The sequence below is a fragment of the Vanacampus margaritifer genome, chromosome 15 (genome assembly GCF_051991255.1).
Source record: "Vanacampus margaritifer isolate UIUO_Vmar chromosome 15, RoL_Vmar_1.0, whole genome shotgun sequence".
Taxonomy (NCBI): domain Eukaryota; kingdom Metazoa; phylum Chordata; class Actinopteri; order Syngnathiformes; family Syngnathidae; genus Vanacampus; species Vanacampus margaritifer.
In genome coordinates, this window is record NC_135446.1 from 13,169,587 (window position 1) to 13,230,534 (window position 60,948).

General features: G+C 40.1%; 2 protein-coding genes across 2 annotated transcripts; both read left to right on the forward strand.

Annotated features, from left to right (window-relative positions):
- The first annotated feature begins 45,777 nt into the window (after positions 1-45,777).
- On the forward strand, positions 45,778-51,521 carry LOC144035632 (5,6-dihydroxyindole-2-carboxylic acid oxidase-like). Its single transcript, XM_077545476.1, has 7 exons — positions 45,778-46,645; positions 47,715-48,037; positions 48,423-48,627; positions 48,696-48,863; positions 49,832-50,011; positions 50,075-50,221; positions 50,294-51,521. Exons 1-7 carry the CDS (start codon positions 46,288-46,290, stop codon positions 50,479-50,481), a joined length of 1,569 nt encoding a protein of 522 aa, XP_077401602.1. The 5' UTR covers positions 45,778-46,287; the 3' UTR covers positions 50,482-51,521.
- A 921-nt stretch (positions 51,522-52,442) lies between these two features.
- Positions 52,443-55,879, forward strand: lurap1l (leucine rich adaptor protein 1 like). The gene is made up of 2 exons (XM_077545486.1): positions 52,443-52,866; positions 53,828-55,879. The coding sequence occupies exons 1-2, from the start codon at positions 52,669-52,671 to the stop codon at positions 54,206-54,208; spliced, it is 579 nt and encodes a 192-aa protein (XP_077401612.1). The 5' UTR covers positions 52,443-52,668; the 3' UTR covers positions 54,209-55,879.
- The last annotated feature ends 5,069 nt before the right edge of the window (positions 55,880-60,948 follow it).

Genomic DNA, 60,948 nt, shown 5'->3' on the forward strand with positions numbered 1-60,948 from the left:
GATTGGTAGGTTGGTAACCCGGTGGGTAGTAGGTGATGTCTGGTCGGTGCTGGATTTCACTTTTCTTTCTTTCCTTTGATCCTTCCTCGGGTCTCCTGACAACCTCACTAGTCTAGCTGGATTCTGAAGTATTCGGTCTAGGTGAACGGTATGGGATTTTTAATAGGTTTTAAGTGAATTAATGAGTACACACTCACACGAACGCACATATGCACTCACACATCCGCACATGCACATACTCACGCACAAAAAGAAAAAGAGAAAAAAAAAAGAGAGAGAGAGCAATGATGATGACATGTGGATCGGTAAGATTACCGAATGAACACTGAGCTCTCTCTCAGAAAAAAAAAAGATAAAGCCAAGAGATCCTGAAGCCACACCCCTTTTTAAAAAGGTTCTTAAGGAAAATGTAAGTATTGTATTTGTAAAGGGTTGCTAAGGAAGCTTAAAAATAGCATTAAAAAGTTTTTATTCTATACCCATTTTAAGGGGCTGTTAAGGGAAACCTAATCACCATTTAAAAAAAAAATAATCTGAAATGAGGATCCTTAAGGGACAGCCCACGGATCGAGCCAGAAACTCCTGAAACCACACCCCATTTATAGTTTCTTCAAATAAATCTTACGGTGTCAAAAATGTCAGATATGCACAATTTTTAAACCATTGTGTAGGGAAATCTGAGCACAATGTCGAAAAAAATACAGATTTATGAGAATTTTTAAAGCTACATACCTTTTTAAGTTGTTCTTAAGAAAATGCAAAAGTAGCTTTAAAAAAAAGTCAGCTCTGCACTATTTTTGATAGCTTGTTGGGAAAAATCAAGCCATAACTTCAAGAACTCAAGGACAACTGTAAGGAATTCTTTAAAAAATATCTAATGATATTGTAAAAAAAAATAAAAAAAATACATTACATTTTTGTTTGTGTTTGAAAGTTTGTAATGATTTTTGTGTCTGCGTTTCCGATTGATCTAGCCTAACAACAACAAGGCCTTTTCTGTCGACAGTATGGATTCCCTGGAGGAGAGCACAGACACTCGGCTAATTTACAGTGTCGATAACGGCTATGTTGTCCTTTAGCATCAACGTCAACACATTGCTTAGTGTTGTTTGGAAACCTTGACCCTGATATTGACACACAAGTGGTGGAACTGTTCCCGGGAATGTAAAAGCACACAGTATTTCCATTTTGGTTATCCCACATTGAAATAAAGATTGAAAACCAGCACTGTCGTTGTTGCATAATGCCCACGCTAATAGTGAACAAAAATGTCCTTGGCATGCGAGCCAGTTTCATTTGATTTCTTTTCCTGTCAACAAGAGTCTTTCTGTTTTCGTTACTTCACCGTGTTGGTCCGAGCAATAACTCCCGCACGCCCGCGACCCTCTTCCAAAATTCAATAACATCCCACTCTGTCGGAACTGTCGGGTTTCACTACGCACTGAAGCCGACCTGAGGGGGGAAATATGAACAATTTCCTCTATTAGTGATCGTATTATTTCCTCTTTTTTTCCCTTTACACCAAATGTGTGTGTGCGTGTGTGTGTGTGTGTGTGTGTGTGTGTTACTAAACATATACTCCACAGGGCACACTTCCTCTAGTGTGAACTAAATTATAAATGTCTAATATCATCTCCAACTCCAGGCTAGTAGGCCTTCCAGTGACTAGCAAGGATATTTTATCCCAAAAGACAAAATAAATAAAAAAAACAGTAGCCTAGGGTTCTGACGAGGGAATCGTTCGGGTCCAAATGAGGTGATTCTGACAAGAAAGTATGCTTTACATTTTTTCCAGACAATATTAGAATTTTTTATTTTTTTATTTTTTTATTTTTTTTGCTGATAAGGAAACGTGAAAAATGACCTTAAAAAATCCACATAAGTGAACAATTTTAATGGTTCTACAGGAAATCTTTAAATAAATAAATAATTTTAAAAAAATTGGATCTGCACCAATGTGTAGGGTGATTGTGAGAAGAAAACCTTTCATTCAAGCAGCAGATGAACACTGGCATTAGCATACAAATATTTGTCATCAACGTGGTTCAGCATTATGATTCCAGTGAGAGGAAAAAAAAGCATCTTGACAGATGGGGGATTTCAAAGCACTGTTGGTTTTATTTGAGAGTTCTTAGTATCCACTTTTCTTTTATCGTACTACATCTTTCTTCTCATATCTTTTTATTGAATCTCCTGAAAGGTGGAGAGTCCAAAATAGCCTGGACACAAAGAACAAACAACCACGGAGGCCACTACAGAAATTGTGTTCTCTTTGCTCTTAGAGATTTATAGTTGTGTCCATTCTTATACAGGACTTTGGTTTATCTGAAATAAAGTCACTGGCATGCTGCTTCTTTTTGTAGCAAAAAAATCAGGTCATTTTAGCCCTTTTTTTTCCCAGGTAGTCCCAATTGAGGAAATCCCTTGAGGCCTTTTGCTGAGTCGGACGTCAAGTTGAGTGCGTGCTGCACAGAGTGCCGCTGTCCCACAAAAGTAGAGAACGACTTCTGGGGTGCAGTAATGCTGCAAATGTGCAAAAAATAATGAGCTCAGGTACGGTACTTTTTTTTTTGCTCCCTCACGACCTAAAGAAAAGGATCATTTGCATGAGGACAAAAAGACTTATTGGTCATTGCGCCCTTTAACGACCATTGAGTTACTACTGCAAATATAATGGCGGCAAAAAAATGTTAAATCATCAACCTATTTAAACGTTTTTTGAGGAAACTTAAAAAATAAAAATAAAATCCTGTATCTGCATCTAGTTGTATTGTGTTCTTCAAAAAAATCTATAGCTAGTGTAAAAAAAAGAAAAAGAAAAAGGTTAACGTCCAAAAATGACCTGTCCACAACTATTTTGATTGGCTTCTTAAGAAAACTGGCATTCCAAAAAGAACTATTGGATTTATGTCGAATTTTATTGGGTTGGAAAAGCAAATCTAAAGATACTGTCAAACAATAGGAGAATCTAAGGATAATGTCCAAAACATCTTCATAAGCATTCATTTTTAAAAGCGTCATCAGGAAAATTTAACAAGAACATAAAAAATGGAAAAATGACTCCACCCACTATTGATGATGAATCAAACCTTCGGGATGTTGTGAATAGAAATGTATAAATGCATTCCTCTCCATCTTATTGACAAACTTATTCATTTAGAAGCATACGCTCTCTTCTCCCTGGACCGCCAACCACCGCGACTTAATAGATCCCTTCGGGAATGGCGCGCACTGAACTATGAGACAAAATGGTAGGCTGCCATTGGCCTCGTGAAGACCTACGGAAGCGAGACAGTGTGTGTGTGTGTGTGTTTAGGGAAGGAAAAGAAAGTTTAGAGGAAAAATGTAGAAGTTGATATAGGTCGTAAAAGCAGAAGACCACGCTGCAATACATTGTTTGTAATGAATAATGAAGGGAATTGTTGCCATGGCAACGCCGGATTGCCCAATTTAGTCTACTACAAAGCATACTAGTAAAAAGAATGAACTTTTTTCTTTATTTTTTAACATTCCAAATATAACAGAATTTTACTTTTTATTTTACATTTTTTTCCTTGTATTTTAAAAATATCATTTGATTTACAAAAATAAACTCAGATTTTACATGTCAAATATAAAATAACATGAAATCAATCAAAACAATATTTCTGATCATTTACAAAAAAAAAAACACCATTAAAAATGCATATATCGATTGTTAAAATACGCTCACAAATGTATTGTAATTTTACAAATATTTGTCTGTTATTTAATGGAATAAAAGGTAAAATTCAACTTTCACCCCCCCCCCCCTAAAAAAAAAGGCAAAAAATTATATTTACTGAGAAATTAATCTTCTTTAATTTTACCATAATTTCTTTGTGAATAGACAATTTTTTTAAGTGAAAATAACTACAATTTTTGTAATGTCCTTTTGATGGTAGCATTCATTGTATTAACATTTATTTTGAAAGGACATGTACTGATATATACACTGTAAAAAATAAATAAATGAATAAAACAACTGTAATTTTCCGGCAGCTGGGGCGCCAGAAAAATACTGTGAAAGCTGCCAGAAAGTTTTTTTTTTTTTTTTTACGAGAAAGTAATTTTCTGTTATTTCACAGTATTTTTCTGCCGCCTCAGCTGCCGGAAAATTAGTTTTTGTTGTTGTTGTTTTTTAAATATGTTTTATTTAATATTTTTTTTTACAATGTAGTATTACTCAACAGGCTAGGCCATACACACTCAAAGTCACAGATACTACAGTGTAGTGTAGGTGAGAATGGACAAAAACAATATCTGCACTTCACATGCATATTTTGGATTGGGATTACTTATGCATACAATATAAACGCATATGACTAATCAAGTACAGTAAATATAATGTGTGGTCGCTACTTAGCAGATTTTGATTTATCGTGGTGGGTTCTGAAATGTAACATTCACGTTTAACGAGGTGCTGCTGTACTTGCTTTTCATTCGACTGAAAGGAAATGCTAACCTTCGGCCCCTTTAGTGCTCAAGTGAAGTTTTATTGTATTCTTTTCTGCTGTATGTGTCTTTTGCTGTATGTGCAATCCAAATGCAGTTCTTCAAGTAGGAGGATACTTGTGCGCTCAGCTTGTGTCTAATTTTAACAGCTCATTCCTAGATACGCTGCCTTTTTTTCCCCTTGTCTTTTAGCCTCTGCAGTTCAGAGGAAATCGTTGCATTTTAAATGCGTAATTTGAAGTTTATGTGGAGGTCTGTGAGCTCTTGTGCATGTGATAAATAGCACCGTCGCTCCCTGGGTCAGAATCCAAGCTGTCTCGGTGCGTTTAGCTGTGGAATTGGATTAAGTATATTGTGGCAATGCTGCCTCGTTTTGCTGGCTCCGTCTGACCTTAAGCTCCCGTGTCTTTATGTATGCACAACGGAGCCCCATTAAAAAAAAAAAACGTATGTGTTGCATTAGCGTTTTATCTGTCAGTGAGACATTATCATATGCGGGGGTGTTTTATGTATTATTTGCGTGGCATTCTTTAAGGGTGTTCTGTAGTTCATGAAACAGTTCACAAATCTGATGTGGCGCAATGGACTGCCACAGCATAGATGTCCTCTCTCTGCAATCAGAAGTACTGATCAACATTTACAACTTCAATTCTAATATTTGTTCCCTGACATTGTAATTATTTATCCCCAGTTGATTCTCTTCATTTCTTGGTAGTGTTTTAATTGGCTGTGATGCTTCCAGTACGCTTACTCTATGTGGATGTCGATTTTTTTTTAAATCCAGCCTCTGTCTGCTGAATGCTACATTAATAATGGGAATGTTTCTTTAACCCTCGTGTTGTCCTCGGGTCAAAATGACCCACCACTATGTTAAAAACACCCCCAAAAATATACACCCTGTGTCCTCCGGGTCAAAGTGACCCGTCTTCACTAAGCCCCCAATATAAGCAACTTAATAGAATCTTAACTCTTTCACTGCCATTGACGTTTATAGACGTCAAGTAAAAACCTACGGAGCACTGCCAATGACGTCTAAAGACGTCATCCAATTATTATATTTTTTTTTTTTTGAAACGGGTGCGGGCAAGGCTTCCGGAGCTGTGGTGAAAGTTTCCAGCCGGTCTGTTGCGCCTAATGACTATTTTTGGCCCCTAGAGGGCAGCGATGACTCTCTTTTGACAAGATCGGGTGGGCGTCAGTAGAGGCGGAGCTAGAGCGTCGAGCAGGAGATGAAAATGGAAGACAAAGGAAAAATGGCGGCCGGTCGCGAGGAGCTCACGCCCGAGCCGTTTTTTTCAAAGACCAAAAGCATCGCTGAAAGAGCACATTGTTGACGACGATGATCATCATCGATGATGAAGATGAGGGTGGTGACTCCGTGGTTGGGAAGCATTGACGCGGCAGTAGAAGACGTTAGATGGAGCTAGATGGAGGAGGGAACGGGCAATGGCGAGCGTTTGCAAGCAGCTCTACACTTACAAGACGAAAGGCATCGACCAACACTAAAATAGTACATTGATGACGACGATGATCATCATCGATGATGATGAAGGTGAATCCGAGCTTGACGGCGAAATTGGAACCGCTGACGCGGCGGCTATGACGGTGTCGTAACGCGGAACACAACCGAGCACGCACAGGCGAACGTTCGATCGGACGACGGAGAGTGCACCGAGTCCAATGCATATTCATCGGAGGAAGTGTGTACAGTCTGCTACTTGCTTTTTATTCCCCGGAAAAAAGGCCGTCAAGAAAGTGTAACGTTTGCACGCAAAACGGACCAATGCGAAAGTGAAAGTAAACTGTTGTGCGAGTCCTGGCGTCTCCTTGCACGCAGGAGAGCGTTACAAAAAGAAAAACTGTATTTGAAACATCCACATAATTGTAAGTAGTACCACAGTTGCACACAAATAGTTTGCGAAATTGTTTTGTCAAATTGTTACACTGTTGAATGGAAATAAACGTATTTTGCAATCAAAAAACACTTTTTCATTGTTGGTGAAAGCGTTTTACAGAAGTAAAGCACTATTTAGGTGTTTGTGGCATCATTCATGGACAAAAAGAAGTGTACAATTCACTAGAGTGCATGAAATAACATCGTTTCACAAAAAGCTCTTTTTCTCCATTTTTTGTTTCAAAACAGAGAATTTCGGTGAAAGTAACCATTTTCTATTGTTGATTACTGAAGAACGGAATAAGGTAGAAACAAACTTTTTTTTCTGATGAAAGCTGAAAGTCCAATCTTTCATTTGGTAGTATGTGTGCTTCCGTAGTCCAAACACAACATTTTCTGTGGACCTTGAAAGATCACTCAAAATGCTTAAATCGGCTGGCAGTGGGGACAACCTGTTTCTGAAAACGTCTGGCAGTGAAAGAGTTAAACACAAAATGTCATCTTGCTTGAAGAAACAGCTTGTCATTCACCACAAAATGAGTTTTGAATGAATTTTTATTCATCCCAATTATTCTTTTTTTCCTCCAGTGAACAAGGTACAATACAAAAATATGAAAAATGACATAACCCATTCAACTAATTAGCACATGTAGGGCAATATGCAAGTGCACAGCGTTTGCAGATATATTTCTTACATCTGCAGCACACAGTATGTGTTTTACAGTCCATCATCTCTTCCTTTTACTTGCCCCAGCTGGGGAAGTGGCTGTGGGAGCTGGACCATCAGGTTGATCAGGAGCTCCTGCGCTCTGAATAGCTTAAATAACTGCTGCTGAGGCTTCTGTAGCGGGGGACATGCTTCCTTCTTTCAACGAGCATTTAAAAAAAAAAAAAAAAAGTCTCTCTTTCAGCTTCAGGGTTTTCTTCTTCTTCTGAAGATCATTCGTTGCGCTCTGGGTTGTATTGCGCCCCATCTTCTTCTTCTGATACATCCTCCACTTCCTCTTCTGAATCAGAGTTGTCTTGCTGGACATCTGAAAAAATCTGCTTTAGATTCTCTTGAACGTTGTAACGCACAATCATGGCTTCAGCAGGGAGAGATTTCGGGGCCTGTCATCTTGCAGCACCTTTTACGCTCTCTGGAAATCAACAGAAAAAGAGCACAATAACGCCATCTGTCTTGTGTTGTTTTTGTCTGCTAATGCCTTGTTGTTTGATCAAAGGCGCAGTCCGCGAGAAGACCACCTCATTTATCTGCTCATTCACTGCCATTGACGGCTATAGACGTCAAACATTTATTTCAACTATTTCTATTAGTTTAACATTTTTTCTACTTTTGTTAACAAGAGTATGAAAACCTATATATTTTTTATTGTACATTTAGAACAGATATAAAATGTGTGATTAATTGTGAGTTAAGTAGTGAAGTCATGCGATTAATTACGATTAAAAAATTTAATCGCCTGACGCCCCGAAGTTTTCATAATTTTTAAGTCGCGTCAGGCGATTAAAAATTTTAATTAATCACACATTTTATATCTGTATTTCAAAAAAAAAAAAGTTCTAGGTTTTCATACTCTTGTTAACAAAAGTGGGAAAAAAATGTTAAACTAATGAATTTTTAACGTCTATAACGATATAATGAGTAAGTATAATGAGTTAATTGATCTGAGACACAACCAAAACATTGTAATATTCTGTGTTGTGAAAATAACTTTTTGGCCTTGATTTCAACTCTTTTTGCCTCACTGGTTATTTTGACCCGAAGACCGCCTTTGTAACGTTTTTTTTTTTGTACAGCTTACATGGAAATGTGAATAAAAGCAAAGTTTCACTTTTTTCTACTGTTGGTGCCCATCTAGGAAAAATCATAACATTTCAAGTTCAAATTCACTTCCCACAGTTACATTCACATTTTTCAGTCGTCTGAATGGTTGGTCAGAGAAAAGCAGGTCTACAGCAATCTGCATGAGTAGATACATCTAATTATCACCATCTGTGCTGAGTATGATGTCTTTTTAGAGCCAGAACAGCCAGCATAAAATCAATATTATAGATATTTCAATAAATGATTCACTAAGCAATCCCTATGAATTTTTAACCAGATTTTCGTACGTTTCACCTAGATCTGTCAAAATACGGAGGCATGTGGAACAGCCCAAGACCTACTAAAATTTTTTTACTTTACAGGAAGTCCCTTATTTTGATTTACTTTGGAATTCGTCACAATTTTGGCGGGGCTTTAATAGAGGTCATATTTTAATAAACTTCTCTTACTGAATTTATCCGGCCATCTTCAAACTTCATCTAGAGATCTTTTAGATGAAAAAGTTATTGAAAGCTTTTTATTTCATTGCTCACTGTTGCCGTGGCCAAGCACTGCAGAAAAAAAAAGGTGCTATTTTCGAACCTCAGCGAAAACTTATGAAACCTTGCAAAACATTTATATTTAAGAGGGTTTTTGTCCCATCTGCCAGTACCCCCAACATCATTTTATCACAAACATTGTAGCTGGATGGGCTGGGATTCTCGAGAACTGATATAACGGTTGCTGCTTTGAAACATTTGGGAAAAACAGTTTGGCTCAGGAAGGTGTTGAAGGTATCGGTGCGAACGTCTTTGAGCTCCTCAGTACACTCCTTCAGACCTCTACCGGGATTGTAGTCCTGCCCTCCATGTGGTAATGTTGTGTCGTGATGTCATGTAATAATGTAGGACAAAGGCTATTTGCATGCTAGCTTGCTAAGTTTCAAAGGTAGCAAATGAGAGCTCTAGAATGCTGTCATTTTTGTTGCAAGGTATAAACTCCCACGACAATTCTTTGGAGTTTCCATAGTGTTTATGACCTAGGCCTATATATAATGTATATGATATTTATCATAATTGTATGATGTAGCTTACAAATTTGTGTCTTTAAGCACAATCTTATACATCCACAGGAATTTTCTCTGTCGTACCTTGGAGAAAAATAAATCCTCTCCCGAGTGGGCACATTTGAAGCAGTGACGTAATGGTCTCATTAGCCAAAGTCTGTGTCAGTAAAATTCTATTTAATCTGCTTTTATCGGCGGAGCGAGACTACAGGGAGATGCGGGGACTTATTTTGGAAATGCATCACACTAGGGAAGGCATCATTATCCGTGTTTGCATGCTTTTTTTTTTCCTTTCCCTGGGTGTCCTGTCACATACAGAGATTTATTAGAATTTATTTTGCCACGTTTTTATCCCTCCTTGGGGGCTGGATGCACTTATCTATGTGACAGGATGCTTAGCATGAACTTTTTAAAACGCAGGAAAATTCCCGTCTGCGACTTGCTTGATTGCATCCCTGCTCTGAACTTGCAAAATCGCTCCTCTGCCCTGTCAAACCACATGCATGCATTATAAACCACATCAGTTTGCTTTTATATTACTTCACGTTGTTATTATTATGCATTCATGTGGGGTTTTTTTGTCTTATCGAATCTTATACATTTTTCATGGTCACAGTGTCGCTTCATCCTTTGGTGATTCCGGGTTGCCATCATGAGTATCATCAATAGTAATCCCTTGGAAACAGATGAATGCATATCAACTACAGGTAGGACACATTTGTGATATTGTTATTATGATATTGTGACTTATCAATAAAGTTTTTGTTCGACATCCAATTATATGCGGTTCGATCACGACAATGTTAGCGCTCAATGACATAACCTAAGATCTCAATATCGATATGTTTTATGTCACCAACAGATATCGATGCGTGATATTAAAATAGTTTTTTAGGACATTCAAGTTTGCAAATGAACTTGAATGAAATATTAACACATTTAGCTTAACTTAAACTTACTGTAAGTAAAGGCACATTTTGATTCTCCCAAATATTTTTCCTCAAATTCTAATATTTTAATCAATTTGAATGCCATTGTACGGTAAGTGTCTTGTATGCTAAAGAGCACCGTACATGCTATCATGCGTCAGTGCTTCACACCAGCGGATGGAGTTACACAACCGTGAGATGACAATTCCAGTCTTTGCTCGCTTCCATTTCCAGCCTCCTCACCCGACTTTCGTTTTTCCGCTCTCTTTGTTTTGCTCCCTTGTTTAGCCCCCAACTCCCCCCCCCCCCTGCCTTCTTTTCATTCCATCACCAGGTTGGAGTTTTCTCCCGCCTCAATTCTTTTCTCCGCTATATTTCACATGACTGCGTGACATGGCCGCGGGACGTGTAAACACAGAGTTTGACAGATGCAAATGAATGTGTCACCCGCCCAATGTACAGATTTGTCAGGCCCTCAGAGTTAGGGAGGTTTTGACACCGCGCTGCCAGGAAACCATTTGGAGTTTATTTGCGGGGATGCCACTTCCACATCCAAGGCACATGAAGTTGTCAACAGAAATCTGGATGGATTGTTTACTTTATTTTTAGTGATATCATACATGATACTTGACATTGTCTCTAAAAGGGTTGCAAAAATCTGGAATTATCCAATAAGTCAGAAATATTCTTTGGAATTTGACCAAATTTAGGATGGCTATACGTAAAATGAATGGAAAGTATGAATATGTTTTCAAAAAAACACGATAACACAGAACTTGTTGTATTAGTTACCTGCACTCTAAAAACAAAAAAAATCTATGGATCAAGAATGGACCAATCCACTTTATAGGTCAATTAGACCCAACTTTGAGTCAAGAAATGGGTCTTTTAGTGTAAAACAACTAATAAATATTGGTCAGATCCTTAACTTGGGTCAAAAAAATTGGGTCTTTTTGTATGAAACAACCCAGAAAGTTGGGTTGACCCGATTGACCCAAGTAAAGGATCGGTCTATTTTTGACCCAACTGTTTTTTAGAGTGTGTAATCTTATTCCTTTCATTATTTGACTTTTTTTAAAATCTATTTTCTAAAGTTCATAATAGTTTGAACTGATGTTTTCTCTTGACCCAAATGACCACATTTCTGAGATTTCAACTCTAGCTGAGATATAATTCACAAATTGCCATTGCCACAAGTTGGGCTCTGAACTCTACGCACTTTCCATTTACCCCATCCCAGCGATGGCAGCATATTCAAATATGTGACTCCAGCAAGTCACTCGTGGGCCACATTGGGTAACTTGTCAGATGTTGTCTTGTGCTACAATCAAAACGAGTCGCTACACTGCATTCATAAATATGCCATCGCAGGCTGTTACAATATTTAGTAGTGACTTGGTGAGAAGGGATTGGATGCGTGTCGCAGGAATCAGGAAAGTAAAGTTTTAAAAACTAGCTTGTAGTCTTTAAAATGAGTTTATAAAATGATATTTAATTGTATTATTTAACTACCCATTTTCACTGAAGCAACCCCCTTCGCTCCCGGCTGTTTTACTGGATTTTGACTGATTTTGCAAGGCCCACAGAATATTGTGTTCTATTGCTATAAAAACATGGAACCTACTAAATTTAGATTAGATAGATTAGAGTCTCTTCTTTTATCAGGGAAAAAAAGTAAATTTGTATCTGTTTCCATTTTGCAGCAATTAGCATTTCAATATAGCTAATTTTCATCATTATTCACCAATCTGTATAGAATTGTGGGGAAACAGCTTGTTTTCAACATGGCCCCGGTTGATCTCTGATATTCTGCTGACACCTGCTGGCCGTTTTTGTAATTACTACCATTGCTTCACCCGTTTTTTGTATTTAAGAGGCTGCATCAAAGCCTTCTGTATACCCTAGCATGAAAATATAAAAATAAACTATACAATCCTTTTTTGGGACACTTTTAAAATAGAACATATTTATACATTTTTGGGAGCAAATGAGTAGTGCTGCTGCTTTGGTTAGCAATAGACTTAGCGGTTAACCCTTGTGTTATATTATATTATATTGCACTGCGTACAATGCATTTATACTACCTGGAAATGAGTCACCATGGCTGATTTTTTAAAAAAAAAATTACCACCTAGTGGCTGCATGCCATCGTTGCACAGATTCTTAAAACTACAACACATTGCAGAACGTGCAGTTTGTGCTCGCTAGACTCTGTAAAAAGTGTCTTTTCCAAGTGTCATATTGTTTTCAAGCACTGCTAAACTGACTGTGCTAATGCTTCGAGAGTCCTTTTTTCAATAACTTTTTATTTCCTGTCCTAATTGGGTGGAATGCCTTTGAACCAGTCACTGCGATGTAAAGCTTCTTTGTGTGAATCACATCAAATTACCGCCACCCCCACCCACCCCAGAAAAAAAAAAGCGCATAAACAAGGTCGTGCATTAGGTATTCATCCCGTCAGAAGACTTCTCAAAACAGACAGAAGCACGGAATCGGCATCACAGGAGTCGTGCCACCCCTCACCTCCCTCCCCGCCACCCTCATGACAGGCGTCTCCATGGTACCCCTCAGATCACGGCGGCGCCACCGCAGCAGCTCCTTACGTTTCAACCTCCCCTTTCTGTTCTTCTTCCCCCGCAACTCGAACGCCACACATACACGAACGTCGCTAACAAACTTTGTGAAAAATTGCCTCAAATGGGACGCGTCATTGCTTTTGCATGAGGTGTGGCATCTGCGCCATTCTAAAATGTTACCTCACGTAGGGATATGGCAAAACACATTACGCAGACTGAAAGGCTTTTGTTGCCTTTGTAACGCCAACAATAAAGTGCTCCTCTGTCCACAAAGTCAAAGATTTCTCGAGCACCGAATAGAATCTATTGTAAAACATTTTTGTTGTTTTCACATTCTCACCTGTCAAGAGTATAGAAGTAATTCATTTAAAACTCAAGGAGGGTTTGCATCCACTTTCGTCCACTTGTCAAGCGCTGAATAGAATCCACCGTTAACACTTTGTAAACTTATGATTTTAACCTTGTTAATGGTCATTGCTTATTCGATAAAACTTGAAAAAAATGTGAACGCCACTTAAGCACTAAATATAATCCATCCCCTCTTAATGACGTGGATTTTATATATATTCAGGGTGTCAGGCAATTTTAAATATAAAAAATCATAATTAATCACATGACTTAAATAGTTAACTCACGATGAATCGCAAATGTTACAGTATATCTGTTCTAAATATACTATAAAATGTACAATAAAAGGTTTCATACTCTTGTTAATATAAGTAGGAAAAATTTTAAACTAATAGAAATATGGCTGCATCTTTCATCGTTGATAGCAATGTTATAATAATTAATAAAAGTGCATTGAAATTAAAAAGATATACTGTACTGTAAAAAACTAGCGTGATATTGATTTGTGTTGAGGTCATTTTTTCTGCCACTAGATGGCATAATTGCATTTGTAAGATGTTGGTGACAACTCAGTGCATTTTTTTTTTTCATATTAAGAGCTATCTAATCTTTAACATTAAGTAACTTGTGAAAAACTGCTCAAGTTTGAAGTATGGAATTTCCCCAGTACAGGCTTTCCAAGTAAGGGGCGGTCATTAATCATGCGTTAAAAAAAAATTAGTGGCATTAAAAGAACTTTAAAGTAACGCAAAATTAACGCACTCGTTTTGACACCCCTAATTTATATATGTGTATATGTATTTGCATGGATTTTTGCAGTTCCAGTGGCTAATTGTTCCTTACAGCTGCTTTAACGCAAGACATGGAAGGAGACAGCCTGAACAATCCATGATGGATTTTGTTTTCATTGCAGCGCAGTAAACATTATAGCACCTCGCCACCACTGCGTGCTCTGGAGGTTTGAGGTAGCTTATTGATTTTCGTGTTGCTCTGCCGGCGGTCTCCAAAGGCGCCGACGAGTGAAGGCCATCAACATGGCCTCTTATGTTTGTGGCAAATGAACCCAACAAGGAATGTGAGAAGTGACCGTTTTCATCTCCCCGAGGATGCTCGCTTCGCATGTTGTGACCTTCGACGTGCGGCTGCCTTCACGGCTCACGCTGATGTGTCGGAATTGACTATATAGAGTCATTTAAAAAAAAAGTGAGGATTTATTGTAGTGTCTGTTTTTGCCGGATGCTTAGCTTGCACTGTTTAGAGATGTGGAATGGAATCGGAACTCGATCAAAATGCTCAGTGTGCTTGTGTGCACTATTATGTACAATATTCACCACAAAGTTAAAGAAAACTATAGAAAATTACCAGAATAATGATACATTTTTTCTTTTTTTGTTTGTTACAAAAGCCAAAAAAACAAAACAAAAAAAATGATACATTATTTCTATTGAATTTTCATGTGAAGTCTAAGTCTGTTAATGAGGTGAGTTTTCGTTGGTATTTTGGTAGGCGGCTCAGCCAAAAGTGAATTTTGCGCCGTAGTGGGAGGTGGTAGATGCAGGAGATGTACTTGGTGGATGACGAAAAAAGGGGGTGGGCTCTTGGTGATGGCCTTCTACCCCCGATCATGAATCCATGGCACCCTGATGGTTTGGTGTCATGGGCTGCTTTAAAAAATACATTTAATATGATGATAATAATAATAATAATAATAATTTGTTCAATTGATTAATTTAAACAACGACTCAAAGAGATTGACTCATGTTGTTGTAATATTTATAAATGAAATATAATAACATCCACCACAAAATCTGTTGCGCTTTCGATCAAATCCACCAAAATCAAATAACACAGTTTAGGTGAACGGTAGTATGGTTGTTCGTCTCTGTGTGCCCTGTGATTGGCTGGCAACCAGTTAGGGTGTACCCCGCCTACTGCCCGAAGCCAGCTGGGATAGGCTCCAGCACCCCCGTGACCCTAGTGAGGAAAAGCGGTCAAGAAAATGGATGGATGGATGGAGGTGAACGGTATGGAATTTTTTAATAGGTTTTAGGTGAACTAATGAATACACACTCACACGCACACACACATACACATACTCACCCACATACAAAATAAAAATTAATTAAAAAATATATATTAAAAAAAAATAAAAAAAGAGAGAGCAATGATGATGGCATGTCAAATCGGTAAAATTCCCGAATGAACAATACTGAGCTCTCCAGAAAAAAAAATAATAATAAAAAAATCAAATAACACAACCTGCGCCACAACTTAAACCTTTTTTTCTGGCCAAAATTCTAGTCTACTTTCTGTCACCAAATTGCCAGGTGTGCTTGGAGCGTATTCTGTAACAGAAATCACCCTCAGTCTGTCGGAATGCCCATCAATCCAGTTGGCCAAATTGCTAAACACGGTAAAATAGACTTGCCGCAGCACAAAAATTAAACGTGAGCGCCAGTCTATGAAATTAAGGCCCCAAATGTTTACAATATCTCTGCCTTGTGCCTCCTAAATCATCACTTTTCTGGAGACCTCCAAAATGGCATATTTGTTCAACAATTACCAATACATTGTCGAAGAGCGCAAGACATTTTCGACATCATAGATTGGTCAAGAATTTGTAAAAATAACACTCACATGTGGACTGACAAATAATATAGATTTGGGAAAAATGTGAAATTTACCAAATTGTGACATAGGAGGTTTTGGCCCGACACCGGCGATATGTATTATTATTAATATATATATATATATATATATATATATATATATATATATATATATATATATATATAAAACAATGCTTAAAAAATAGTAAAATAATAGATAGTACAAGTTAATTACAGTATATACAGTATTTACTACTTTTTTTTAAATAGTTTAATTGAAGGATTGCGAGACTGCTCCAGAATTTGCTTCATTGAGCACTAGAGTCTCTTTTCTTTGGCGTTTTTTTACACATAGTCACCAAATACATCGTTTGTGCCTTTTTAATGAGCGACACATTAACAGGGCCTTGTAAAAGTTGCATGGGCGTCCTTGTTATTTGGGCACAGAGTGTGCTTGTTTGCCCGAGGACGAGAAGACTTTGGTGTATTACTCTTTAGCTGCCTGTCATGTCGGCTCAGTGTTGCAGAAGAGAGGCAGAATTAAGGCATGCTTTAATAGAGCTCATTCAATTATGGAGACAAAATGTACACAGATCGTTGCTGGATATGACTAATTGTTAAGATAATAATACGCAGCGTGAAACACTGCAGGCTACTTGCGCACAGTGGACTTCTCGGGTTTATGAATATTCCGTTGTTAAAATCACACCCTTTAGCAACATCATTTGGAATTTGACATGAGAGTGGACCAACTATTGAGGATTTTTTTTCTCTCTATGTAGGCTTCTTCCAAATCTTCTGTTGGTTAAATAAGTCATGAAGCTCAATGTCTGGAAATAGAAACAAAAAGAAGCAGTGTGTAGTCTGCAGGATCGATAAAGTCAAAGGTGTCTTCTTCTTCTTCTTCTTCAAGTCTTTTGTGTGACAGTCTCCATTGTGTAATGAGACAAAGTCATTGCGCAATCCCGCACCGGCTTGCGTCGGAAAAGTTCCCCTCCCGTACGCCGCTCTGACAAACATTCAAAATTTAAACTGTTTATATTTAGCTGCTTCATGACTGAATAATGCGCCCAACCCGCCGTGGATTGCATGCCAAAACCACTGCAGGGTGTCCGCCATGATAAAAAATAGATATGCATTCCATTCTAGAGTCTAGCCCCCTCCCGCCCGAACCTCTCCTCCAAAAACTCTGAAAAACAAAAGCACCTTTCGGGGAACAATGGCTTGTCCTTGGGGTGGTACCATTAAAAGTCCACCTTCAGTCATTCAGTAAAGTTTTGGACCACCTTTTGCAGTAATGCTGTGAAATGTGCCAATTACCATAAGAGAAAACTCATCTATTTGCTAAATAAATACAAAAGTCTGATCAAGACTGTATGACTTCACTTACAACTTGCTAAACTCAAGTCCTGATATGAAACAGAACAAAAGAAAGTGACTATTACTAGAGCGCGTAATAGTCATTAGCGTCAGAAAATCCATAAGACAACAAACTAAATCCGCTCGTAATGATACATGGATTCGTAATTAGCATCGAAAGGGATCGATGACAATAACATTATCCTTCCAGAGCTAATCTGTTTAGCCGCAAATGTACACAACGCAGCAGCAAAGACAAAAGCGGTGAGTTCTTTGCCTGACGTCTGTATACGTATTTGTATTGGGAAGGAGACTTAGCGTTTATGTTAAAACTGCGCCAATCCGCGGTAGAGCAAACAGATAAGATGTGCCACTTTCCCTCGATAACGAGCAAGTGGTTGCTGGCATCTTAAAGACCTCCTGATTGACACGCCGTCACAACTCGAGGTCTCGAGGTAGACGTGTGTACGAGTTCCCTGCCTTAATTACAGCTCACAACAATCTCATACCAATAGACTCATTTTCCAGAGTGACGTTCAGATGTTACACAACGGCAGCTGTCTGCATTTACATATCACAGTGTGCCGTTTATGTTGAGAGCCGGGTGTAAGATAAAGTCTGTTCGTTAAAAGTTGTGCTTTCCTTCATTTGGATGATGAACTTTTCCCCCCCAAAACAAATAATAATGTTATAAGAATGAAGAGATGCAACCCGGTGTGTAGTAGGTGATGTCTGGTCGGTGCTGGATTTCACTTTCCTTTCTTTCCTTTGATCCTTCCTCGGGTCTCCTGACAACCTCACGACTCTAGCTGGATTCTGAAGTATTCGGTTTAGGTGAACGGTATGGGATTTGTAATAGGTTTTCGGTGAATTAATGAGTACACACTCACACGCACGCACACACACACCCGCACATGCACATACTCAAACACATACAAAAAAAGTAAAAGAGAAAAAAAAAAGAGAGAGAGCAATGATGAAGACATGTCAAATCCGTAAGATTACCAAATGAACAATACTGAGCTCTCTCTATAAATAAGAAAAGAAGAAAAAAGAATGAAGAGATGCAATTTACCATGACTTAAGTAAAACCAATTGAATGCCATCCTAATGCAGGAATAATTTCAGAGCAATATTACAAGCTTTTTTTTCTTCTTCGAAATATTACAGCTTTATTCTTGGAAAAACACACAAAAATAACAAAAAATTTAATGCAAAATAACAAAAAACAAAAAAAGAAATAAAATACAAGTTAGCTAATGATAACACCTAAAAAAAAAAACTGTGCTTTTCAAATTTGACAGAACTATTCTGAACCCGAAAAGTAAGTGTTTTTTAGACCGAAAAAGACCCCATCCCCAATTCAGTTGAAATCTCGCCAGCTTCTTCGTGCCATCCCGAATCTTGCTCGGCGACGAAAGGGCTGTGGCGGCGGGCCATGTCCTGGGATGCCGTTTGCTGACTCAGAAGAGGACATTAGCATACAGCTGCCACGAGCCAGGTTGCAGCTGCCGACAGGGGAAACGGGAAGCGGGGAGACTGTAACAAAGGGCCGTGCATGCATCCGTCCACTGAGAGCGCTGTCTCTCTCTCTCTCTCTCTCTCTCTCTCTCTCATTACATAGCCAAAATCCAAAAGAAGTTGCGAAGCCCTGATTTATACTGATTCCATTACTCAATATCCAAAGACTTACGGATGCACACTCCAAGGAAATTTGCTTAGACTGAATGGATTTCATCTTGCCCCCACTTCTCGCTGCCATTTGTCGTCTGACGCGTGGTTGAGGCGGAATCACATTCCGGCGGCGGGCAGATTGCTTATCTGTCAGCATCAGCGCAAACAGGTTGCTGATGCCGCCGCTTAACGTCGTATCAGTAAGGCCCTCGTCGTCAAATCTGTCCCTGCCACCCCGTGATGTATCGACGGCGTTTGTCTCCTCAGAGCCCAATTTTCTGACCAATCCTGTGCTGGGTTATCAGAGCATCATAAAGAATGTATGACAGGACCCGCGAGCCGTGAGGGATGGCTTCGGTGAAGCAGCGAGGGCCGGCGCAGACGGAATAAATGCGCGGCGGCGTAACTTACGGCCTTGAGTCGGCATTACACGGCCACCTTGAAATCTCGGCGTGAGACGCTCTTCAAGAAGGCCGAGTGGAAAAAGGACGTTTTAAAGGAAGAACTCCGGGAAAGTCACTTTATAGCAAAGAAGTGATTGTCGTGGTTTCAGTGCACCAGTTTGCACATGGACGAAATTACATTAAACAATAAATAATACTAAATTGGACTTTATCGCCATGTTCCGCCCACACATCAGCGCAAAAGCTTGTATACTTAATTGTAGCTTATATATGTGGCTCAAATTCGGTCACAATGAGACAAAATCTCTCAGCCAAAATTCATTTTCAAATGGCAGCTTTGAACCAAAAATGCCAACATTTCTGTGTATTTTCAGGTATAGCTTCTCCACTCTTTTTTTTTTTATTAGACAAAGCTATGGCCTGACGAACTGAAGCTCCTCCCTTCAGCCCATCATTGGTGATTGTCACCAATCCACCAGATGGCACCAAAGCAATATTTTTTACAGACATGGTTTTGAATAGGTGAGATTTTCAGTAAATGACTGAAGATAGTTTCCACAATGAATTGTGAATGGGTGAATTGACGCATGCTAAACCTTGAATACGCAGCGGTTCACTGTGGGTGTACAGAGAGGTCGAATTCTGCAAAAGGACCTGTTTTCTTAACAAACAGTCGACACACAAAGAAGCAAGATCAATACGAAGGTCTGGATAGTGACACCCAAACAAATTAAAATGGCCTCGGTGGCACAATGGCGCCAATCTATGTTGGGTGGGCCCGATGTCAAGATGGGACGACGCGAGATGATTCCTCTCCCATTGTTTGCGGCTTAGCGACACCTCCAGAGGATCCCGGTGGCCAAAATGCCATTAACTGTCTCCGATTGGGGACAATTGCAGAGCGACTAGCTCATTTCTTGCAAAAGTTCCTTTCCAATTAATCTTACGGCCTAGTCTTTTTTTTTTTTTTTTTTGCGCTCTCCTATATGGAGCTCATGAGAACTGGATCCGAAGAAGCTTGCTAACAGGGTTGCTTTCTTTGCTGGCCAAGAATGAAAAGGACTTATGGAGACTTATCCGTGCAAGGCACAATGGGACTTGATTATGTCTACATAAGCACGCCCCATGTCAAGATGGGAATTCATTTGTAGGCGTTTACTTCAAATTCTTGATTAAAATATGTCAACTACGGTTGACATGCAAAATTGTTATCTTATGAGAATAGGAAATGGTATTTTTAAAATACTATTTTGATAATTACATTTTAACAAGACAAAAAAGATGTTGTTGTTTTTTTTTATTTTTTATTTATTTATTTATTTTTTTATTTTATTTTTTTTTTACTTATATTAGACTTCCTGTCTCTAATGTCGGAAACGTCAGCACTCACTGAAATCGAAACAGTCTGCATTAAAGCGCTCATGATGCTGCACGGCCTTGTTCAGTTTAGTTTGTCTTGTTTTCTCCGACTATTTTGAAGGGCTCTCGGAGGACTGAAGTGGTCCTCAGCTGAAAACGACCTTGGGAGACGCATACAAGACAAACGCGCGCATGTGATTAATTCATTTCTGTGCCTGACTGCATGCGGCAAATGGCGGGGAAATTAATTATAAATTTTGCAGAAGCGCAAAGATGAATGTTGGTTTTGAGAGGAAAAAAAACAACACAATGTTGGTACTCTGCCTATGCGGTGTGTACCTACACGCTCACTGTGGAGGGTCAAAGTTGTTTTAAAGTCAAACGGATTGTAATCGGAATCCTGTGCTCTGTTAGTGCCGATTAGGTCAAATGTAGAGCAAAAGAGCGGATGAATAATTGATCCATTGTGGTTACTTTACAAATCGCTCCTGATACATTTGGGTGATGTTGCTTGTCAATTTGACTGATTAATTATGACTTAAAACTGGTTGGAAAAAATGATTGTAAGATTATTTTTGGAATGAACTGATGACAAGTAGATGTTAATATTTAAAAAAAAAAAAAAAAAAGGGGGAGTAATTTTATGACTAATTTACACAGTATTACATTGTAGTCTCATTTTGCAGCAGGTCACATTGACCCGTGCACACTTTTGGCATATCAAAGAAACAAACATAAGAGGAGACTTTCTACAAATGACGCCGACGTCATCTCTTCCATCGCTTTAACAAAAGTCTTTGCCGTGTTAAGAAAAGCTCCATTGTGAAACAACGGCAGCTTCCCGAGCCAGAAGCCTCGCAGTAATGGGAACTTCATCTTTTTCTTTCTTTTGGGGACTATTCTATGAAAGGTTCCTGTGACTGAGGTCCCAGTGGTACCCATTACAGCAGCCTAGTAGTCATTAATCACCGACGAGTAAGCATTTCAACACCGAGTCCGCCTTGACTTTGCAATAGCCATTCATTAGCACTTTCCACCGCTGTCTCTTTTCTTAGCATCTGCAACCCCACCCCCAAGCACCCCCCCCCCTTCCCCCACACACACATTTCTCCGCTATCCCACCTGGAGTTGGTCCTTTTCTTGCTGACATACCTGCTTTTTAGTTGCTGTGTTGTGTGAGGAGAACAGGCTGCTTCTTACCTTTTCCGAGTAGGCTACAGAACACATTTCTAAGAGAACCACTGCAAAGTATCCGTCTTTGCCATTCCAAAGCAGAACTTCAAAGGAGAAGTATGCACCAAGAATTTTGAAAATTGGATGATGGGTTGTGGAGGAATTGAGCTATTTGTGTGTTTGGGAGAGGGCGGGTGGCTTTTTGGGGATAGTTTATATGTGATATTGAGAATAGAAAATCTGGTCAAAATGTTTTCCAGTCTAGCAAAATAGGGAGACCTACAAAAAAAGTCTCTTAAGCCATACCGTGAAGCGAACAGTCCACCATTTTTAATTTCCTGTTAAAAATACGTCTAATTTTCCATATTTTAAAAAGGTCTGTTTCATTAACCCTGGAGAACCCACGGGGTCAAATTTGGCCCCTATAAATTCTGCTACTCAAATAACAAAGACCTTTTTTTTTTTTTACAAATTTAACTTCAAAAGTCCAGAGTGCCACTTCTGACCCCTGCATCGGGCCATCTATTGGATGAATATTGCACTTACATGAGCCAGAGTGGTGGTGACAAGATGGCTGGCAACATGCTGTTTTGTTGAGCTGGAAATCAATCCAAACAAAACTATCTTCTCAGCAAACCATCAGATGGTAAAATTGTGTTTTTTTTGTTATCAATTTCATATCATGTTGCAGAATGCCTAGGAGTATGTTTTATATATATTTTTTTGATAAATTAGCAACTCTGAGCTAGTTTAAAAAAAAAAAGGGTTAAAATTGAAAAAACATATATTTTGGTGTTCAGTGAACTTATAGCAGTCATTAAATGTATAATTCATAATTTTCCAAAGAAGAAAATGGTTCTTGGGTTCTCCAGGGTTAAAACCCCCAAGAGATTTAATCGGATGTGCAGTACTTTAGCGTTTCATTTTATCAAACGCTGTTGCCATTGTAATACACCAAATATGAGCCAAAAGGCCAAAAAATACACACACAAAAAGACGTTTTTTGAGTCTGTTACCAACCAAAACTAAATTGAAGTTAGAAACCTACAGTCTACAACAAATGTAAGAGTAAAGTCAAGTTACATTTTTATTATATGCATAGTCCTCACAAAAGAGGGTTTCACAAGGCCCAAGTCATCAATGATTGGTGACATCCCATGATTCGAGGCAAGGAAAAATTCAAAATCCCATTTTGGGGAAAAGAAGAAAACTTGAGAAGAGACCTAAACATAAACATACATGAATATTCATGAAACTGCACACACATCATTAGAATTTCAAAAAAATTCAAATTCTAATATGCCAGTTTCCCAAGTTTCCCACACTGCAAGGTCCCCTCAGTACTATTTCTTATTATTTTTGAATTGTAAAGTATTGTTTTTATAAATCTCAGGCTGTCAACTGAATAAGCGTCATCTCCGTGTCACAATCAGCGCCAGAAATGCGCGAGGAAGATGCTATTTTGCAACCCCCGGCTATTGTTTGTGCAACACGAGTGTCAAAACGGCGTCAGGCTCCATAGCAAGAGTGAAGCGCGGATTCACAGTCGACTTCCCGCTTTGAAGCAGAAGCATACGCAACATTAGACAGATGGCAGACACCGTTGCGAGCTCAGTGTGACTATTATTATGGATAAATATCAACATACTGAGTTGCGAGGTATGCGACCCGATTGGCAAGACACTTGCAAAATTAGTAGACCGCCACAACCCAAGCCAAATTCCAAATGGTCCCACTCAAGTGGCTTTGGAAAAACCTACGAATCCCAGTGGGTTTCTTTGCATGCGTCAAACTGTGATCCGCCCGCACGGCTAAAAAGGTACCGTCAAAGAAACGCCGCTTGATTTTCTCTGACGAAGTTCTATTTTTGGTTGTTTTTGTAGCCCACCAATGTACGATAAAGCCCTGCGTAAGTGCTTCCGTCAGCAGGCGTACAGCAAATGAGTTTGGAAGAGAGGAATATTCCCAGCTAATGGCCGATGGATCCGACCGGAAATCTTTGATCTGCACTCGCCTGCAAATTCACTGGATCAACTTAGGCTTTCATGATCAAACACTCTGTTTTAAACCCACTTGGCCCTGGTATAACATACATGACATAGAATGTGAAATATTTAATGAAAAATGCAATATAGATTCAGATAATTTCATTAAAAAAAATATAGACTAGGCAGGGTAAAACTATTAACTTATATAACTCAAAATTTTAAAAATGAAGTATTTTTACATTTATATATATATATATATATATGTTTGTATATATATATCTATATATATATATATATATATATAGAGAGAGAGAGAGAGAGAGAGAGAGAGGGGGGTGTGTTAAAAACTTGGCACTGGATTAACATACATGACATAGAATGTGAAATATTTAATGAAAAATGCAATATAGATTCAGATAATTTCATTAAAAAAATATAGACTAGGCAGGGTAAAACTATTAACTTATATAACTCAAAATTTTAAAAATGAAGTATTTTTACATTTATATATATATATGTTTGTATATATATATATAGAGAGAGAGAGAGGGGGGGGGGGGCGTTAAAAACTTGGCACTGGTATAACATACATGACAGAATGTGAAATATTTAATGAAAAATGCAATATATATTCAGATAATTTCATTAAAAAAAAATAGACTAGGCAGGGTAAAACTATTAACTTATACAACTCAAAATTTAAAAAATGAAGTATTTCTACATTTATCAGTTATATATGTATATATAGAGAGAGACGGAGAGACAGAGGGGGGGGGGTGCGTTAAAACAGGAATAAACAGAAATGATCGACAAAAGTTAAACATACATTCCAACTTTGACATGATAATCAAATAATAATCTCCACAAAGCAACAAATACTAAAACATCTCTATCAAATTTTTAAACTGGATTTTTTTTAAAGGCAAATGCTTTTACATGAGCCTGTTTTAAAAGTCAGCCGTGGTTGTAAGAGAACTCTATTGCGTCAATAAAAGAGGAGGAAATGCTGTTTCCATGTCTTTTTTTTTTTTTAAACGCTTGGAAAACATGAAGCCTCCTTTTGAGACTCTCCCGCTCTGTTCCTGATTCAACAGCCGATTTAACATTCGACCCAGTTTCTGCGAGGATCTCCACCGGGACGCAACCCAAAAGTGTCATGCAGCAGAACCGGAATAATAAAGGCCCCTCACTGCGGAAAATGAAAGCGAAAACGACCCCCCCCCCCCACCCCAACACCCCAACTCCCAGTCTTTATATGCGATGGATGAACAAAACAGCGCAGGCGTTAACGTCACTCCGCGTGGATGATCTGCTTATCTGCAACACACACACACAACAGGCGTCAGCGCGCATTTTTCACAAGCAATTTCCAAAGAGGAGCACGGAAACAATTAGCGTTCGGTCGGTGTGACGATAATTCCGACACATCTCATATTGAATGTACTGAGAAATGACATCCAACCATTTATTCTAAACCACCGGCACCAATGTAATTACTATTATAATTTCATGTAATTAGTGTGCGTCGCACAAGGGTAGTCAACGAGTGCCAATTCCCGATGGGAATTTTGACTCGAATTTGCGAAGTACACATAGTCTCAGCCTGTATGCTTACATCTTAGTCTAATTATAGGAACGCTGATATTGATTAGTGTATGCGTTAACCTTCAACACATCGGAAAATTGAAGCATTTAATGTAGCGCTGTTCTGACGTTGGGGCCTAAACGCAAAGGAAATTTAGGAAAGCAGCCACCGATTGAGTGAGATGCGGGGGCCGGCATGGCTCAGTGGTAGAGTGGTCATCTCGCAACCCAGAGGTTGTGAGTTCGAGTCCATGCCATTGTGACTATGTTGAAGTATTCTTTTTTAGAGAGAGCTCAGTATTGTTCATTTGGTAATTTTACCGATTTGACATGTCATCATCATTGCTCTCTCTCTCTTTTTTTTTATTTTTATTTTTTGTATGTGCATGTGTGTGTGTACTCATTAATTCAACGAAAACCTATTAAAAATCCCACACCGTTCACCTAAACCGAATACTTCAGAATCCAGCTAGAGTCGTGAGGTTGTCAGGAGACCCGAGGAAGGATCAAAGAAAAGAAAGGAAAGTGAAATCCAGCATCGACCAGACATCACCTACTACCCTACCGGGTGACCAACCAGAGACTTTCACCAACCCCAGAAACATCTAAATTCCAACAAGTTAGGGAGATATCAAGAGACTAAAGGAAAGACTGAGGAAGTTGCTTCCAATCTGCCTCATTAGTAGATGGATGAGTCGTCGAATCTAAAGCGCTTTGAGGGCCTTGTAAGGTGGAAAAGCGCTATATAAATGAAGTGCCATTTACCATTCTCTGTTGACCTTGGAAAAAGGCAGGATTTGCAAATCCTGGCTCATTTTTCTTCCCAAAAGGTGGACAACTTTTTGCATGAGCTTTTTTGATGTGGTCCCCACCTGGATTCTTCTGTTCTTTTTGCTGTAATTGATAGCACTCATAAAGGACTGTTGGGCTTACTCTGAGGTCACTTGTCTGTCACTATTTGGGAGTCTTTGTGGCCAGTTAAACTGGCTCTGTCAGTCTGTCTCGGTCTGGTTTGTCATTTTCTTGTCTGTCACCGGTGGGGAATGAAAGCCATTTCTGCTGCCCATAGTGTCGGCCCTCGCTCATTGGAAAAGTCTTTGGATAGCCTCGCCTTAGTCTGGAGACTCTTGAAAGACGGCAAACTTTTCTTTTGGGTGTTTCATAACGACATCGGAATTGAAGCATTGTTCAAATGTTTTGCAATTTAGTGTCACCTGTCTGGCTTAAAAACGTGGTTTACATTTGGTAGCAATCTGACTAAAATGTTTGTCTTTGAAAACCCCTAGATGGTAATTTACCAAAATGTCAGATCTTCGTTTTTTCTGGCATGACTTCTTTAGGTTTTACTCATAATTGACAGGCCTACTAAATTTCATGCCATTTAGTCAAACTGCCTCTGGTGGCTGAATGCCCCAGCCTGCAAAATGGCTGATTCAAACCAACATGGCAGACTCATTTTTTTTCTTTTCTTTTTTTTTAACCCAAATGTGTTACAACTACAGTTGTTTTGCTATGTTTATAAGTATTTGTTAATATGTGCCTAAATGAAATAAAAATAGTCATGCCTACTAAATTTCATGCTTCATAGACAGAAGGGTGAGCCACACCACCAAACTGAGCACTTGCAATGTAAACCAAGTACACGACATCTACGCCTTGGCACAAGCAAGCTGTTTAAAAAAAAAAATGAAAAAATTATCTAGGCCAACTTGCCGTAAATTACATTGCCTGGGTTGTTGTTGTCTTGTGTGAGTTTCACTCAATCCAGTCTCCAAAGTGTTACGGCTATAATTAGCCTAGATTCATGAGAAGGCTACTTGGAAAGGAAATGCATGGATTGTGATAATGTAATAATATTAATAACCTTGTTTTTTGTCATGTTATGTTCACGTTGCCACAAATAAAGGCATGTTGACAAAGTGCTTATAATAATAGTCAAGACATCATAAAGGTTTACAACCGGCCGAGCTTTTTGTTGATAGGAGTGAAGTGGGCCAACTTGGTCCCTCAGCCAATGATCTGACAAAAACTCTGGTTGCCTTCTTACAAAAAAAAAATAAACAGGGATGTAGTATTCCATAGAGAAGAAGTATACAACCCCCCCCCCCCCCCATGCCACAAAAGCTTTTTTGTACGATGGTAAATTTAACAAGACAGCATGGAAGTTAATTTGCACAATAAACAAATTTGCTGAGCGCAGAAAATGCAGAGAAACCAGTGAAAAGTTTGGAAAAAAGTAGAACAAACTTTTCCCTCATAATTCGGGCCAATGCGTTCCCACCCTCTGCCAAGCGCTGTGGTTTTTGTTTGTTTGTTTGTTTCCTCACCACCATGCCAGTGATGCTCTAGGTCTTTGTTAGAACCTTCTCTATTAATTTGGGACAACGATGGATCGTTTCCAAAGTTAAACTTGGCCCTTTTTGGCAGCTTGAAACACTTCCTTTTAGGTTACAGGTCAAATTGACCCATTTTATTTGTATGTGACAATTGACATTAAAACTGATCAACATTGGGATAAAGACTCAGACTGGCTGACACTTTTGGACAATCAAATGCCCTGGGTCACATTTGCCATAAATGAACATAACAACTTTGAGGAGATCATGTTTTACAGGAAATAACACTTTTGTGATCTGACTCGTAGGCACTAACAAAGACACGTCATGTATTTGGCAGCATGGACCCTCGGGATGTGTATGTGTCTGCGGGGAGGGGAGGAGGGGTGTCTTGGCAATTCAGGACCAGGCCCCGTTTGATCTATAGAGAACGCAGTGGAGATGTCAGCGCTGGAAATGGTTATTTCCCCCGGGGGAAGCAGCCACAATCGCTGCGCCTAAAAATATATTACAGGTATAAAGTCAGATGTGAATAGCAGAATGGCTTTGAAGTGTTAAATTAGTGTCTGCTCTCCTTCTACGCCTGTCACTGATACGCCACGCTCAATGTTGCGCTGTTCTCGCTTACCTCCTCATGCACACTGCTTAATTATCCAATTCATCAGATTCTGAATGGTAACTCTTCGGACAATGCTCTGCTTCTGACCTTGTGTGTGACTGTGAGGTTTGACCTCAAGTCTTTTTATTTCATTCAATAACCGGTTTAGTTGATTTCCCATGAATTATACAATTAAAACGTTTTAGTTTAAAAGTTTGGAGGCAGCATGGTTGTCAGTGTTTAGCACATTTGGCTCACAGTTCTGAGGTTTGGGGTTATTATTCTATTAGGTAATTGATTTCACAATTCGACACCTTCCTAAAATAATCGCCGTAGTCATTTTTCCAGATTTTTTATGAAACACAAAACAATTGAACAATTTGCATCATGAGGAGATAATTTTCGCAAAAAAAAAAAAAAAGCCCAAAAATTACTCAGGCAATTATTTTAAGAGGGTGACGTATTGTAAGTAGATTGATCATAAATAATGCAAAAAAAGACATTATGTTTTTTTGTTTCTCACTGAAAAACTATGTATCAAAAATACAAAAAACGAAAATATAACATTAAAATAAGAAATTAACTTTTTTACTGCCAAAAACGTTAAATGACGTTTAGAAAAAAACCTACGGAGGAGCGCCAAAGACGTTAAAAGACGTTCACCAAGTTTTTTTTTTGGAAACGGGTGGAGGAAAGCCTTGGCCAGCTGTGCTGAAAGTATCAAGCAGATCTAGTTAGTATAATACCTATTTTTGGCCCCTAGATGGCAGCGATGACTCTCTTTGGACAAGATTGGGTAGGCGTCAGTAGAAGACGTGAGGCGGAGCTAGAGTGTTGAGGGGACAATGGCTGAGGAAGCCTTAATGGCGACCGGTTGCAAGCAGCTCACGCTTGAGCATTTTTTTCAAAGACGAAAATCATGGAACAATGCTAAAGAGCACATTGATGACGACGATGATGATGATGGTGACTCCGAGGTTGACGCCGAAGTTGGAAGCGTTGACGCGACGGCTATGATCGCGTCATAAAGCATCACCGGCTAGCGATGCTAACGGAGCACAACCGAGCACGCTCAGGCGGACATTCAATCGGACGACGAAGAGTGCCCCGAGTCCAATGCATATTCATCGGAGGAGTGGGTACAGTCTGATCACGGAGAAGACACTGGTTATGGACTACGATGCCACCATGAATGGAGCGGATAAGATGGATCAACCACCCGGTATAGGAACTGAAGGACAATGAGGAAGCCAGACGTAACACCACCGTAACGTCGCCGTATCATGATCCTGAGAGTAGACTTGATGGCAACATGGCCAAACACACACTGCAGTATATACTTGCTATTCCCCGGAAAAAAAACCAGCAAGAAAGTGTAGCGTCTGCACGCTAAGGGGCCATCGCAGTGAAACTAATCTGTTGTGCAAATCCTGCTGCGTCGCCTTGCACGCAGGGGAGTGTTACAAAAAGAAAAACTGTATTTGAAACATCCACACAATTGTAAATAGTACCACGGTTGCACACATTTGTAAATAGTTTGCCAAATTGTTACACTGTTGAATGTAAATAAACGTATTTTGCTGTCAAAAAAACACTTTTTCATTGTGAAGTTAAGCACTGTTTAGGTGTTTGTGGCATCATTCATGGAAAAAAAAGGTCTCAAATTCACTAGAGTGCATGAAATAATATCGTTTCACAAAAAGCTTGATTTCTCCGTTTTTTGTTTCAAAACAGAGCATTTGGGTGAAACTAACCATTTTCTATTGTTGATTATTGAAAAACGGAATAAGGTAGAAACAAACTTTTTTTTCTGATGAAAAATGAGAGTCCAATCTTTCATTTGGTAGTATGTGTGTTTCCATAGTCCAAACACAAAATTTTCTGTGGACCTTGAAAGATCAGTCAAAATGCTTAAATCGGCTGGCACTGACGGCTTCCCTTTTCTGAAAATGTTTGGCAGTCAAAGAGTTAATTTTCATGCAACAAATCCGTATTTATTTGGTGAAATAATTGATTAAACAATCCAATCAAGAAGTCACTGTTGGTGTAGTAGTTTATGACTGTGTTGACTCATTGTGTTACGATGTTGATATTGTCAGTTGCTATGTTCCTTGATGATAATGTATGATGATGTATTAGCCACTCTTAGTTTGTCTTGTTTTTTTGCAGTTACTATAGCCCTTATGATGATAATGTGATAATGTGTTCAGGTTCTATGCAGTTGCTATGTGCCTTTTTTTGTCACGCTTAGTTTGTCCGGTCACTCTTTTTTTTGGGGGGAGGGGGGGTCATTGTGTTATAATGTTAATGTTGCCAGTTGCTATGTCCATTGTGATATATTTGTAGTTGCTATGCAGTTGCTATGTCACTTGAAGATAATGTTTGTATGATGATGTATTAGCCTCTCTAAGTTTGTATAGTCTTTTGCCGTTACTATGCCGATTATGATGATAATGTGATCATGTGGACAGTTTCTATGCAGTTGCTATGTGCCTATATTAGTCACTCTTGATTTGTCTAGTCACTATTCTGTCATATGGAATTGTACATTGCACTAGCAAGAGTTACTGAATGACACTTCTGTCAGTAGCCTACATTCAGGTTCCTTAGCCCCGTTTTTCTCTCAGCATGTCGAGGTTGGCCATCCCTACTCTCCCATGCTGTCTTCCATGTGTTCTGTTGTAGTTGCTTTGTAATATTTAAAAAAAAAAAAAAAAAAAAGCTTCAAGTGTTTTCTTTAAGGCTGTCTGAATACAGTCCTGTTCTCTGTTGTTACTTTGTATTTTTGTATACAAAGGCTCTATTTCCCCGACCCAATTCCGAGTTCCTGTAATGTCCGACCGCCCAAAACAACTTTGGCAAACACCATCAATGAACTCCAGCATTAGGTTGGCCTCGTCAATCAAATTGCTGGACATTCGTAACTACGCCTTTTCTCACGCTGCGTCCATTCCGCCGACTCTCCATCAAGATGGCAAAGAGCACTTATCGAGCAAGCGACGGGGGGGGTGTTAGAGGTGGAGGTGAAGAAAAATAACCCACAGTACTTCCCAGAGCTGGGAGTTGACAAATGACTGGGTCGGGTGCGGAAGTGATTCGGCCACATCGGTAATATGAATGATGAATTTGACTGGCGTCACGTTGGCTTTCATCATTTAGGATGGAGCGAGACATCACCCTGAGGAGCTCTGATGACAATGTGTGCGTTTTACCAAGTCACTGAAAAGCAGAGGTGGGGAAAGTACTCAAATGATGTAGGCTACTTCGGGAGAAGTACAAAGGAAGAACTAGAATGTGCAGATAACTTTTCAAATTTAGGGATTAAAAGTCAAAAGTCTTTAGGGAAAAAAATACCTGAAAATTTTACTTTAGTACAGTATTTGTACTTCCCACCACTGATTGGTCACCACAGAATGGCGTCATATTTGGAAATGGGACAGACTCCCAGGATAGATTTTATTGGCGTGACAAAGCTCTGCAGTTACATAACTTTGAGGGAAAAAACGCAAGATATTTGGATAAGACACAAGGGAAAGGGAAGCAGCCGATTGGCTAACATAGCTGGAACGAGACTCCAATAATTATTTTCCTCAATGTTGCATACTAAGCTGAGCGTAACATAACGTGCCAGTCACTGCGCTCTCGGGGGTGATAGATTTCAAAGCAGGACGGCGCATCAATCACTGTCCCGAGGTGATTGGTTGTTTGTGTGTGTGAGCGTGTGGCGGTGGGCCCTCCATCTTGAACATACGAAGGATGGCTGATTGCTCTCTCTGCCTTTCGACATTCATTGGAGCAAGCCGACACTCGTCTTATAAAGCCCGAGCTCAGTGAGGAAATTCTTATTTACACTTGGACTGGGACAATCCCAGCTGTACATGATGGCATTTTGGGTGTCTCTGTTCCTGTTGTTCTTGTGTTCCTGCATCTGTGAGATAGCAAATTAATGTGTTTGAATTATTCTTTTTAAAGTTTTTTTTTTTGCTTCTAAGTTTTTGTTCTTCCTAACCTGGCCATAGTTGATGTTTGGCTTGACTGGTGCAGAGCAATTTATCAACCCTGTGAATTCTGCCTAGCAACAACTGGGAACATAAAATTCCATTTTGGATCTTCTCTCTTGGCCTCATTTTGGACATGTGTAAGGAACAAGAGACCTTATTTTTGTGTTTTTAGTAGTACAGACGCTCCCCACCTTACGAACGAGTTACGTTCCGGACGATCGTTCGTAAGGTGAATTTGTTCGTAAGTTGCTTCAGTGCTATATTTTGTATTATAATTTATGTTTAAAGCCTATATAAGTATATTGAAGGTTTATATAAGTATGTTTAAGGCTTGTACAAGTAACCTGCATTGGTTTGTACTGAAAAAAACTTTTAGTAAAATGGAGAGAATACGTACAGTACTGTACTGTACTACGTATGTTAGAGAGAGAGAGCGAAAGACACACACACAGTATGTACATGTACGTAATAAGATAAATAAAATGAAGTTTAACTTACTTTTGGAAGATGTACTCGATGCTTAAGGAGATGATGGAGGAGGAGGAAGAGGAGGATTTTATATTATAAGAGATTCTTCGTCGTCACTGGAATCGGCTTCAAAAGTTATTTCCTGCTTCATGGGGACCGGCGTTTTCTTCCTCCTCCTCCTCGCCACGTTGCTCAGCCTCCAATGAGCTCTCACAGCGCCAATCGTCGGTATTAGCGGCGGAAAGAAGCACTACGCGCAATACAAAATCTAACTTACAGCATCTCTTTCCGAACATTTTTCGACGTACTGTACGCGCAGACATGTTCGTATGTACCGTTGTTCGTAACTCGAATGTTCGTAAGTAGGGGAGCGTCTGTAGTCTAGTCGCATCTTGATGCAACCCTGTCCCTATAGTTGGTCTACTATGAACCTATGCAATCAAGGTGATTCATCCGCTTTCAGCCACACTTTTCAGTGTGCAGAAAAAGTCAATGTTTGGCTCATTGTTAATACCTCCAGATGGTCTTCCGTTGTTTGATGTTATTCTTCTTCAACGTGGCAAAAAGCAAAGCATGTGGGTGTTCGGGCTCTTGACGGTTATGTATATTTTCAGTGTGTTGCTGTGGCCTTCGGAGGATTAGTCACGGGGCTGTGAGCATTACCGGAGTGGAATTAGGACCCCGCTGTGTTTGCAAGCAGCATGAGCAGCACACAATCTTCACAAACAAAGAGAGAAGGAGGATTGGGCTTCTGTTAACTACTTAAAGCAGTGCTTCTCAAATTGGGGCTGCAGTTCATTTGCAATCAACTATTATCTCGTGTCAAAAAGTGCATACCTACGTATGAGGACCAGCACGCCAATAACAAAAGATCCTACGACCCCATTCTTTCCTTATCATAATAGATTTTTTTTCAAGCATTAGCAATAGTTTAGGGGTGGACCTTCCTTAATCCATTCCTACAAAGTTTGAAGCCAAGGAGTCCTATTTCCAAGTTGGAACTTGCAACACAAATGACAGGATATCTCTGTGTTCTCCAACCAAGCCTGTAAGCCACCCCCCCCCCTCCCCCCAATTCACAGTTCACAGCCAAAACATCTCTCTTAAGTATGCTGAGGTACTGAGATTAGGTAGACTTTGTGCACTAGAATTGCTAGCCCAGTACTTTTACATGTGTCAAATACTTAAAAAAAAAAAAACTAATGGAGAAAAAGAACTGAATTTTTAATGCAATTCTGTCATCAGTGTGTTTGAGAAATTCATGCGTCTGTGTAACAAACAAACAAAAAAGGAACGGTGTTGATGCTTTCATCACACGAACTCTCACCTTTCAGGTGAATTCATAACGCCTTGATCATCTATGCACTCATCCTAAAAACAAGACGGGCTTTGATCACCGGCACCCGAAAGGCACTGACAGCATTTTGAGGTGGAATCGGTGTCATGTTCGACTAAGCTATTGTTTGATTTTTTTTTTTTTGTGAATCGACCATGGCACAACAAGCCAAGTATTGGCTTCGTAAAATATTTAGTAGGGTAATGCAACAAAGCCCCAAATGTCCAGTGTTGGATTTAATTGAATTCAGGCCGGGTCCCGGTGCTCCACTTCCCACTTGCCCCCTCTCAATACCTACCGACTAGGGAGGCCTACAGGTCACCCAGGTGGTGTGAAATATGCCCAGAAACCACATTTGCTCAATTATAGGGCACAACATTTGGTTGTCTCAAGCCAGGGTGTATGGAATTGTGGTCAGAGGAAGAAGAGAAGAGTCGAATGCTTTCTTTCACATTGGCATAGAGGACATCCAGAATTAAGTATTTCTTCTCATTGCATATTCTACATGAGAGGAACATGAGTGAAGTCTCCACTGGTCAGTTTGAGATTTCGCTTTCACTTAATGTCTCCATATAGCCTCTGGGATGCATTCTTCACCGAGAATCCGGGACAAATGAAGTCAGATGGTAACAAATCCAAAGAAAGGACAGGGAGAAGTGGCAGGGACTTAAACAGAAAGGAAATACAGTAATTTGCTCATTATCATTCTGCGGTCTTGGTTTTGAGCCTCGTGTCCCGAGTTCCGGCAGATTTCGCCTGCCTCATAATTTATGTCTCACTTTTACACAGATTCCGTCCCAGCGTCCCTTCTTTTCTTTTCTTTTTCAGTCCAGTCAGCAAACCAATTTACAGTTTCAGCCATGTATATATCAATCACATACGTCTGATTGATTGATTGATTGATTGATTGATTGATTGATTGATTGATTGATTGATTGATTGATTGATTGATTGATTGATTGATTGATTGATTGATTGATTAGATTTGATTTCTACAATAAACCAATTAAAATGGAATTTAACTATTCCTATTTACCTTCACATTCTCATCCGCATCTAATCGCTTGCAGGTGTTCCCATGTTATACCGGATTTGGAACTACAGTATGTCCAGCTTTCGTGTCTACGAGTCATGGGAAAGTCCTACTCACCTAATGCTGCAGTTACTTACAAAGTGACGAATGCGAGCTGAGCATTTTCTGGCGGCATGCTACAATGTGGAATAGCTGCAAAAGCAGTTGGATAACGGTGAGTGCATTCAATGATATAGCGCTGTTGAACTGTCAACCAAGATAGCATTTAGCATTAGCTAAAGTAATAACACAGCCACCGGTTCACAGAATGTCTAGTGATTACATTTGTTATAGTCGTAGTTTCTGGTGAGAATTTATGGGATATTTGATTTTAAGTTAAATAGTAGTCTTCCGGTTTAATTAATTTTGAAAATCTGCTCACCATATTTTAAACTGTACAGTAGTTACAAAACGTACAGTATATCTTTAACTCTGCAAAGCCTTAACCATTAAATAATGGACAAAAATTCTAAATCTTTGAGAATGGAGCCTTTATTGTCTTATTTCCACATATGGCTGAGTTTGTCATGTTGTGTTTGTACAGAACATGTATTGTTCTCTTTTCCTTATTGGATTTGAAGCTAATTTCGAAATCTCATTCCCGCATTGTATCAAATAGTTCACTAATTAGAATTCAAAACAGCCTCTTTAATTGTTTATCCGTTTTATATTTGCTAAGAATCTCCCAAGGACATACACCGCGAGCATGTTCAGATCAAAACATCGACGGGTTTAGGCTGGATGACGTTGCCGGCGGCGTTAGCCTCATTTTTCTCTCCTTGATCTGATTCCCAACGCGTCTCCGGGAAGGTGAAGTTCGCAAAACATACAGTATACAGTTTAATGATGTGTTCTACTTCGACCTGGCGACAAGCACGACTTTTTGCATAATATATCGCCCTATATACCAAGTGATTGATCTTGACTTGTTGTACTGTGAGGTGGCTATACTCCCCCCCCCACCCACCCACACACACACACACACACACACACACACACACACCTGTACATGAACAATGCCTCATCATTGGTAGTTAATTGAACTGCTCTGTTGCTAGGCAGAATACCAGTTTAAATTGTGCTGAAATGCATTGTACTCAAACGTTAAAAACTGAACTGTGTTAAACAAATGTACTGTACAGGATTTAAAAAAAAAAAAACAGAAAAAAAGTTGAAGCCGCGGTAACATCATATGCAGTTAGAGTTCAGTGACATTCAATTATCACTAGAGGGAGCTTGCGTACCACACTTTGAGAATCACTCATATGGAGGATCTATGACATTTCACATCAATTTGACTTTACTTTTATAAACTTTTGATATTTAAATAATAAATTAAAGCAGCAATTTTCATGCACCGGTGTCATGTGTCTGACAATGGCAATTGTGATCTCATGTTTCTATTCGGCACTTGTTGAAGAAAATAATCTTTTCCTCCTCGTGTTCGTTTTCTTTCGAGTAATGAGAATGTTGGTTATCCGAATGCAGGCTGGAGATCGATGAGCAGTCACTTCGAAGCTTTTATTTCTACAGAATATTCCGGGCACAAGTGAGTTTCCTTAAAATGGCAGCCTCTCACTAGTGCGAAGTTACAGCAGACTCACAACATTCTTATACTATCTTGAAGGGCGGTACCATAAAACCCCCAAGCCCCCAGCGTTCACCAGACATGAGATAAGACTTTTACAAACATCATTCAATACACATTGACTTCAAACACAGACAAATGGTCCATATAGAGGAAATAAGTAAATTAAAACAGTTTATGACTAAACCTGGGCAGAAGACCCTCTTCACACTCTACGCAACATTATGTCAAAATCCAAAGTAACTATATGACCCTTTTCTGAAAATACAATAAAATAAAAATAAATAAATTACATAAATATAAATAACATGCTGAGCAAGAACCTGTTTCGGGTTAATTACTTTTCACTTTTGCCACTCCCCGACTGCTGTGTAGGTGTTTTTGGCCTTAGCGGAGGTCTGTGCTTGATGTACTATTATTATTCTCTACCCGCTTAGTAGAAAAGGCCCATTGGTTGAAACAGCACAAAGCGATCTGTCCTTGCTTGAAACAACCTGTTATAATGTTACGCGCACAAAATATTACCGTTTGTGCTTTCCAATCCTGTCTGTCTATTTGAAGATAAACGCACCTTTAAAGGGAGCGAGCATACGTATCAGTCTGCATCAGACGGCTCATTTGCATATCTGGCCTGTCAATAACGGTGATCCGGGGTGCGAAGAACGGATGAAATTCATGATCATCGCATCTCTGTTCTTTGTTCTTTGGGTAAATGCGGCAGGCATGCTTCAAAGGCATTTTAATGGGGCGGCTGTGTGAATATGCCAGGAGGCCAATTACACATGTGGGCTACACTTCAGTACTTCCCTGAATCCTGCTGCTCAGATATGGTTATAGCTCGGATTCCTCTCCTGCGGAATAGCTGACCTTGACTTGGGTGGAATTGGTAGTATGCAAACAGCAAGGGGAGTACTTCAAGTTTTCTGCAGCTCCGGCAGAAAGATCTGAAATGCTGGCCGTATGCAGGCCATTGCTATTGCTCAAGACTTGCATTGATGGAATTGTAAGGAACGGTGGACTCATTTTTCAAATTTCCAAAAGTCACCGCGTTTCTGGTGAGGCCGCTAAGTCACCATAGTGAGCCCAATAATCTGATTCCACTAACTCGACTCGATTAGGTGTCAGAAAAGAAAAAGTATGAATTAGTGAATGATTGCATTTTTTTTGCTAGAACTTCACTCGAGAGTGTGAATGCTTATTCCATCTCTGTAACACAACAACCATCCAGCAGAACAAGAAAAAAATAACTGATCCCAGTTGGTGTGTGGAAGCCTTTCCCATCCATCTGCTTCGAAATAAGTGCCCTTGGATGTCACAAAGTGCCTCAACATGCCCCTCATGCTCATCAGCAAGGAAACGCCTCGCGCCTGGGCTTTGGCACTGGCGTCCTGTTCTCGGCAGGGTGCGCTTGATTTGACCAGAAGGAGGCGTCTTGTGATTGATGACTCCCACCAATGAGCTCGGGCCACACCGATCTGGCTTGGGCCTTATCTGCAAATGTGCATGGCCTGCCGGTGGGTAGTTTCCAGCAACGGTCCTCAAGCACTTTGCCTTAGCGTTGGGAGCCGCAAAATGATTTGCAGTAAATTGTCATATCATTTAAAAAAAAACGTGCAGACCTACGATACATGCGGGGACTGGAGCACCAATAAATAATATATATAAATAAACCAGTTAGTTACTCATCTCTTACATTAACTTTGGGACAATTAAAAGCTATGTTATGATTGTGAAATATCACATAAATCTGTCATCCTTGCATGAATACAGTCTTGCCATTGGCTTTTTTTTTTCTTCAAAATATGATTCTATTTTCTGGGGTAGATATTTCAATGACATGCTGGAAGAATGGACTGTGGTGCGACCCTTGTTTGTCTCATTGTTTGCCATTATATAACATGTCAAGTCATGAAACTAATAGCATAGAGAGAGCAGACAAAAGTCAGAAACATATGAATACAATACAAATATGATTTGACAAATATAGCTAATTGGCATCTGCCCTCCCAAATAAAATCCACCTAATACCACGAGTGGCACGCAGGTTTAAAGATTCTAGTGAAAGTGCGCCATCAGCTGGCGGCTTTCAGCACTGCAGTGGCGTCACCACATACTCCCTTCTCTAATTTTTCCACCTGGGAATTGTGGATGGAGCAAAGTGAAGGCTATTGTGTGTTTTACAACATACTCCTCTATTTATTCCGACTGGGGTTATGACCCCATAGCCCCGCGGCTGTATTGATGACGGCCATCCTGATTTATCCGCACTAGTCGAGCGAGGTCATCAATTGAGGTGCCTCGGCGAGACAGGACAGCACAGGACGGGGATGGGAAAGGATGAGCAGGAACGAGCTTTCTCACTTAGCGTCCCCCAGATAGATAGATAAATAGATGGATGGATGGATAGATAGATAGATAGATAGATAGATGGATGGATGGATGGATGGATAGATAGATAGATAGATAGATAGATAGATAGATAGATAGATAGATAGATAGATAGATAGATAGATAGATAGATAGATAGATAGATAGATAGATGGATGGATGGATGGATGGATGGATGGATGGATGGATAGATAGATAGATAGATAGATAGATAGATAGATAGATAGATAGATAGATAGATAGATAGATAGATAGATAGATAGATAGATAGATAGATAGATAGATAGATAGATAGATAGATAGATAGATAGATAGATAGATGGATGGATGGATGGATGGATGGATGGATGGATGGATGGATGGATGGATAGATGGATAGATAGATAGATATGGAATTTTTTCTTTCTTTTCTTTTTAGTCCAATGAACAGTTGAAAGAATGCACAACAAATGCTGCCCGAGCGCCGCATCAGCCTCAGTCATCTTCTGGTTTCCGCACTTTAAAATTGCTTTCCGCAGCCTTGCCCTTTCTGTTTGGTCCTCATTTTTTTGTCAAGACATCAACTAAAACGGTCTCCTGCTTTTGTTGTTGTTTTTTTGGGGGGTGGTGACGGGGGGCGGTTGTCACTCATCCTGTATCGTTAAAACCCGCATTAAAATGTCCAATCCTGTCGAGGAATAGTTTATTACTGGCCTGACTTGCCTTCCTTCCCATGGAAGCTTTTCTCGAACAATTCCCTTTGTCTTTCATCATTCTAAATGCTCCTAAATGGACTGGAGGGCGCTGGAGCTGGAGGGGGTGCGATGGCAATAACCTCAACTTTGTGTCAAGAGGCGAATTTGGAATCTTCAGTGCTTCTCCTGGCATGAAATGTATTTACAAATACCTCCGCGGGATCCAATAAAAGGTTTAATATTTAATTAGGCTTAAGGGCATGGCGGTAAGATGGAGGACTTCCTCCCTTAAAACTCGCTTGCACTAGCTGTGCATTCATGCTCCCGGAATGCGGGGAAGTGCTCCAGAATTGGGCCAACTGCAAAAAAAAAAAAAAAAAAAAAAAGTCTGGATGTTGTGAGAATAAAGTCGGAACATTATGAAGCAAAAGTTTTGACGGAAAAAAAAGTCATAATTACAAAAAAGGCAATATTGTAACAAAGTTGCATGCCATTGATTTTATGGTTCTATTCGGCAATCTACTCATCACAAAACAGTAAATAATGTGGAAAACATACAATAAAAACACACACAAATATGTAAAAATACAAAGACAATCCAATCATAGATTAATTTACAAAATTGACTTTATAGTCAAATTCCATTGATTTCAGGGTTCATTTCGACTCTCTACACGCCCTTTGATGACCTTTGGGAGTGCAACAATATATCATAACCGTAGAAAATGATCACAAAATTTTACAGAGCTGTTTGACTTAAATCATTTTTTTCAAAAAATTTATAATTAATTCCAAAAATGTGTAAAAAACAAAACAAAAAAGAATCAAATAAGAATGGCTGGATGGATGAGGTCTGCCACGTTAATTCTAGAGCTGTCAAACGATTACATTTTTTAATCAGATTAATCACATCTTAAAATTTTGATTATTCACAATTAATCGCTTAATTAAAAAGGCTTTTTATCAAAATTTTTGACCCGTTAAATTTAAATGATTAATCATTAATGTTATGAGGACGTATTCAAACATTTGTATTCACTGAACACGCTCATTTTTCTAATCAGTGGCTTATTTGCATAATTTAAAATGGGGAAAAAATGACCCCAATAGTTTGACATGAACAAATATTCAGAATGTCATACGCCAACATTTATTAAATGCTTCACTTGAATGCATGTAGTTATATTTATTGCTCAAACACAACCTGTGCTACCTTGAAAGTAACCATCCACTGTCAGCTAAAGGATCATCTGTGGTCAAAATGAATAGTGTGATGAATCTGCATTAATACATGATTAATGCGATACTTTTTTGTGATTAATTAATTAGTTAACGTTTTAACTTTGACAGCACTAAAACAACCAAAAATTCCAACGATTCTTACCATCGGTTTTCATGATTTTATAATCAGTTACCAAACATGCCCTGCAAGGACAATGAAGACTCGGCAATGACGCCATTTGATGACATCACGAGGCCTCCCGACAGCTTTAATACTTTAGCGCTTGCTTGTCACATCACATTTCCTTTTGAAACAAAGTTCAGTCCTCACAAGAGCCGACGTCATGGCATAAATGTCCAATTGTAGTTGCTTCAAAAGAGGGCACGCTTTAAAAATGGATAACAAGTGGAGTGGCTTGCATAATTTATCCTGGTTTGTTACGCAAGCGTTGCTAATGGGAGTCAGACCATTGTCTCCTCCGAATCGTCACCCAAATTATAAAGTGTATATGGGACGTCGGATTATGATTATGAGCGTATTAAAAACGCAAGTGGAGTGCCACGTTCCTGTCAGATGGGAGGCGGTGAGAAGGAAAAGAAGCGCACCCTTCCCCGATCTCTTGTTGCCGCTATTTAGCCAGTGCTCATGCTGAGCCAGCGCATTAGCCATGCAAGCATCCATCGACAGTGCAGCCTGTCACTTATGCACAAGTCAGCGGAAACAATCGACGGGCCTGAGATGCCTTCTTCTCCCCCGCTGCTGACCTCGTTCGTGGAGTATTACCGCTTTCTTTGTCATCTGATATTATTTCGTCGGGAAGGTAAAATGAATGGGTCTGTTACAACAGGCCCGACTAGTTTGTTGCTTAGATGGGCTGACATACCAATTGAGTGTAAATGCTGGTCATTTACACTCAATTGTTTTGTTAGACAATATCAAATGAATGGGTCTGTTAAACAGGCCCGACTAGTTTGTTGCTTAGATGGGCTGACATAACAATTGAGTGTAAATGCTGGTCATTTCCACTCAATTGTTTTGATAGACAATATGTTTAGTTAAAAAAAAACAAAAAACGCTGTATGCAGGAATGTAGGCCCGACTAGTTTCTGCCTAAAAGGGCTGCTGTAGTAATTGAATGTCCAAGTAAACAAGTAGGTAGTCAGGTAGAATAACTAGGTTGCGAGTGTCTTCAAGGAATAAAGGCCTTTTCATATCAACAACCAGGGGCACATGCAGCTGGACCAGACCTGATTAGCTAGCTGCCTGAAAGGGTTGCTGTAGAAACTGAGCATCATTAAACAAGTAAGTAAACAAGATTCAGGTGTAGTGAGGGTCCTGAAAGGATGTAGGCCCAAGTAGCTTGTTGTCTAATTGGGCTGCCATAGGAAATTCATGAACAAAATCAATAAAAGAGCAACCTAGAATGTAGGCCTGAAGAGTTAGCTGCCTAAAAGGGATGCTTTTGTATATTAATTGCATGTAAGAAAACAATGAACAAACCGAAAGAAAAGTAAAATTTATCAAGTAAAACAAATGTTGTGCCAAGTCTTGAAAGTAAAGAAAGTTGTAGGCCCGACGACTAGTTTGTTGCCTAAAAGGGCTGCGGTGGGAATTGAATAAACCAGTAGACAAGATTCAGGTAAAGTTTAGGAAAGCAGTGAGCAAAATGTTTCAAGTAAAATAAATGTTGTGTAGTGAGCGTCTTGAAGGAATGTAGGCCTGACTAGTTAGTTGCCTAAAAGGGCTGCAGTGGCTCCAATATAAGCAGTTGTTTACCATACGAGTTCTCATTAGGGGAACGTGTCACCTATTTTAAGCAAGCGCCTCGGGGGGGAGAGGGGGAGTCTTCCATGAAAGAAGTCCTGCTAACGTAGCGGTGACATCATTAGCGCCGAGGAGCTGTGGCGTTCTTTTTGTGTTCTCAGGACGGGAGTCTTATCAAAGTTTCCCATCTGGAGCGCGGAAGCGGCGCCGCGTACAGATCAATCCCCGTCTATATTGAGGAGCCAATTAATTTCCTCCACCACAGAAGTCGCGCATGCACCAATTAAGGCAAAGTTGAGTCAGTGCGGGCACACATTACCATGGCGTACAGGTGCATTGTGAGCATGTTGATGGAAGACACACTTTGACCCCACCCCACAGTGATTAACGTAAGCCGGTTGGTAACATTCATCTAGATCAGGGGTGGGCAAACTCAGACCTCGAGGGCCGGAGCCCTGCAGGTTTTGGATATTTCCCTGCTCCAACACAGCTGATTCAAATAAACAGGATCGTTGTCAGGACTATGCAGAGTTTGCTGATGAGCTGATCATATATCAGCTGTGGTGGAGAAGGGAAACATCCAAAACCTGCAGGACTCCGGCCCACGAGGACCGAGTGTGCCCGGCCCTGATTAGATGAATAGAAACAATGCATATGGGGAGCAAAAAAAAAAAAAAAGGAAGAAAACTGAAGGACGTCACTGCCCTCTGCTGGTCATCATACCACAATACAGTACATGATAAATCTAATCAGCCAATATGGGTCCTGGTACAATAATATCTTAAATTAAATACAAAAAATGACAGTAGCCTACTGCTGATTTAAAAAAAAAATAGGTGCATGTAGAATACAAATTAATACAAATTTATTTATGATAACTTGCAATAAAATAAAATATGTGTGTGGATGACAAAAAAAAAACAGCAACCACCATGAATGTGACGTGCAACGCAAAGACAAAAATATAAACAAATGAGATTATTTGTTTGCATAAGTGTGGACACCCTCTTCTAACTGTTGGTTTTCTGATTTAAGCAGTCATCACACACTTGCCACCATTTCAAATGACTCTGATAAACCCAAAACAAAGCTCAGTTGTTCTAGTTCTAGGCTTTTCATGCTTTGTTTTTTCAGCTTGTCGAGTTTTGCTTTTTCATTGACTGCTACTTCGAACTGTTCATAATTCCTTGTCACTTATTTGAGGCGGATAATATTTTCATATTTTCCATCGTGTTGGAAGATTTCAAAAAAATTTTATATAAATAAATAAAATACACACTCGGGCCTGGTTTTGACCTTCCATCCCGTGAGCAAAATCATTTATTTATTTATTTATTTCAATGTGAGTATACGTTGACTTAAGTTACCAATTCCAACATTTAACCATTTTGAAGTCGATGTTTTATTTCATTTTTTTTTGTTCGCTCCCAATTGTCCTGTGACGAGCTCTTGGCCTTTTATCACATGTGTGCTTTGGGCTGTCCATGTGCACAAAGAAACCTGAGGCGGTGAGGGGGGTGGTCATGTGAGGCGATGTGACTCGGCCTTTGTGGATAATCCTCGCCTTTGATAGTTGAAAAGGAAAAAAAAAAAAAGACAACCGGCACAGTGTGTGTTATTCACAGTGTTTCTTAAGACTGCCTCTCGTCTTCTTTATTGCATCTGTCTCATAATTGGAAGAAACGCTATTCGAAAAACAATCTGTATTTTCACTTTACAATGTAGGGGGAGTAATAATGAAAAATAATGAATATAGAAATAATATCATTCCTGTCATTTTTGCCTAAAAATGGTGCATCCAAAGTAAATTTAAAGCTGTTCTTGAACCATTTGGAGTATCAGGATAGTTTTGGTCTCTTTTTAACTCTTTCACTGCCAGACGTTTTCAGAAACGGGTTGTCCCCAATGCCAGCCGATTTAAGCATTTTGAGTGATCTTTCAAGGTCCACAGAAAATGTTGTGTTTGGACCATGGAAACACACATACTACCAAATGAAATATTGGACTCTCAGCTTTCATCAGAAAAAAAAAGTTTGTTTCTACCTTATTCCGTTCTTCAGTAATCAACAATAGAAAATGGTTACTTTCACCGAAATTCTCTGTTTTGAAACAAAAAACGGAGAAAAAGAGCTTTTTGTGAAACGATGTTATTTCATGCACTCTAGTGAATTGTACACTTCTTTTTGTCCATGAATGATGTCAAAAGAGAGTCATCGCTGCCCTCTAGGGGCCAAAAATAGTCATTAGGCACAACAGACCGGCTGGAAACTTTCACCACAGCTCCGGAAGCCTTGCCCGCACCCGTTTCAAAAAAAAAAATAAAAAATTGGATGACGTCTTTAGACGTCATTGGCAGTGCTCTGTAGGTTTTTACTTGACGTCTATAAACGTCAATGGCAGTGAAAGAGTTAAAGATAACACTTAGATTTTTTCTCCCCAACAGTCAGAATATGTTTAAGTGCTACTAGCACTAAGCAATGGAAGTTTGAATACACAAAAAAGGATTTTTATGTTCATCTATCCATCCATTACATTTTCTTAACCGCTCATTCCTCACAAGGGTGCTGGAGCCCATCCCAGCTGGCTTCGGGCAGTGGGCGGCGGTACACCTGAACTGCTTGCCTGCCAATCCAGGCCACACAGAGATGAAGAACTATTTATGTTTGTCTAAAAAAAATAATAAAAAAAAATAAAGAAAGAAAAATGACAAATCTACGATCAAAAGTTTTTTCCTAAATTCCAGATTCAACCCCCTCTGCTTCAGTTTGACATGGTCTTGAAGCTAATGGGCTTTTTTTCATCATCAAACATGGGAACTATATGGAATGGGTCATCTTTTCCAAAGTATTCCATGACAACGATCCTGGGGTTTAATGTCTAATCCTGACACTGCTACATGTGATCGCATACTTATAAAAGAATAAAAATAAATAAGATGATCATACAATGTAAATATACTGTAAATTATTTTTATTTTTTTTTTTAATGGTGAAAATGTCAATTTTTCACTGCGCAACAAAGGGGAGGTGGATGCCAAAAAAACGCTGTATGAGGTGAAAGGTCAAAGTTGATTGAGTTTCTTGTTTGGCCGGGAAGGAAAGGGATGAAAAATAAACAAGGATGAGGAAAAAAACTCTATAAGTGACGTTTTTTTTTTTTTTGTATGTTAAGTTAGTATTTTTCTGTGGCTGTTTTTTTTATGGATTTGTTTTAAAGAACAATGTAGGTCAACTAAAACCGCACTTTGTGAGCATTCAAAGAAACTAAACTCAGCATTCTGTTGTGTGAAATAAGTAGGATGAAATCATGGCAACTTTGTGACTACACAAATATTAGTATATATAAATATATTTTAGCATTTGCTTAAAGATATGGAACCCTTGAATGAAGCTTTGTGACTTTTCCTTTCACTGCACAGAATCACGCCTCAAAATTCCCAGCAGAGGAATTTGAGGAAGTACTGACCCGATGTTAGTGCATGTGTGGTTGGATCACGCGGGCTCGGGGGCACCAAAAATCCGAGTAGTCATGCGCTAATCTGCTATTTAAAATCGCTTGACTTGTTTGGGGGGGCTGGCAAAAAAGAACTCGGGAGCAATGTGGCGGCGCTGCTGTTTCCTAGTCGTGCTGGGCGCAGTTCTGGCGGGGGCCCAGTTCCCCAGAGAGTGCGTGACCCCCGAGGGGCTACGGAGCGGCCAGTGTTGCCCGTCCCCGCCGGGTCTCGACGCCGGTCCGTGCGGCTCCGGCGCGGGGCGCGGCCAGTGCACGTCCATCTCGGCGGACGCGCGTCCCCACGGCCCTCAGTACCCGCACGACGGGCTGGACGACCGAGAGCGATGGCCCGTCCGCTTTTTCAACCGGACTTGTCGCTGCAGCGGCAATTTCAGCGGCTACAACTGCGGGCGATGCAGACACGGTTGGGCCGGAGCCAACTGTGACCAGAGAGTTTCTGTGGGTGAGTGTGCTGCATGGTTGCATTAGGTACACCTGCGTAATCGAACTATGGATGGATGGAGGGAAAATAAATCAAGTATGCTAAATGGTTTTAAAAAGTTGGTCTGTTTTGCGTAATATTTTAAAGGTTTGCTATTTAGTGTAGGGATGGGCGAGGGCTGCCCCTAATGTTTAATAATCTTCTTTTTTTTAAAAAAATAATCTTTTTTTTTAATAAGGAAAAGATTATTAAGATTACAATTTTTATCGTAATTAATTGCATGAATTCAATAGTTAACTCACAATTAATCGCAAATTTTAAATCTGTTCTAAATGTCCACTAAAATGTGCAAAAAAACATTTTTTTCATACTCTTGTTAACATAAAAGTGTTAAACTAATAGAAATATGGCTGCATCTTTTAGTCATTGATACAGTAATTTTATAATTCACAAAATTGAGTTAAATTAAAAAGATTTACTGTACTGTAAAAAAAAAAACGAGTGTGATATTGATTTGTGTTGAGGTCATTTTTACACTAGATGGCATAATTGCATTTGTTGTTGACAGCTTTCATAATAAGAGCTATCTAATCTTTAACATGAAGTAACTTTAAATTATAAAATACAACTTGAACCCAGTCTCCACAAATATATGCATTATTTATTCATTTAATGATTTATTCAATTAATTTATTACTGCTAAATTTTGGGTGGTCATTAATTGCGCGCTAAAAAAAAAGTGTGGTGTTAAAGGAACTTTAAATTGACTCAAAGTTAACGCACTCATTTTGACGTCCCTACTTTTTACAAATGTTTAGTTGTATGTCCATAGGCCAAAGCCATGTCTAATCAAAATATGTGTTTGGCACCATCTTGTGGCATCTATAAGCAATAATGTTTTGACTGACTTTTTGCCAATAGCAACGTCACACAGAATTGGGTGTGGTCTGTGGTGCGCCCCTTGTACCCCATAAAACTGTGAAAAAAAAACTTCTGATGAAATGAACTTCGCGTTTTTTTTGAGAATTCCACACAGTAATTAAACAAAATCACGCATGACTTACTGGTTCCATCCCGACTAATCCTCTAGTGAGGAGAAACGTGATGCAGCTCAGCGCCGCCGAGAAGCAGGCCTTCGTCAACGCGCTGGACCGAGCCAAGCGTACGGTACACCCGGACCTGGTGATCGCCACCCGGCGCCTGGCCGAGATCCTCGGACCCGACGGCAACATCACGCTCTTCGAGAACATCTCCATCTACAACTACTTTGTGTGGAGCCATTACTACTCCGTCGGCAAGACTTTCCTGGGTGCCGGCCAGCCCAGTTTCGGAGGGGTGGATTTTTCCCATGAGGGTCCCGGGTTCGTCACATGGCACCGGTTCCACCTGCTCCAACTGGAGCGAGACATGCAAGTAAGCCGAAGGGCCACATTAGCATGTGTTGGTTCCACTTTAAAGAAGTTTGTTTGGGAAAATTAGTTTCAGCAACCAGGAAAATCTGAATTAGGGATGCAAATTGAATGGCTTGGTTTTAAAAAGGAATTAGACACAGTGGTTTCTAATGAAAGGCTTTCTAGGATGTGGCAGTTTTCCCAAAACCAGTATCGGGCTGATATCTTCCTTATTACTCGTTATCAAGTTTTGGTAGAGGCTGAAGAAGTTGGCGCTCGACTCAGCGGCGAATCATCATATGCGTCAGAAAGAAACGTTTAGTCCACTAATCTAGCATGTACGGCATTTCCAACCAATCTCTGAGCCATTCTGTTGCTTTCCATTTGGTAAAAAAAAAAACAACCAGGATATGCTGCAAGAGCCCACGTTCGCCCTGCCCTACTGGAACTTCGCCATCGGCGGCAGCACGTGCGACATCTGCACGGACGACCTGATGGGAGCCCGGAGCAGCTTCGACACCGACTCGCTCAGCCCCAACTCCGTCTTCTCCCAGTGGAGGGTCATCTGCGAGAGCGTGGCCGACTACGACACGCTGGGAACTATCTGCAACAGTAAGGTCGTCGTTGGTCCTCGCCGACCGTAGCGGCGAGGCTCGCCGCTCAATTGATATTCCTCGCAGACACAGAGACGTCTCCGATAAGAAGGAACCCCGCGGGCAACGTCAACAGGCCGATGGTCCAGCGGCTCCCGGAGCCTCAGGATGTGGCCGCCTGTCTGCAAGTCAGCACTTTTGATACGGCGCCGTTCTACTCCACCTCCTCGGAAAGCTTCCGAAACACCATCGAAGGTGAGCCTGATGGCGGGATTTCCGTCCGTTTTGAAGGGTGGCGTGGTGCAAAGGCCAAGGGACAACCCAAAACATTATTGAAATATGGAGAAAGCCTTGAATGATTTTGTTTCGGTTTATGGGTTCCACGTTGAGGGTTATAGCGCCACCTTTTGGCAAACACACGTACGACGACTCCTGTGCCTCAATTTATAACAGTGGGTATAAAATTGAGTTTTAAACAATTTAACCATCAGAATGTCAAGTTTTCAATTAGTTAGGATTTCAAGGTATGGTGACAATTTAAAACTGAGTTCAAAAGTTCAACTGTCAGAATGTGTGACGTGCATTTTTAACTCATTCCCTTCCATTGACGGCTATAGACGTCAAAAATTCATTTAAACTATTTCTATTAGTTTAACATTTTTCCCCACTTTTGCTAACAAGAGTATGAAAACCTAGATTTTTTTATTGTATTAGAACAGATGTAAAATCTGTGATTAATCGTGAGTTAACTAGTAAAGTCATGCGATTAATTACGATTAAAAATTGTAATCTTAATCTTTTCCTTATTAAAAAAAAATTGTTAAAAATAAAAAAAGAAAATATTGAAAAAGAAAAAGAGAAGATTATTAAAAATTAGGGGCATCAGGCAATTCAAATTTATAATCGTAATTAATCGCATGACTTCACTAGTTAGCTCATGATTAATCACAAATTTTATATCTGTTCTAAATGTACAAAAAAAATCTGGTTTTCATACTCTTGTTAACAAAAATAAAAAAATATGTTAAACTAATAAGAAATAGTTCAAATGCATTTTGACATCTATAGCTGTCAATGGCAGTGAATGAGTTTAAGTAGTCAGCTGTGTATGCAGGTTGGCGTGGGTTCGCTTCCCCGTCTGGGAGACCATGTTTGGATGTGAGCGTGTTTGTGTGAGTGAGTGCAAAAAAAAAAAGTAGTCAGCTGTGTTTTGTGTGATCTAGGCTATAGCGCCCCCCAGGGGAACTATGACCCCGCAGTAAGGAGCCTCCATAACCTGGCCCACTTGTTTCTGAACGGTACCGGCGGCCAGACCCACCTTTCGCCCAACGACCCCATCTTCGTCCTGCTCCACACCTACACCGACGCCATCTTTGACGAGTGGTTGCGGAGACACAGCCCAGGTGCGTTTTGGCGACACGAAATACTTCGTCAGCACTGAGGACGACGTCAGACTTTCTTGGCAGGTTCGGCTGTGTATCCTGACCAAAATGCCCCGATTGGTCACAACCGGGGCTACAACATGGTTCCTTTCTGGCCCCCCGTGACCAACGCTGAGATGTTCGTGACCGCCCCTGAAAACCTTGGCTACTCTTATGAAGCTGAATGGCCAGGTACGCACTTGATTTTGGGGATTTCATGGGGTTCACTGAACATCGTCATGATGAAAACATCTGCTTATCAAGGTCAACCTTTCACAATGACTGAAATGATCACAATGGGCATCATCGCCACCCTGGTGGTCGTCTGCGCCGTCTTCGTGGCCACCGCCTGTGCCGCGCGCTCCAGGTCCCGCAAGATGGAGGGATTCCAGCCGCTGCTTGGGGATCAGTACCAGCGATACGACGACGGCAAAAGTCAGTCGGTCGTCTGAGCTCTGGTCTCACACGGTCCGTGTGCCTCGGAATCTTTTACTTGTGATCTTATTTGATGACCATTGGGCTATTTGGGAACTTTCAGAATGCAGGGGAAGGATTTGGCCTTTGTAGAACCAAAGTTTAGGATTTATAGTCTTCTAGGTGAACCAGTAAAATAAAAAAAAAGGAGTCCTTCGAATAATTATTTGAGTAAACATTCATGGGAAAAAAATCTACTCAAGTACTGAGTAGCTGGTGAGTAACTTCTATTTTACATTTTAATTAAAGAAACCGGACCAAAAAAAAGTTGAAAATTAATGTGCAAATATGTATGATTACAGTGATAAATTAAATATATATAAAATAACCCATGTTAAGCCAACATCCCTATTCTGTTACGGTAAGTGATAAAATAGCAACTTTTTTATTATTCTTATCGTTTTAGTACTCAATATTGCACTGCTTAACATGCTAAATAAAGACAACAGCAATGAAAGACATAGACTATAGCTTCTAATTAACACGATATTTCATGTGATTTTACCGATTTATTTATTTACTAGTCACTTTTGAAATGGCGCCATTTTGCCCACAGGGGGCGCCATAGCCCCGCAAGTACACTTGACAGGACAGCATAAAAATGAGATCCGTTCAAGGTCCCTTTTTTCTTTTTTTTTCTTTTTTACAATACAGTGAAATGTAATGCAATTGTTAGGTTTCAGTTGTTTTGCTAGATTATTGTTTTTATTTAATTAACTTAATTTAAACTGTCATCTGTGTGCCAGGCAGGATGTCGTATTCTTGAATTTGTACCTGGCTCACACAGAATTGGAGGACGTTTTCTGTTCCCCACCCACCCCTCAAAATACAGAAGTTGTGTACAGTATATTATAGTTGTCCTGAGACAAATTGTAACTGTAGCTTAGTTAAAGTGATTTATTTCATAGATTTTATTTAAAATACCAACCAGCTCTTGAGTACCACAAAAAATGTTTTTTTTTCTCTTGTCCTTCACCAATTTACATATAAATATAAGAAATAAAATATGTTGCAAGCAGCTCTTTTTGGCTTGATTTTGTTGATGTCTTCCTTGTATTTAAAAAAATATATGTTTGCTTGTTTGTTTGTTTTTACACAGACCTTTAGCCATTTAGAGGAGGAGGGGAAAAGTGCCATTACGCTGCATTTATATAAAAAACAAATATTTATATAATTTAAAAAAATATTTTTTTATATCTATTTTTGTGTTTGGCCAGTTAGACAGTTAACTCGGTTAGAGAGCAAAAACTATGGTTACTGTACTTAGAGTAATTGTAAAAAAAATATTCAAATACAATGTAACTATTTAATTGTAAACGATTTGTTCAGCAATATATTTGAAATATCAGCTCTTTGTTTTGAGGTGCAATTTACATGACAAAGTGTACAGTACAGCAGTGATTTTTAGTGTGGTGAATGTTGGGCTCCCTCTAGTGGCATGTGAAAGAATCACTGTCCATTACAATTCAATTTAACATTTATGATGAATAAATTTGCATTAAGAATTTAGGAACATTTTTCTAGGTATGCCTGCATATACAATAATTTTAATTTAATTTAATTTAATTCAATTAATTTAATTTATTTTAAAATGTAATTTAAATTCAGGACATTTGATTGTTTTTTCTCCCCACTTTTTTCATTGTGTGGTAGCGGATTTAAATAATGTTAAACATTCTTTTTTAGGAATTGTGTTAAGATGAGCGAATTAAATTATTTCTTATTCCTTAGGTGGGTGTGGCAATCAGTGAATGGTACTTTAAACTTTAACTTTTATTAAATTTTTTCATAAAACATGAAGAAGACGTGAAATAAATGTTCTGTTGGTCAAAACTTTAGGTAATTTAATTGGACATTTTCACGCGTGACCCGAACTACACACGGAAGTGCCTTTTGTTTTGGTTAACGACGTGTGACGTCACTGACTCGCTTCACCTGTGCAGTGTCGGATTTCAGAGGCGAGAGGGCGGACGGAGGGAGGACGGGAGCAGCGAGGCAGACCGCTTCAATGGTATGGTAGGATTGTCCAACATTTCCACTCACTTGTTGCTGTGCACTTGAATGGAGTCACACTTGGGACACTTCAGACGAACATTATTATATTTTTTTTTACCCCGGCCCTGAGCAACGAATTTTGAGCATTTCGCCCAGCGAGTCGACTCGTCATGAACGAAGGCGGCTCCGCGTTGTCCGACTTGAAGGACCTAGAGACCAAATTGGGTCGAAAAGTTCCCGAAAGTCTCGTTCATTCGCTTGCGGGAGGCAAACACGACAAGGTGACACCCCCGGCGGCGCGTCCTGGACACAATTCGGCGGACTTTGACCGGCTGGAGGGAAAACTTCTTTTCCTCAAACAAGAAATGGTGAATGAAAATACTTCCTTTTTTTTTTTTTTTTAACATTGTCTTTCACTTTCAATATAGTGTATGCAACTTAAATGGGTCCATTTGACCCACAATATCAAGGGTTTACAAAAGGACAGCAATGCCAATAATAATGTCTTGGGTCAAATTGACCCACCTGTCAGAGATGTAAAAACATACCGGTAGTTTATATGTCAATACCTTTAACAGGTCAGTTTGACCTGAAACCTGTCAAGCAGGTTAAGAACAGCAAAGTTCCTGGCTCAAAGTGACCCGGGTGTCCAAAAAAGGTAAAACACAGTTAATGTATATGATTATCAACCAACAATTGTAATCAATGTTTAGGGAAGTAATTCTCATGTATTGGTTTTTGGGTATGTGGGTCACTTTGACCAAGGACAACTTGAATAATGAGTAGCGTAAGGATAACATTTGATTTATTTTATTTAGTTCAGAACTTGTCACACTAACTATAGCAAAACACGCATGGCAAAAACATGTGTTATCGCACATCATTTTTGTGCTTCAGATAAGTTTTGGTAATTTGGTATCAAGATCTCTTAAATGCAAATACAGTACTAATTTGGCAACTTCAAGACCACATGTTGTTTAAGGCTACAAAAGGTATTAGACCCCTGGAGCAGATGGCTTTGAAGACTTTGGATTTGAGCTGATGGGCTTTATGTCGATCCGACAGCAAACCCGGCCTGTTTTGTGGTAAATCAAGTCAAAATCCAGGATACTATTTCCTGGCTGCACCTTTTTTGTGTTTTTGGTCTCTTGGTTTTCCCGAGAGTCTGAATAATGTTTTGAAATTTGTTACGTATGTCAATCACAAGTTGACCTACCAAAAAAAATCTCAAGTCTTCAACTTCAGTAACAGCCTACCAAAATGTCTTTAAATCGTGTCTTAATGTAATTTTGAAACCAACCGTTTTAAACCCTTCCTTTCGTCTCGCAGGCCAACCTGCGCGCCATCGACGTTCAGCTGATGCAGCAGCTCATGTCCATCAACGAGGGCATCGAGTCCATCCGCTGGGCGATGGACGACAAAGGCGACGCGGTCAGCCAAGACGGCAGCTCGACCGGCAGCCTGTACAGCCTGTCGGACAGCCAGGACGGCGGCTCGCTGCCGGGCAGCCTCGGCAGCCTGAACGACGTGAACGGCGACGAGCTGGACGCGCTGTCGGTGGGCAGCTACCTGGACACGCTCGCCGAGGACTTCCCGGACGATCTTTCGCCCAGCGGCCTGGACTGCTTTGTGGATAAATCTGGGGGCACCTTCAGCAAATCCCCAGTGAAACTGAGGGTGGAATCGGATGAATACTACTGCTTTGGATAATAATGATTCTAGTAGAGATTTTTTGTGTGTGTGTGTGTGGTCTCAAATTAACGTCGCTGACTCAACCGTGTGACTTTTTTTGTTTTACTTTGAAACTAGCCGCACCTCAGCAAACCACTTTCAGTCACACCCTTACTTACTTTTTGTCCGTTGGTAACATTTGCAGATGTATCTTCCGGTCCTATTGGGTGCGGACTTCATATTTATTTACCACTTTTATTTATTGACCTGAGATGTTTTGTTTTTATTGTTGTTACTGGTGTGTACACTGGGGTGGTACCCTCAGACTTGCGGATCCTTCACTGTTACAACTTGAGAAACGTACCCGGATCCTTTTAGGGGTGCCTTGAAAAATCAAAAACGTTGTTCCTTTCAAAGTACAATGGCTTGTTTTTGGTGGCTGCATTCAAATGTACTTTTGTAGCCTTGATACTTGACTTTTAGAGTCTGGGAACGTACTGTACTGTACTTGCCTCCTCCCATACAAGGAAACAGTATTGTTGTCCTATGTTTTGAATTAGGGAAAATATGTTTTGACTAGCCTGACTTTCTGATACACACCCATGATAAAGTTCATTGTACCTTTTTTAAATTCGCCGCCAGGCCAGTAAACATGATTCTTTGACGTCTAAAGCCGTCTATGGCAGTGAATGTGTTTAAAGGTACAGTACAGTGGTTTGTCATTTTGGTGCTACCATCAAATTTAGGACTGTTAAACTCTAGACTCTAGTTGGCTTTTTCAGTGATTAGTCCTAAGCGGGAGAGATTTAATGTGACTTTCCGCGACACTAACAAATGATATTTTTAAGGGCTATGATTTCTTGTCACTAGTGTAGTACCCGCATAGTTTGGATTTACTAGACCACTGTTGACTTTTACAGTTTGGGGATATACCTTTTATCTTTTTAGGCTCGGAAATGGTACCTCAAAATCCATGTAAAAAAAAAAAAATTTGTCCTAAGCCGTTTAAATTTTTTACCAGATTTGTCAGAATCACACTCTGTAAAAAAGTTTTTTTTTTGGTATCTTTTAAGTGGTAACTTCACCGCCGCTACTTTTTATACTCTCAACACTCTTTTCCCGTTTAGGTTCAAGTCTGTGTCCATTCATTCCTGGAAAAGATTAAGCCATAACTTGGGAGCGCAATCAACACTAAGTGTAGATTTGTGAGGCGTAGAAGTGGGGAAAAAAAAAAAAAAGGGTAATCGCTACTTCTCTCCAAGCTACAATCAGCAGCGACCCTCTGACAACTTCCAGTAAAGATGATTAGGATTGATTATCCATTTGTTCAACTGGACACTGCATGCCGAGTGATTTCGAGACGCTTTAACTTTTTATTCCCGTAACTAAATCAAAAGCAGGACGACACTGTAGTCTTAAACAAAAGAGCCTGAGGTTAGTTGCACATTTTAAAGCACAGATGGATGCTTGACTGAAAACCAAAGCAATTTGATTGTCTGGGAGATAACGTTAGCCTGCGGCTTCGGGGAGTTGTCGACGGCGGACACGTGTGAAACACATGCCGGCTTTGTCAGCACATTTCCAAATGTCTTTTGTTAACGATTTGTGCATAAACATGTTGTGTTTTAGCTCGACTTGTTTTGTATTCCGTACCGATCGGCGATGTTGTTGAGCAAATGGCATGATAATATATTGTGATTTGTTACACAAGGTTTACTGTCCTTTTTTGTCTTATTAACTCCACACAAATATACTCGCCTAATCCAGACACTTTAAACATGCTTGTAATTTTGTCCTCCAAGTGGAAGGTTGATTAATTAGGTTTTATGCTGCCTTTATCACTTTCAGGCTTTGGGAAGATTTAATCTCCATGTAAATCCAGTCCAAACTGTAGAACCTTCTTAATGAAAGCACCAAACAGAAATTTTGACTGTTAGAACTACTACTAACTAAGCAGGTTCTGCTAGTTTTGTCACCTTTTCGGTATGATGCCGTTTCGATAATCGCACAGGATGTGTGACACTTGTAAATAGCCAGCCCAAATGAAGAGTGCACAATCACGACTTAGTCATTGTGACCGAGTGGTAATTACAATCCCTTACAGTCCAGACTGTGGCGTGCAGCAGGGAGCCATTAGCAAATTAGACACAGCGGCCGGCTGGAACCCTGTGCTGTAAAAATGTAACGCGACACCGTTTGGAATCTGGGAAGCTGTCGCCATGTGACCAAATGAGGATTCAGGATATGGGTTGTTTGAGTAACAACTTCATCCTGATTTCATTAGTAGTCTCGGTCTTCTAATCAGCCAAAGAAAAAAAAAAAAGATTTACGTATGTAAATAATTGGTGGTTCTTTACGTGAGACACTTCCGAGACGCAGTAGTTTGGGCCATTTGTTTAGTGACAAAAGACCTCAAAGTTGTAAATGCTGAATAGGAGAGTCTGGGAAAACTTGGGGACCTTTTGTGTTCGAACTGGAAATGCTCGAGTGCGTTCGTCAAAACAGAAATCACAGAACACTGCGCCCGAGCAGCGTCTCCTGAAACCAAAGTATTAAGCAATATTCAAAAGGCTGTTTTTGGAGAGAGCAAGTCTGACCATTTTTTTTGGGGCTAATTCTGAGATAAAAACACAGTTTTTGATGTTCCTGAGAATTCAACGGATGGTTGAATACTGTCGTTTTATTTGGGTTGTTACGTAAATCCATAGGATACAGAAGACTGTTGTTTTTTTTTCCCTTCTCCCGTTTGCTTTCTACAGGAAAGGGAGCCCATGTTATGATTCAAAAGGCCGACCCCCCCCCCCCCCCCCTCTCCTCTGTGGGAGCATTTTTGAAAATGCCCGTTTTCTCTTCATCTGCGTGCGAGTCATTCCACTCAGAGATAGCGACGAGAATGCCTCGTCACAGACTTTTGAAACTCAATTCCCCCAAATCTATTTTTACAAATGCGCTTGGCTTTTTCCCCAAATCCATTTTGAATGTAAACATTCCCTTTCTCACGCTGCCGATTTGACGGTCACGCAGGGCTCTGGTGAAAGCCCCCCAAAAGGTCAATAGTCTTCTTTTTGGAGCGTTTCCTGGCAACGCGCCGCAAGTCGTTTACAGGGAGTGGCGTGGCGCTTTGCAAACACGTTTCACTAAAATGGGTCCCCTTGGACAAATGCTTTGAGCGCTCATTCATGTGAAATGAAAGGCAACCTGGGGTCATTCAGAGGAGCATACCAATTGACGGACCCTTTAAGGCTAGGTGATAAACCGCAAAAGGGCGAGATGTTATTAATTGTAGGTATGACCCACATTGGCTTTTCTAATGGAACGTTGGAAGGAGAATGTTGGGTTGGGATTTTGTCGTCTGGTTTTATAGACTCATAAAGTTTTCTGCTGAGGAACTGAATATTTGCGCTATCCCACAAGCCCTTTATGTGGAAACTCCAATGTGCAAAGCCATTTTGCAACCGTCGAGCCACAACAGGATTCCATTTTCCCGACCCGCTCTCGTACACTGCCGCATCCTTCCAAGGGAATGAGACATTATCCTCCTCATTCTTCGGGTACACAAAGTTGGACCACATTTTAAAAATTAAAAACCGGGATATAGTACTGCGATTTTGCTGAAAATCAAGTAAACAATAAATTGTCACCAGGAAGTATTTATAACAAATGTAATCATTTGTCAAAGTGGTGACTGTTGGTTGTGTTGTGTGCTTTAGCTAATGCTAAATGCTATCTTGGATGACAGTTCAACAACTCTAAACAAGACAATGCACTCACCATCATCCAACCATTTTTGCTTGATCCTTTGCCGTTTACTCGTTTAGCTCAACTGGCCCGGTGGGTGGTGTCTGGTCGGTGCTGGATTTCACTTTCCTTTCCTTTCTTTTCTTTGATCCTTCCTCGGGTCTCCTGATGGCATCATGGCTTTGGCTGGGTTCTGAAGTGTTCGGTTTAGGTGAACGGTATGGGATTTTTTAATAGGTTTTAGGTGAACTAATGAATACACACTCACACGCACATACACATACAAAAAAAGAATTAATAAAAAAAATATATATATATATAAAAAAAAAAAGAGAGAGCAATGATGATGACATGTCAAATCAGTAAAATTACCGAATGAATACTGAGCTCTCCAGAAAAAAAAAAGAAAAAGGAAATATGCCCGCCAGAAAAGCTCAACTTAAATTAGGTCTGACCGGCAACCGCAGCATTAGACTAGTAGGACTACATTTCCCATGATTCTTAGACACGGAGGCAGAAAGCAGTTCTAGTTCCAGTATGCCCAAAACACGCCTGCAATTAGAGGTAGTTTGGTTAGTCGAATGAATCGCTATGACATACACGTGACCCAAAAATTTGGCTTGCTTACTAGACTAAAAAACAATCTGGGACCCTGGGACGGGACCTCCAAAAATGGGGCTGGCGAAATCCGCCGCTTCGGACTGTCCCAGTCAAACCAATACAGTAATATAGAGACTAGAAAGTCAATTTTGTTAAAGGCCAGAACATGTAACCTTACTCTTCTCTTAATAAATCATCAGTACGAGCAGCAATTTGTCCCGCCTGTCCGTCCGTCCGTCCACGTGGGCCTAAAAAGCTCTCTGGGAGTCGCGCGCCAGTGATTCTAGGCAATCATTAACGAGCAAGCCGGCGGCGGCTGGAACAATGCGAGGTCAGCTATCAGTGTGTGTAAGCGCGGTCGGGGCAAAGTGATAACTGCTAACGCTGATGTCACACTCCTGCACTGCACTATTGATCGCTGGCTTGGCTGCGTTTGAGGGGTCTTGCACAATTGTCAGTAGTTGCTGGACCACGTGACAGTACACTGGCTTTCCTGAGGGCTATCAGTAACAGACAGTAGGCTTTGCCCCCCCCCCCCCCCCCCACCCCACACCCTCCTTGCAGACAAAGAACTTACTGTTAGTCCATGCAGGGAGGCATCACAGGAGTGGTCCAAGACAGGTGTCTATCCCCATCGGGGATGTTCGCGGGGGCTGGGGAGGTCCAATTGCTGGCATACGCTAGACCACGGGGTGTCAAACTTATTCTAATGCAGGGGCTGCTTTCCCCCAAATTTGATATCAAGTGGGCCGGTACTGTATGTCCGTGACCCAATAAGTTATAAATAAAAACAGGTCAAAATATTTCCTAGGTTTTTCTTGTATTTTTTGTGCAAATAATTGCAAACACTTTTCTGAAAACATTTCCATGTAATTATCTTATTGAAGCGTAATTGGACATTTCTGAACAAAAATGAGTGCAAAACTGTTGCATCATCAAATGATAAGTACTGTAAGTGTAACAGCCAAATTTCAGTCATTTAAATAGTCGTCAGTGTGCCCACCAGTGGACAAAATTTGCAACAACAGTTAATTTGAGTGAAAAACAGCAGTTTGTATTTGGTCCTCGTGGGCCATATTGGATCCCATGACGGGGCGCTTCCGGCCCACGGGCCGTATGTTTGATCAATTTTTTTGAACAATTTTTGATTCAAAATGATTTGATTGACAATGATCTACACCAGTCTGACTCGCTAATGCTAATTAGCGCGCTATTCGCGGCACTTTTATCACCCAAAAGAACGGCTCCACGCTGAAAAAAAAAAACTTTTATTGGAATTACATGATCGTGACTTTTTCCTTCTACTCTCTAATGTGGCTACAACTTAACAGTGTATTAGACCGCTTGGAACCACACTGCCTCTAAGTGGCCAAATCGGGTACAACATGAAAAGCGCTCCCAATAAAGGCACACATAGACAAAGGCAAGACGGTATAAAATAATTTAAATAAAATCGATTTTGGGACATTTAAAATCGATTCTAAATTGCACTAAATGAGAATCGATTTTTTGGGGCACACCCCTAATAACTAGCACCTTGTTATTTTTCAATATGCTTAATTGTATGTGCAGCATTATGCGGGAAATCCACCCATCCATTTTCTGTACCGCTCGTCCTCATTATTCTAATAAGGCCGCAGCTCCTCAACAGCATTCTAATTCCGACAGGCCGCTTATGCCAGTGAAACCTGAGTGCAAAATAATCTAGGAAGCTCAATGTTTTCCAACAAGAGGTGCCCGAGAAAATCCTCAAAATCACTTACCTTGATAGGATTACCAACCCAAGAGGTGCTTAACATGAGCAAATGGCGTTTACTGACTAAAACTGTCAGACGACCAAAATCCCACTGTAGCAATGAGATGGATCATGGACCCCCAAGCCAAGCCAAGGTGGGGCACTCTAGGAGGAGCAGCCGTGCATGTCAACAAACACACACTTGTTCAACTCACTATCACATTTAGATATCCGACCTCCCTGTTGGAGCCGGCACAGAAACCACATACACGTTGGCGCAAGCCTGCTGAAAGGTTTTCCCTTTTTTTCCCCCTCCACGTTTGATTGCTTGCTTGTGCTTTTGCTCTGTCTCTCTTGAAGACGGGGAGCGAATCAAACGCCTCCGAGGAGAGATCGTGGTCCACCGCGCAAGCGTGAAATTTTTGGGAGATGAGGTCATGATCTGTTACGCACTCCCAACTGTCCCCTTTTTAAAGTGCACAGGTAATGCTTTAATCAACATTTAGTCTTTCCTAATCGCCCTACAAGGTGGGTGGGTGACTCGAGTCACATGACTTGACTTGAGCCAGACTTAAGTTGCCAGTTAATGGATGGATGGACATGGATATTTGTGACACCAGTTTGAGGTATCTACAATTTGTTTATGACTAGCCTTAAACCAAGTTACAGACATCTACAACTTATTTTTGCCTAGCTAAAACTTGAT

Coding starts and splice junctions, on each gene's coding strand:
- lurap1l (XM_077545486.1), top strand. CDS start 52,669: ATGAACGAAGGCGGCTCCGCGTTGTCCGACTTGAAGGACCTAGAGACC. Junction 52,867..53,827: donor TTTTCCTCAAACAAGAAATG/GTGAATGAAAAT, acceptor TTCGTCTCGCAG/GCCAACCTGCGCGCCATCGA.
- LOC144035632 (XM_077545476.1), top strand. CDS start 46,288: ATGTGGCGGCGCTGCTGTTTCCTAGTCGTGCTGGGCGCAGTTCTGGCG. Junction 48,864..49,831: donor CTTCCGAAACACCATCGAAG/GTGAGCCTGATG, acceptor TGTGTGATCTAG/GCTATAGCGCCCCCCAGGGG. Junction 50,012..50,074: donor GTTGCGGAGACACAGCCCAG/GTGCGTTTTGGC, acceptor CTTTCTTGGCAG/GTTCGGCTGTGTATCCTGAC.